Source organism: Bos indicus, chromosome 15 (genome assembly GCF_029378745.1).
Source record: "Bos indicus isolate NIAB-ARS_2022 breed Sahiwal x Tharparkar chromosome 15, NIAB-ARS_B.indTharparkar_mat_pri_1.0, whole genome shotgun sequence".
Lineage (NCBI taxonomy): Eukaryota > Metazoa > Chordata > Mammalia > Artiodactyla > Bovidae > Bos > Bos indicus.
Window position 1 is genome coordinate 24,899,644 of NC_091774.1, and position 60,948 is coordinate 24,960,591.

Consider the following 60,948-nt stretch of genomic DNA (forward strand, 5'->3'; position numbering starts at 1 on the left):
AGCTTTGATCCAGAGACAGTATATGGGATTTGTCTACATTTTTCAGCAGTCCAGGCTGAAAGCTCCATGAAGCAAGAAGATCTGGGATGGGGAAGGGGGGTTCCTGGGGTTCCAGAACCTGTCTGCCCCAACTCCCCTGAGCTCCTCTCTCTATCCAGGTGGTCATCCGCCGACGGCCCCTCTTCTATGCGGTCAGCCTGCTTCTGCCCAGTATCTTCCTCATGGTCGTGGACATTGTGGGCTTCTATCTGCCTCCAGACAGTGGTGAGAGAGTTTCCTTCAAGATCACGCTCCTCCTGGGCTACTCGGTCTTCCTGATCATCGTGTCCGACACGCTGCCTGCCACGGCCATCGGCACGCCGCTCATCGGTAAGGCGGGCTCCTGGGGGAGAGGTCCCTGGGGCCGAGGGACCTGAGCCTCTCCTACCTGCCGTGTGTGTCCCCTGCCCCGCCCCATCCCGGGGCGCATAGGTGTCTACTTTGTCGTGTGCATGGCTCTCCTGGTGATCAGCTTGGCCGAGACGATCCTCATTGTGCGGCTGGTACACAAACAGGACCTGCAGCAGCCGGTGCCCGCCTGGCTGCGCCACCTGGTTCTTGAGAGAGTCACCCTGCTCCTCTGCCTAGGGGACCAGTCGACAGCCCGGAGGCCCGCAGCCACCTCCCAGGCTGCCAAGACCGATGACTGCTCAGGTGAGACAGGAACGGGAGAGTCCCACGTGGAAGGGAACTTCTGATCTGGAGGCAGGGACTTGGCGGTGGGGGACTCTCTGGAGGGCTCGCCAGGCCAGAGAGCCTGGGCAGGGCCTGCAAACTGGGTACCGTCCTGCACCGAGAATTCATGGCAGACTTCAGCCAAAGACATCAGTCAAACCCCTTCCTCACTTTGTATTCACGCATCAGCCTGGGTGGAGAAGGCACTGGCGACCCACTCCAGTACTCTTGCCTGGAAACTCCCTTGGACGGAGGAGCCTGGTGGGCTGCAGTCCATGGGGTCACTAAGAGTCAGACACAGCTGAGTGATTTCACTTTCACTCTTCACTTTCATGCATTGGAGAAGGAAATGGCAACCCACTCCAGTGTTCTTGCCTGGAGAATCCCGGGGATGGGGAGCCTGGTGGGCTGCCATCTATGGGGTCGCAGAGTTGGACATGACTGATGTGACTTAACAGCAGCAGCAGCCTGGGTGGAGGGGAAGAGGGTTTAGGATCCCAGAGACTGAGCGTGTCAGAACCTAAGACCTCTGGGCTGAGGGTGACCTCACCTGAGATGGATCCCAAGGGAGGTCAAGTGGATGCCCCTCAGGCACTTATAGAGCTTTCCTGATGGCTCAGCAGTAAAGAATCTACCCGCAATGCAGGAGACTCGAATCTGATCCCTGGGTCGGGAAGATTGCCTGGAGAAGGAAATGGCAACCCACTCCAATATTCTTACCTGGGGTATTCCATGGGGTCTACAGAGGAGGCTGGTGCGCTACAGTCCCTTGGGTACCAAAAGAGTTGGACATGACTTAGCAACTAAACAATGACAACAAAAGGCACTTATGGGACAACTACCCTCCTGTAGTTCAACTCTGCAGCCTGGTTCCTAACGCTCTCTCATTAGAATCAGCCAAAGACCAGGCCCTTTAGAATTTCAAACACCTATGAGGCAGAGAGACAGGGCACAGAGGGATACTAAATTCCTCATGCTTCTGTCGGTGGTGGTGGTAGTGACTGGTTTGTTGATTTCTTGAGCACTTTACCAGATGTGTGCAAAGCATTTTCTGTGCATTATCACAGGTTGTTCTCATGGTGACCCAATAGGATCCTCATTTTCATTTTTCAAATGAGGAAACAGAAGCATAGAGAGGCCAAAGAGCTTGCCCTAAGTCACAGAGCCAGGACCTGGCGAAGGCATGATTTGAACCCAGGCTCATCTGACTCCAAGCTGGTGTTTTAAACCCTCCACCTTTCTCCCCTCCTTTGGGTCCTGGCTAGGGCCTGGCCTTTTGTAGAAGATGTTTGGTTAACCTAAGACCATCTCATCATGAGCTCGTGCCATAAACTAATGCCTAATTCTATTCTTCATCTGGTGAAGGCAATGATCCGAAGGTGTATTTTCTGGTCCAGAAGGATTCAAAGTCATGGAGAGGAGTGCAGGGAGGTGATATGATGTAGTGGACAAAGCAGAGGATTTGGAGTCCAGATACCTGGACCTCGGCAGCCTCACCATTAAATGATGGTCTGGCTGTGTCACCGCAGGCTAGTCACTTAACCTCTCTGAGCTTTCACATCTTCATGTGAAGAGTGTGGTTAGTAATCACTCTAAGGCTGCCTCTGCATGAGGCTGCCAGGAGGTTCAAATGATATAATGGATATCAAATGGCTGGGGAAAGCCCTTGGGTTAAAAAAAAAATGTGTGTGTTTAGGATAAACATCAACTTCATGGTCTTGCTGACCTGGGAAGGGATGAAGGATGTGACTAAGGTGGAAGGATATACAGTGATCTTCAACTGCATTGGCTTTCTTTATTTGCTTAAGTTGGACGGTGGGTACCCAAAGATGTAAGTTACTCTCCATACTCTTTAGGTCTGAAATCATACGTTGTAAAAATGTCTGAGGCCTTAGAAATGTAAAGGCCAGTGTTCATATGAGCCTGCCTGGCCTCCCTCCTTTGCCAATGCTCTGTCCTTCTTCTAGACATGGGAAACCACTACAGCCATCTGGGGGGACCCCGGGACTTGGAGAAGACCCCGAGGGGCAGAGGCAGCCCTCCCCCGCCACCTCGGGAGGCCTCCCTGGCGGTGCGCGGGCTGCTGCAGGAGCTAACCTCCATCCGGCACTTCCTGGAAAAGCGGGAGGGGAGTCGAGAGGTGGCCCGGGACTGGCTGCGTGTGGGCTCCGTGCTGGACCGGCTGCTCTTCCGCATCTACCTGCTGGCAGTGCTGGCCTACAGCATCACCCTGGTCACACTCTGGTCCATTTGGCAGTATTCCTGAGTGGGTCCAGCCCAGCGCCCGGCCACGGGGGGAGTGGGGGGTGATGGCACTTGTTAGGATGGGGATGGGGGAATTTCAGGGCCAAGGGGCACCAGTGATGTTCTCAAGGCACATATATAGTTCCTGCCTGTTTCCAGCGCCAATGCATCTCAGCAGTCCCAAACCAGGGCCTTCACTCTCCCTCCCCCAAACTTGGTGTTTAAGATTCTTCCATCCTCATCCACTCCCATACAGGCCCATTATGGCTTTAAAACACACTCTTGGATCAGAAGAAACACACACATGGCCTGACTTCACTCTGTCTAAACATCAAGCCTCAGTTTCCCCACGGGCATTTCCCTGAACTGGCAATTTGGAATTCTGCTCACCCCCTCAGCCTTGTTTTGAGGTGGAAGGTAAGCCAGCTCTCTGCCACATGGACCTCATTACTCTGCATTAGGTTCATCCAACCCTAAGGTCTCCCTGCTCACCGGTGGCCACTTCCCTGAACACCCATCAGATGAAGGAGGTAATAAAATGCGATGAATCCCTAAACTCTCTTATTGACCCTTTGTCAGCATCCAGGCAGATGGAAGATGAGATCTGAAGTTACCGGTGGTAATGAGGTTGGGGAATTATCTGTGGTTTCAGATGTTTGGTACTTTCTGGCCCAAGGAATTAAGAGGTGACCAAATGGCTGTTCTGAAGGAGACAATTGGAGGTGGGATTCAAGGTGTGAAGATCAGAACCAAGAACACTTAGCAGTGGGGAGGTGGGGAGAATGATGCTCAGTTCTGTAATCCCCTGGAAAGATGATGGAAGGGTCTACATAGTCCTGTTACCATTGTGGACTCATGGCCTCTTGGGGAAGCTGGGAGCCCACTCTCCTCCAGCAAGAACATCAGCACCACGGCCAGCACCCACTGGTTTTGTGTTTGAAAGCAGAGAATGCTAAGTCTTGCACTTACCTAGCTCCTTTGGGAACTCTTAGCAGCCAGCCCCCGGCATAGCCACCAGAAAGCAGGACCATGAGGGAGGGAGAGTCCAAGGCATGGTCTCTGATCTTACATATCAGATCCTGGCCCCTCTCTCACACATCAGGGTTTAAAGATACACTAAGGAACATCATAGGCTTCCTCAGTGGCTCAGTAGTAAAGAAACTACCTGTAATGCAGGAAACACGGGTTTGATCACTGGATGAGGAAGATCCCCTGGAGAAGGGCATGGTAACCCACTCCAGTATTCTTGCCTGGAGAATCCCATGGACCGAGGAGCCTGGAGGGCTACAGTCCATTGGGTCGCAAAGAGGCGGACACGACTGAAGCAGCTGAGCATGCAGGCATGCACAAAGAACATCCAGACTCCATCACTGCCTCCACCTAACAAGTATTCAGAGGAGAGGGACGCTAGAACCCACTAAGAATGATGGCATAGAGTCTGCTGTGTTTGCCTGAGACTGTCTCTGGTTCTTCCTTTCTCATTCCCGTCTTATCATTCTCCCTGTCTTGGGCTGCCTGTCTCTTAGGAACTGAAGTCTTCCAGGCTAAAAGAAAAGGACTTCTTAAAATATCTAGGATGAGCTGTTCCAGGCTGCCCAACTATAAGGGGTTCATTGCAGAATACCTGAGCCGACACCTTCCCTTGACCCCAAGCTCTTGCATCTCCAGTTTTCAGACCATCCAAGGAGGCTGGATGGAAGGCAGAGCCTTGAGAACTTCCTGTTTGAAAAAGCCTAGAGGCTGAGGAAGCAGGCTTGTCTGGTTTAGATTCCTGGAGCTGCTTCTCACCCAGCTTCCCCAGCAGAAGGAACTCATGAAATATTATCTAACCAGTTGTTGGTTCCTAATATAAGCTGGGATGAGTTTCATCTGCTACTTCCACCTCAGACATATGTGCTCTTGATATTGTAAAGGATTTTACTTTGTTTTGTTGATGCGTAGGTTTTCCAGAAAAAAAGCAGGAGACTGTGGGGCTGGAGAGTGGCTCCCATTCACAACGGGCTTCCCAGGTGATGCAGTGGTAAAGAATCCGCCTGCCAATGCAGGAGACATAAGAGGCACTGGTTGGATCCCTGGGTCGGGAAGATCCCCTGCAGGAGGAAATGACGACCCGCTCCTGTATTCTTGCCTGGAGAATTCCATGGGCAGAGAAGCCTGGTGGGCTACAGTCCAAGGGGTCGCAAAGAGTGGGATATGACTGACCAACTAAACACACACACAAGCACACAATAGTTGCCTTCCGCTGAGCAAAGATTGGGCTAAAGATGTTTATCTTGACTCTGCTTCTCCTGTTTATCCTGACTTTCTCAGGATGGTCCTGGCAGCCTATGCTTGGGAGCCTGATCTTGGGATCAAAGCTGTTCCACTCCACTTTCCACTTGGACTTGCTGGGCCAAGTCATGCAGTCATGGGCCAGTCATGGGTCTCATGTCTCAGGCCAGAGAGACAGAGAAAGAAAGCTGGACGGTCTGGCACTGTCCATGCACCACTGATCAGTAAGTGGGTGGCTATTGACAAAGTGTCCAACCAAACAGCTACTAAGACACTCATCAACCTATTGATTCCCCATCTCCCCCTCCCCACTCTTCACCCACAATCAATGGAGCAACAGAGCCCAGCATTGAGGCAGCCAATTAACCACCTGGAGAATGAACCGCCACGTGTAACATCCCCTGCTCCACTGGCCACAGCCAATCAGCTCATCGATCCAGCAACCAGGCTGTGCTGCCCAGGGATGGGAAACTGAGGCCCGGGGGTAAGAATCCCCTGGTTTACTCACTCCTGTCCATCAGTGTTGATCTTGGGCACCGCCCAAGCAGACCTTTACCCTGACTGGGATATGAGAACACTCGGAAGCTCCCTCCACCTGTATCTCTCCCAGAATTTCCCTTTTTCCTTCCTCAGCCACTTCTGCTCCTTCCCTCTTTTTCTGTCCTAGGCAGAGAGAGAAAACCAGAAACTACCCATGTCTTTTTTCTCTTATCTTTCTATTTTTATCTTTAATTTATTTTTTTCTTATTTAAGCCAATTGTCTCTTTTTTTAAACTTTTAATTTTATATTGGAGTATAGTCAACAATGGTGTGATAGTTTCAGGTGGACAGCAAAGGGACTCAGCCAGACATATACATGTGTCCATTCTCCCCCAAACTCTCCTCCCATCCAGGCTACTGCATAACATTGAGCAGAGTCCCTGTGCTATTCAGTAGGTCCCTGGTGTTTATCCATTTTTAAATATAGCAACATGTACATGTCCGTCCCCAAATCCCTAACTGTCTCTTCCCCCGGTAACCACAATGTTCCTTCTCGTAAGTCTGTGAATCTATTTCTATTTTATAAATAAGTTCATTTGTATCATTTCTTTGTAGATTCCACATATAAGTGATATCATATGATATTTCTCATTCTCCACCCAAGTCTTTAAAAACAAATGCTTCTGTGAAGAGCCCAATTCAGTTCAGTTCAGTTGCTCAGTTGTGTCCAACTCTTTGCGACCCCATGGACTGTAGCATGCCAGGCCTCCCTGTCCATCACCAACTCCCAGAGATTATTCAACTCATGTCCATTGAGTCAGTGATGCCATTCAACCATCTCATCCTCTGTCATCCCCTTTTCCCGCCTTCACTCTTTCCCCGCATCAGGGTCTTTTCAAATGAGTCAGTTCTCCGAATCAGGCAGCCAAAGTATTAGAGTTTCAGCTTCAGCATCAGTCCTTTCAATGAATATTCAGGACTGATTTCCTTTAGGATGGACTGGTTGGATCTCCTTGCAGTCCAAGGGACTCTCAAAAGTCTCCTTCAACACCACAGTTCAAAAGCATCAGTTCTTCCGCGCTCAGCTTTCTTTATAGTCCAACTCTCACATCCCTTAATGACTACTGGAAAAACCATAGCCTTGACTAGACAGGTTCTCTATGGCTCATCTCCACTCCTCTGCTGCAGCCTTCTCCACTCACCTACCAACAGTCCCAGTTCTCACCTCCTTTCCCATCCGCACTGCTTTCCAAACCTGTCATTTCTACTCAAAAGATTGCCTTAAAGGACTTGAAAGCGCCCAGCCTGGGCGACCCAGCCCTGTCTAGGGCTCCAAGCTGTGGAGCTCACCGCTGCATCTCAGCGAGGCTGCCTTTCCCGAGCGGCGGGGTTCATCTGCGCTCCACGACCCCAGCCCCTCTCCCCCGACCCATCCCCGCAAGAGTGGACATTCCGCAGCTCAGGCGAGGGTCCAGGCGAGCAGCAAAACCCAGAGTCAGGGTTTGGGCTTAGGGGAGATTCCGCTCAGAGACCGGGAGGGGGAGGGGGAGAGGGAGGGCGCGCCCTCGGAGAGGTGTGGTTCCGCACTCCGCAGCCACATCCCCGTCCTCAGCACCCGCCCCGCCCCCACCAGACTCTGAATCAATACATTTTGAATCTAATCTAATAACAGAGATTTAACGAGGGGATAATGCTTGTGGAGCGGCCGGGCGCTTTGTCTCTTCTTGCAAGCGGCAGCTGGGGCCCATTATCTGGGGACAATGCCCCATGCTAATCACTCTCTCTCTCCTCCCAGGGTTTGCAGGGAGGGTGTTGGGCAAGAGAGGGCAGCTCCTCCCCTGATTGGAGGGGAGTGGAGGGGTGGGAGAGGGGGGAAGACGTCGAGAAGGGTCTGGCCGGGGCCCCTCTCAATTGTCTTGGCCTGACACCAGCCCAATGGCCTGGTCCCCACACTGTCCATCCCGAGTAGTCATGGCTGGAACCCGAACAGCGCGCACAAACAGCGGATAATTACCTATCAGCTGCAGTACCAGGGGCTGGGAGTTGGGTGGGTTTTGTTGATTTTTTTTTCTTTCCTCTAACTTGGTCCTCTATAATTTAAGCTCTCCCATTAAGGCCTGTGATTGGCCGGCCCTGACTGTCACGGTTAGAGAATTAAACCCTGCTTTTAGAGACCAAGAATACCCTTCTCTGAGACAGAAGCCTGTCCACATGCTTTCTCTCTCCTATCTGGGACCTTCTATCTGGACTTGACCTGAAGGAAGATGAGTGAAGGTTAGACTGCAGGAGAAACTTCCTGAGAGCCATATTCCTGACATGCATGAGACTGGGAGTCTAAAAGGGAAGAATGGAACCACGTTTCCTAGAAGCCTTTGAAGAGAGACCTTTATCTAGGTTGGGAAGGGGCAAACCAGGGAGAAAACTGCATCATTTTTCTGTCAGAGCTCAAGTTGGGAGAGACCCAGAGCTAGGACACCAGAAGTGTGGTCGCCCAATTCCTTTTGCTGTATATTTATTTGGCACAATATGAACATGCTATGTGGAGTGGACTACCCCACGCTCACTGTGAGACCTTGGACAGGCACTTCACTCCTCTGTGCCTCAATCTTCTCATCTGAAAAATGGGCCCACATTAGTACTGGCTCATAGGGGCTGTGGAGAAAGCTGATTTTCACACTCCCAGCTTGGTGAAAAAGCCCAGGGAGGTCGTGAGGCTGGAGTAGAGGGATGTTGAGTGGTATATAGACCCTTCCTTGATCTGCTCACATCACATTCTGAATGGGTGAGAACTCCCATTTCCTGTTGTCTCCATTTTAGAAATGGGCAGGAAAAAGTGAGCTGGCCACTCACTCACTATAAGGCCAGCTCTGTCCACACCAGGCTGAATCCACATCTCTATGTCCTGTTCCTTCCTGTCCCTTTTTCTCCATTACCCCCTCTGCCTTGCCCTTGAGCACTCCAAGGCTCCTTTGTACAGAGTTCCTTCCTAAAACCACAGCTTCAAGTTCTCTGGGAAAGCCTGTGGATAGTGGGCAACACTTGGGTGGATTATCCTGATTCGAGTTGGATCTTTTCTTTTCAATTCCACCTCCTGTGTCCCTGTCTGCAAAGATAGCTAGATTCTTGGCAGAGGGACACAACATGAGTAAGACAGTCGGAATCATGGGAACCTAGGATTCACTTCCATGTGCCCTGAAGAACCCCCCACTCAAAGCTCAGAAAGAAGTACCATCCTATAGGGCCTGGTGTGAGACTTCAGCCAAGAGCAGCCACAACCCTGTCCTTCTAGACTCTGTCCACAAGGTGGCGGCAAAGTCCAGAAGTTCTATGGAGGGGCCTACGAAACACTTTTTGCCCCCACTTCACCCCACTTCCCCCCAAATGCCCCATCTCCTCTGGAGTCTCTGAGTCACCTCTTCTCAAGGCAAGCCTTTTCCTTTTGGCCAGCACCAAGGATCATGTTTTAGAGAGCTCGGTGCCCTGTTCTGATGCTCTGGGCAGAGGCTGTGCCCATACTGATCCCTCAGCAGCAGCCTCTTTTGTTTCTGTGCTCCGGCCTCGAGCCCACACCAAGCTGCGCATCTAGTTTATTTCCCCCTTTCTGCTAGTGTGATGAAGATATCGGTGCCTCGTGGTGAAAGGAGCCGTTTTAGCTAAAACCCGTACACACACAGGTCCGTGAAGGACTCCCCACGTTTCTCTTCTGCCCATGTCTCTAGGGCCCCAACTCCAGCCCACATCACACAGGCTCTGAGATGATCCTCGATGGTCCTAGGAAGAGAAAAGTGAGAGTGAGGGGCTGCCCAGAGCAGGAGCCGGGAAGGTGGGGGTGGGGGTGGAGGTCAGTAGTTAGAGAAGGTGCACCCTGGGAGACACTCATCCAAGGCTCTGGGGTAAGAACCAGAGATGATATTGGTCCTGAGCAGAGTTAATGGCATGACTTCTTCACCCATCCCAGGGCAACAACCATAACTTTTTGCTCTTGCAGCATGCTAGCTGTACGCATTAGTCTGCTGCTGCTTCTGTAACAAATTACCAATTTATTTATTCATTTCCCCTGTGGATTCTTTTTAAAATTAATTTTTATTGTAATATAGATGCTTTACAATGCTGTGTTAGTCTCTGCTGTACAGCAAAGTGGATCCCCTACACATGTACATATATCCCTTCTTTTTGGGATTTCCTTGCCATTAGGTCACCACAGAGCACTGGAGTTCCCTGAGCTGTACCACAGGTTCCCATTAGTTACCTAGTTTATACACAGCATCAACAGTGTATATACGTCAGTCCCCATCCCACTCCCTTTCCTCCACTTGGTGTCAATACATTTATTCTCTATGTCTGTATCTCTGTTTCTGTTTTGCAAATAACAAATTGCCGATTTAAAAACACAAATTTCTTATCTTACAGTCCAAAGTGGATTGGCAGGGCTCTGCTCTCCCTGGAAGTTCCAGGAGAGACTGTGTTTCCTTGCCTTTTCTGTAGTCTACTGCTAAGTCAGTACAGTCATGTCCAACTCTGTGCGACCCCATAGACGGAAGCCCACCAGGCTCCCCCATCCCTGGGATTCTCCAGGCAGGAACACTGGAGTAGGTTGCCATTTCCTTCTCCAATGCATGAAAGTGAAAAGTGAAAGGGAAGTCGCTCAGTTGTGTCTGACTCTTAGCGACCCCATGGACTGCAGCCTACCAGGCTCTTCCGTCCATGGGATGTTCCAGGCAAGAGGAGTGGAGTGGGGTGCCATTGCCTAGAGGTAGCCTCTATTCCTTGGCTCATGGCCCCTTTCCCCAGACTCAAAGCCAGGAGTATACTATCTTTCAGATCTCTCTTTCTTACATGTCTCTCTCTGTTTTGCCTCCCTCTTCACTTATAATGACCTTTGTGAATCTGATGGGCTCACCCAGATGATCCAGAATTAAGTCCCACCTCAAGATCTTTAAATTAATCACATCTGCAAAGACCCTTTGACTTGTAATGCAACATAATCACAGGTTCTGGGTGTTAGGAAGAAGTTATCTGCGGGGCCCGTGGGGGGTGGGGCGGGGGCATCATTCTGCCATTTTTAAAGTCTTTATTGAATCTGTTACAATATTGTTTCTGTTTTATGTTTTGGTTTTATGGCCCAGAAACATGTGGGATCTTAGTTCTGTGACCAGAAATTGAACCTACACCCCCAGCATTGGAAGGCGAAGTCTTAACCATGGGACCACCAAGGCAGTCGCCTTAGGGCTTCTTGAGGCAACAGGTGTTAAACATAGAATGGGGCGCAAAATCACCTCCCTACTAAGACTTTCATAGAAACAAACACCCCCTTCTCCTGATCTGCCCTCTTTGAGACTGTAGTACAGGCAGGGGGGTGGATAGAACAGCCCCTGGAGGACCTTCCGAGGTTAGGGGCCAGGAAATGGTGCCTTTCCGCTTGGTGACACTTCATCACGGCCCGAGGTGCCAGCTCTGTGCTCTCTCCTTTTCTCTTTGCTGGCATATCCACCCCCTGTCCTTTCCACCCAAGGACTCATCTTTCTGCTCTCACTCGTGAAACTTGAATCTAGCCACCAGATGGGTGTGTCACTGGGCTTCAAATCCCCACGAGAAGATCCCCCTTCTAAAGTCACGTGAAGGTGAGCGGTGTGTTTCTCTCCCTGCTTTGGCCTCACTCAGTGTGTCTCTTTCGACACCCATCCTGTTTCTTTACTCTCTCCAGGACTGTAATTCATTTATTTATTTTCGGGTGATTTCTTTAGCATTTATCCTGACTCCCAGCCCGTAAGGTCCCCAAGGCAGGTTATTTCTCATCTTGTTCACCACTCACCCAGGGCTGGCACATAGTCCATGCTTGGCATTTAGAGGGCAAATGAGTGAATGAGCTATGGTTGGAGAAAGAGACGCCTGGTGTGCAAAGGGGAGCCCTTATCTGCAACCCCTTCTCTAATCTACTCTTCACCTCCCCGTCAATGCCAGTTGGGGTGGGGAGCAGGGAGTAAGGTAGAAGAGAGACCCAGGCAGCCAAAACAGCACTGGGGAATCTGGAGGTGGGGAATGAAGAGAGTGAAGCACTTTCCCCCAGCACCTCCATGCTGTGCCATAGTCGGTTTGGGGCTGTAGCAGCCAAAATCTGTGAGCTCCCATAGCCCAGACTCAGGCAGAAGGCAGGGAGGCCCCCCTAGGGTAAAGCAATTGGAGATTCATTCCCTATGGACCGAGAAACTCCAAGATGAGAACAGCAAGACAATTAAGGGAGGAGGCTGTGCCCTTCCCAGACCACATATTTCTCATTCTCAAAGTCAGGAGACCTCTCTGACCACGCATGTGCGGAAAGGCTCCTTGGAGGTGAAAGGTGAGCTACCCACAGACCTTAGCGGTAGGCTCCATCTTGGCTAAGAGATGGGCGCACACAATTGGAAGGATCCTGAGATATACCAAATACGGACTGTGACCCAGGGAAATCAAAATGATTGGCCAAAGAAAAACCAGAAGAAATGCCTCATATAAGTGATTTAAACTACCACTAGGGCGTGACTCAGGGTCTCTCCGTCTGAGTCTGCCTGTGTGCCTATCCACATGTACTGTACTCTTTTTTCCTCTTAATAAATACTTTGCTTGCTTCACTACTTTCCATTTTTGTGGAAATTCTTTTTTGCAAAGCCAAAGGGCCAAGCCCTTGTCACTGACCACTGGTCTGGGGGTTGGGATCTGGTGCTTTCACCGCGGTTAACTGGGCCTCAGTCTCCTGCTGGGAACCCAAGCCCCGCTCCAAGCTGTTGCAGGCTGAGGGCCCCCGAGATCAGGACTGTCTGCCTCTTACTCAGCTCTGTGTCTCCAGGACCAGACCTGTGCCAGGCTCAGGGCGGGAGCTCAATATTCGAATGAATGAAGGGGCTGGTGATGTGGATTCCATGTGAGTCCCCTTCTGCCAGGATGATCTTGTAATTACCAGCCAGACCAGAGCGTTTCTGTACTGGAAATGGAGGCACAATTAATTATGGAGCCCCTGGTGGGCTACAGTCCATGGGGTCACAAAGAGCTGGACACGACTGAGCGACTAAGCACAGCACGCGTATCAGGGTCACAGATGTGGAGCCCTGTACCAAGGTCACAGGATAAAAGTCTCTGGAACTGACCAAGCCCCATAGCAACTGTTGCCATGAGCCTTGGATCTAAACCAGCCAGTTCCCTGACCCCATATTAGGTAATATGCCCACCCTATAGCATCCTAACCACCACTTAATGCCACTGTTCCAGTAGGAATTGTCTCTGTCTTGAAGCTATAAAAATTGGCTACTAGCCTGTGAAAGGGTTTGGCTCTCCCTTGAGCCAGCCCGCTATTCTAACAGCATCTCCCTCTCTAATAAACTTTATTCTCCTCTCATTCTGCCTCATGTGTGGGAATTCTTTTCCAACCTGCAGGCAGACCATGACATTAATAATTGCATATGGGCTGTCCCGAGCAGGCGGCGTGCAGGCAACTTACTCCCCTTTTCTGGTCCCCTGGTCCTCTGCCAAGGCTGAGACCTAAGCCGGCTGGTTGGCTGCGAGAGCCTCCACGCCAGCAGTTTTGAGAGTTGAGCCATCGTGGGCTGGGGGAGGGGAGGAGAGGCCTCCGCACTGCCCTCTGTCCATTCCGGGGTCATGGTTTCCCTCCTGAGGTTGGTCTCAGAGGTTGGAAGGATTTCCTGTGGGGGGTCACAGGTCAAATGCCGCATGTCCTCAGTAGAGCTAGCTGCACGGAGTCCTCCCTGGGCCTCTGCCCCCCTGCCCCCAGGAAGAAGGATTGGCTGATTCTGGAGCAGGAAGTGGGGGGGGGGGGTGGGGTGGGGAGGCAGGCAGGGAGGGGCTCTGAGGCTCCCATCCCCTGCACCCCCCTCATCCGAAGGACAGGGTCCTGGGGGTCCCTCCCCCTCAGAGATGCTTGAGCTTGAACGTGGGGGTGGGGTGCACTGTGGAGCGGGCACTGCTAGCAGGAGATGTGCCCCATGGGGTTGAAAGTTGGGGCTGGATTGACAAGGAATCCCAAGGCAAACCACTGTCTTAAAAGTTTACTTTTTGTTAATAATCCCTTTTGTGGAGGAGGAAACCCATATGCCCTCCTGCAGAGTAGAGAGAAAGGGCAATTGTATCGCTAAAGGGGAAAATGGATTTGGGCCTTTCCCTAGCTTCCTGACAGTTCTCTGGGGCTTCCCCAGAGTTTGGGAGGAAAGCAGAAATCCCTGGGGCCAGCCCACTTTTAAGCAGTAGCACCTGTAAGCGGCCTGGTATAAGGGAACTGGTGGGAAAGGGGGTGGAGGAGAGAGGTCCAACCCCGTAGGTCTGCTGTGGTGCACGCAGGGTTTGGGACCAGCCGGACCATCCCCTGCAGGCACCTGGGCCCCAGCTTCATGGGGTGGCTGTGCCGGGCTGCACGGCTTGTGCACCGTACAACCCCAGAAGGAACACTTACACAGACCTCAAGAACCACTCAGGAAGCTCTGATCCTGGGCCTTTTACACATGCTAGTCCCCCTGCCTAGGATGTCATCCTGGCAAGTCCCTACCCATCCCAAGATGCAGCTCAGATGTCATCTTCTCTGAGAGTTCTGAGTGTCCATAACACCCGCGCACACCCCTGTCCCACAGCATATCACATGGGAATGGCAGTGATCGCCACCATTCCCAGAATCTTGGCCTTCGCCCCTCCACCTTCCTAACACAGTGCCTGGAATGTGGGGCACTGGCGGACAGCGCTGCAGCTGGGAGGGCCCGGGAGGTCACTACGCACTCTTTCCTTCTGAAAAACCTGCTGTGGTCCAGGGTGGCGAAGTGACCTGTCCCGGTGACTCAAGTTCTCTGCAGCTGTGAGTGAGCAGCGACCAGTCCCTTAGTACTGGGGGCAGGACCGCCTTGCAGGAATGTCAGTGGTCCTTCTTCTAAGATCGCTTGGGGCCCCAACCCTCTCTCTGGCAGAGCACTCCCTCCTGTCCTTGACCCCTCTCCCTCTCACTTTCCAGCGATGGCTATTTTAAAGGTTATTTTGACTCTCTCCGATGTAATAAGAAACTAGCAATTAACTATTGCAAGGATGCTTTACAATCGCATGGAAGCCCCTTTCATCCACTTTGCTTTAAATGGTTATATCTTTTATCCCTAGTTTTCAGGAATATAAAACTTTACAGCATTTGCTGCAAACCTTCATACTTTGCTTCGCAGTTTATTGCTCCCTCTGTAGATATATCTTTCACATAAATAAGACTTTCATCTGTACAGTACTGGGCTTGGGCCACTGTGGCTCTGCACTTTCATCAGTGGGACCCAGCTTTGGACGCAAGGTGATTGATGCCACGTCACTGGCCTGGTTGGCCTCCCCTGGTCCCTTGTCCTCTAATCAGGGCTGGATGGGCAGCCCGGCCTCAAAGGAGGGCATGGACCCCAGGGAGAGGGAGACATGATGGGAATCCCTTAGGGGGTGCTACCCATCCCCCTGTTCCTGATCTGAGGTTTGCTTCCTGGAAGAAACCAGCCAAGAGTGTCCTGGCCTCTGCCCTGGGTAAGGAATCTTCCCTGAAGGCAGCCAGGAAGCAGCAGAGGCAGCTCAGTCAGAGCTCCCCAAGGCACGCCTGGAGCAGAGCACACACCTAGTTCTTGGCCAGCCCTGGCCCTCCGAAGGCCAGCCTGAAGAGCCTCTCTGAGCAGAGGCTCCATCTAGAAAAGCCATGGTGGCAGAGAGGACCACACAGCCGGTACTGTCCCCAGGTGAATTCTCCAAGTTTGAACTCTTTAATCTGTTTTTTTATTCTGGAGTGTTTGGATCAACTGCAAAAATAAACGGCATCTCCTAGGGCGGCCGTGAGAATGCCCCGTCCCTGGGCTGCACAGAGGGTAATTGATCAAGGGCTCCAGACGCAGCTCTGAAATCCCCAGGCGGGAGTGGGGGGAGGAGGAGGCTGGTGTCGAGGCCACACCTCCCAGGGACTGCTCCAGACCAGGGACTGATCCTGGCAGGGATGCTAAGAAAGACCTGTTCCTGGGAGACGGGGCCCCCTCTGATGAGCGACCAGCTATAGGACTCCCCAACAGCCTTGCCAAAGCTTTTCTCCACTGCATGGCAGTCCAGGAAGACTCCTTCCCTCGTTCCTTCTCTCTCCTTCACTTCAGACCAAACTTACCACCTAGCAGTCTGACAGCTCTCCTTACCTTCCCTGTCTCCCTCTCCAGACCCCATCACAGGCATTCCTCTTAGTAAAATGCTTGTCCATTTAATTCCACATGGGCATCTGATTCTTAGAGGCCCAGGACTGGCACACCTCTCATTTACATAAGAAGAGAAAGTTGTATATATCAGTGTCGCCTATGGAGATTCTGTGCAGAACTTGTTGTTTATGCAGTAGCTGCTGGAAAGACAGGTAGACAAGTGAAAAGATGTGTGTATGTTTATATGCAATGCTAGAAGCAAGTGTTTCTCTAGGTATAGACATATGTAGGTGGGTATAAGTTGAAGGCTATAAATATACTTTTTTTTTAAAGACATTTTAGAGCAGTTTTAGATTCATGGTGAAATTAAGTGGAAGGCACAGATTTTCCATGTACCCCTCTAACCACCCCCAGACATAGCCTTTCCCATGATCAACATCCCCCATCAGATTGGTATGTTTGTTACAAATGATGAACTCACACTGGCACATCCGTCACCCACAGCCCGTAGTTTGCATCAGGCTTCACTCTTGCTGCTGCACCTTCTATGGGTTTGGACAGACGTATCCATCACTAAATGTCCTGCAGAGTAGATTCACTGTCCAAAAACACCCTCAGCGCTCTGCCTGTTCCTCCCCTGCACCCCCATCCCTCCACAAGCCCTGGCAACACTGATCTTTTAATGTGTCCATAGTTTTGCCTTTTCCAGAATGTCATATAGATGGAATCATACAATATAAATATACCTTTAAAACTCCAGTACTCTTGCCTGGAAAATCCCATGGGCAGAGGAGCCTGGTAGGCCGCACGCAGTCCATGGGGTCGCTAAGAGTTGGACATGACTGAGCGACTTCACTTTTAAAACTGTACTCATCCAACACTTGGGAATCAACTGTCAGTTGGCCCGACGATGTGATGTGTAGAGAGAGTGTAGCCATAATAACAATTCCATACGCCTGTTTTTATTTATACAATGATCTCAGATCTCACAACAATCCTGCGAGAGGTGCAGTTGCTATCTCTGTTTCACGGCTGTGACAATGGGGGCTGAGAGAGGTCTTCCAGTAGCAAACGCCAGAACATGGACTTGTCTCTAGATCGCTATGTGTATACGTGAAGCTACACAATAAATGTGCAGAGAGAGAAGTAGGTGAAAAAGGATGATCCATAGGCACATCTGAAATATGGGGAGACAGGTGTGTGGACCAGCAAATACATGAGGACGTATGTACTAAGCTTTCCCCCACAATCACGACCTCTTATCTGTAACTCAGAGCTCAGGATGTGGCTGGGTTTGAACTTGAGCTCAGAACACTGAGTTCTGTCTTGGTAAACCTGTTTTCACTGCTCAGCAGTAAATCAAAACCCACTGCCCCCTCTTATCACTCACCTAGTTACCTGGATTCCAGGAAAACCAGCCAATTCTAGGAATTGAGTATTGTGCTGGAGGTGGGGCCTGGGACTGTCGTTGACAGGTTTGATCGTGAGGAAAGCAGACTCAAGCCAAGCCAGTAGGTTGAGAAGGCAGAGCAGAAAGATGGGAAAGGGTCTGTCATGGGCTGCAGATGTAATTAGTTAAGGTCATACTCAAGTAGGATGCGCCTTTAATCCAATCTGCCTGGTGTCCTTGTAAGAAGAGGAGACACAGAAAGAAGACAGCCATGTGACGATGGAGGCAGAGACTCGTGTCTCTCCCGTGGCCTCAGAGAGAACATGTCCCTGCTGACAACTGATTTTGGACTTCTAGCCTCCAGAACTATAAGACAATAAGTTTCTATTCTTTGGAGCCATCCAATGGGTGTGATTTTTTAATGACAGTCCTAGGAAGTGAATCCAGGTCCTTTCCACCTATCCACCAACCCTACCTTGAGACCACTTGTTACGCATTATACATAATTGCATTTTTTCTTTATCATTCCACCTAGGTGGAGAGGGCTTTTTGTTTTGTTTTCGGTCTTTTACATTTTATTTATTTACTTTTAGTTGCTCTGGGTCTTCACTGCTGCTTGCGGGCTTTCTCTAGCTGTGGTGAGCAGGGGTTGCTCTCTAGTTGCAGCGCACAGGCTTCTCATTGCAGCGTCTCCTCTTGCAGAGCACAGGCTCTAGAGCACGGGCTCAGAAATTGTGGTGCTGGGGCTCAGTTGCCCCGAGGCATGTGGACTCTCCCCAGCCCAGGGATTGAACCCGTGTCCCCTACACTGGCAGGTGGATTATTATCCGCTGCACCACCTGGGAAATCCTGACTTTGTTTTTTAACTGCAATAGTTTCTGGACTGACAACCATTAGGTCTTTATATTCCTCAGGCTGCTGTCCTTAACCTCTTCTCCAGACAACAATCCTTCCTGGGGAGATCTCAGCCACTCTCACAGCTTCAAATATCACACAGTGGGCTCCTAACTGTATCCCCCAACCCACACTGCACGCCTGAACTACATATCCACTATGTAGCTAACTTCCATCCTCGAACATTCCCCTAAAACTCAATGGGTCAAATTTTGATCCCTACAACCCCCTCCTTCAGCTGCACCTTCCATGTTCTCTGTTTCAGCGAATGTTACAACTGTTGACTCAGATGTCCAAGCAAGACACCTGAGCAAGGATGTCAGTCCATCATCTTTACTTCATGTCCGGAACATCCACAAATTCTGTGGATTCTGCCTTTTCTCCCTAAAATCTCTTCTATCCATCCTGTCTTTGCCATCCCATTTTCACTGAAAGAATGTTAAGTCTCCATCACTTTCCCCTGGGATCTTATAACATCTATTTATGATGTTGGCCAGTTCTCCACATTACCGAGGGTTTAAAACTGCATCTTTGAAAGTTTGGTAAAATCCCTAGTGAAGTCATCTGGGGCTATAGTGTTTTTGCGTGGAGAAAAGTTTTTTAAATTACAGATTCAATTTCTTTAATAGATATGAGGATTTCAAAACATTTATTTCTTTATCAATCTCTAAGTGTGTTTCCCTAGGTATTTGTCTATTTCATGTAAATTTTTGAATGTGTTAGAATAAAATTGTCTGTTATAACATCTTTGTATTAGTTTCCTGGGGCTGCTCTGCCAAAATCTCACAAACTGGGTGGCTTAAAACAACAGAAATTTACTGTCTCGCAGTCTGGAGGCTAGAAGTTGGAAATCAAGGCGTCAACAGGTCCATGCTCCTCTGAAACCCGTAGAGGAGACTCCTTTCTTACCCTTCCTAGTTTATGGTGGTGGTCATCGCCCTTTCGTATCCCTTGACTTACCACCTCATCACTCTAGTCTCTGCCTCCATTGTCACATGACCATCTCTTTCTGTGTCTGATTTCTCTTCTTATAAGAACCCTATTCATATTGGAATAGAACCCCACCCAACATATTGGCGCACCCTACTCCAACATAAACTTATCTTAACCTGATTACATCTGCAAAGACCCTATTTCTAAATAAGGTCAGATTCTGAGGCACTGGGAGTTAGAACTTCTACATATAATTGGGGGAGGGCATAATTCAATCCACAGCAGGCTAGTTATCCTTTTATTATTTTACTTTTTAAAAAAATTTCTGGCTAAGCTGCACGGCACGTGGGATCTTCGTTCCCCAACCAGGAACTGAACCTGTGCCCCCTGCACTGGCAGCAACAGAGTGTTAATGGATCTCCAGGGAAGTCCCCATCCTTCATTATCTGATTATATTTTAATGCACTTGTAAAAATGCTAAAAGCGAAGAAAATCTTATAAGAATAATGAAATTGGAAGATTTCCAATACTGGTTTTTTTTTTTTCAAGCTTTCTTACATAATTACAGTAATAAAGACAGATTGGAATAGGGGCAACCATAGGTACATAGACTAACAGAACAAAATAGAAACTCCAGAAATAAGCACAAATATATATGGATACTTGGTTTATGACAACGATGACAAAGCAATGGTAAAAGAAGGATCTTTGTGGTTGCCAAGGGGAAGGGGAGGGGAGGAGTGGATTGGAACTTTGGGATTGGCAAAAGCAAACCTATATTATATGCAGGATGGATAAACAACAAGAGCCTACTGTATAGCACAGAGAACTATAGTCATACCCTGTGATAAATCACAATGGAAAAATATGAAAAAGAATGTATGCATACATATATAGCTGAACCTTTTTGCTGTAGAGCAGAAATTAACACAGCATTATAAATCAACTTTGAACTGTGGTGCTGGAGAAGAGCCCTGAACATCCTTTGGACAGCAAGGAGATCAACCAGTCAATCTTAAAGGAGATCAACCCTGAATATTCACTGGAAGGACTGATGCTGAAGCTGAAGCTCCAGTATTTTGGTCATCTGATGTGAACAGACGACTCATTGGAAAGGTCCTTGACACTGGGAAAGATTGAGGGCAGAGGAGAAGAGGGTGTAAGGGGATGAGATGGCTGGACCACATCACTGATGCAATGAACACGAACTTGGGCAAACTCCAGGATATGGTGAGGGCAGGGAGGCCTGGCGTGCTGCAGTCCACGGGGTCGCAAAGAGTGGGACGTTACTGGGCAACTGAACAGCAACGATAAATCAACTATACGTCAATAAAACACATTTTAAAGAAACCACAGTGAAATGCCATGTTACCTCCACCCGGATGGCTAAAATAAAAGAAAGATAGTAACAAGTTATGGTGAGGATGTGACAAAATTGAGCCTTCAGACAGTGTTGGTGAGGATATACAATGGTTCAGCCACTTTGGAAAAGGGTTTGGAAGCTTCTCAAGATGTTAAACATAGTATGACTTAGGTTTAACATGACCTAGAGATTCCACCCTAGGTATATACCCAAGAGAGATGAAAATACATGTTCATAGAAAAATTAGTACACGATGCTCACAGCAGCCTTATTTATAATAGCTAAAAAGCGGAAACAATCCAAATTTCAACCAACCGATGCACGATCAGTAAAGGTGGCATATCCATACAAGCGAATAATATGAATGTTCGTCATAAAAGGAATGATATATGGAGGACTTCCCTGGTGGTCCAGTGGTTAAGACCACTGTGCTTCCAGTGAAGAGGGCACTGGTTCGATCCCTGGTCAGGGAACTAAGATCCCATTTGCTTCATGGGGCAGCGAAAAAAAAAGGAATGAAGTATTGACACATGCTATGACATAGATGAAACTTGGAAACATCACACTAAGTGAAACAAACAAAGACCACATTTGTTTGATTCCATTTACATGAAATATCCAGAACGGACAGATCTATAGACAGAAAGCAGATGAGTTGCTGCTTGGAGTTAGGATTGGGTAGGGGGTAGGAAGGGGAAAGAAAAACGACTGCTGACAGGTGTGATGGAAGGGTTCAAAAATTAGATCATGGTGGTGGTTGCTCCATTCTGTGACTATAGGAAAAATCTGCACTGTGTACTTAAAATGGGACAATTTCTGTGGCATACGAATGGTGTCTCAATAAACCTGTTTTTTCTAAAAAAAAAAAAAAGTCATTAAAAACCATATTGGAAAAAAAAAAAAAAAAAAACCATATTGTCAGGGACTTCTCTGGCAGTTCAGTTGTTAAGACTCCACCTGGTCAAGGAATGAAAGGTCCTGCATGCTGCAAAACCTATTGCCAGCCTTCAAGCTGCCAATTCCAAAGGCTGCTGTTCCCTCTCCCACTCTGGCTTGGCTTCTCAGCAGCCTGACAGCTGCCCATTCCCTCCTCTTGCCTTTCATGACATCACCTGCTCCGGGTTCTCTCGTATCACTCACCACGCCTGCTCAGTCTCCTTTGCTGGCTTCTCCACCAGCCTCTGAATGCTGGAGGGCCCAAGGCTTTGTGTAGGGCCTTCTTACCATCTCTATTGATACTTTATTCCTTTTGGAGTTTATTCAATCCTCTCCCATAAATTTATTTTATTAATTTTTACTTTTTGATCAAGCCTCGCGGCATGTGGGATCTTAGTTCCCCAACCTGGGAAGGAGCCTGCGACCCCTGCCTTGGAAGCACAGAATCTTAACCACTGCACACTAGGGAGGTCTCTCCCATGACTTTAAATGACCATGGCATGACTTTAAATGCCATCTCATTGGCTGATGACTCCAAATAAATCAGAACCTCTCCCCAGGTTTCTCTAACTGCTTTTTCACTATTTCCCTTTGGTGATCTGAAGTTATCTCAAACTTAGTATGTTGAAATATAAGCTTCATATGCTCAGTTTCCCACTCCACCACCAACCCTATTTCCTCCCAGGTTTTCTAGTCCCAGTAAATGACACCACCAGTCACACAACTGCCCAAGTCAACCTTAATATATGTATTTTCCTCCTGCCCTATACCTGATCACTCAGCATCTTCCACTTCCAAAGTGTACCCAAACCCACCCACTCTTTTTCATCTATTCACCCTACAAGTCATCATAATCTTTCCATGGCAACAGCTTCCTAACTTCTCTGCGTGCTCACTCAATATGTTACTTTCCCGATTAAGATCCCTCACTGACTTCCCAACACGTGGCAAGCCCTGACCTGCCTCAGGACCCTTGAACAGGCTCTCCTTCCTCCTGAAATGCTCTTCCCTCAACTCTCCATATGGGCCATCCATTCTCTACCTGTCTCCCTCAGCTCATGTCATCTCCTCAGAGGAGATTTCCCTACCCTATCTGTGTTCTTCCCTTAGTCCAATTATTCTCCAATATTCATGATGTCTTTTCCTTCATGGCACTTACCACAACCAGTGATTAACTTCTGTATTCTACTTATACTGGCTCATCAATTCAATAAATATCTATCATGTCTCCTCTGTACCAGGCACGGTTTGTTGCTGTTGATTAGTCACTCAGTCATGTCCAGCTCTTTGTAACTCCATGGACTGTAGCCCACCAGACTCCTCTGTCCATGGAGTTTTCTAGGGACAAATACTGAAATGGCTTGCCATTTCCTTATCCAGGAGATCTTCCCAACCCAGGGATTGAACCTGCGTCTCCTGCATTGGCAGGTGGAGTCTTTACTACTGAGCCACTGGGGAAACCCCACCAGCTACTGTGGTACTACTAAAGATAAAGTCATCATCAAATAGACAGGGTTCCAGTCCCAAGGCAGCATACAATTTGATAGAAGATACAGATATTAATCAAATAATCCTACAAATGACAACACAGCCACAAACTCTGATAAGTGCTCGGATGAGAAACTGTTAGAAGACCACGTTCCTAACATTTCCTGGATGCTTATGTGCCGGATACAGACCAAGTTACAACCTGTCCCAGCAGGGACTTGTCGTACCCAGTTGACTTGTGGGGAAACCAAGGCTGAGTGCATATGAGAAAACCAAAGTCGTATAACTAGTTGGTGGCTGAGCTGAGGTCAAAGTCAAGTGTGTCTGCCCTCAGAGCCAGAGTTCCAGGCCACCATGACAGCCTGTCTCATGACACCCCATCACCATGACTCCCCATCTCATGTTCTGCTTTCCCTCCTTCCTCTGTGACCACTTTGGTCACAGTCTTCAACATCATATCTACCTCCTCTACTCACTCCCCAAATTTTGGTGCTTCTTTGGTTTCTGTTCTCAGCCTTCTCTCCCCAGGAGCATCCCAGCTGGGCTGGAGCTGAAATGTGTACGTCAGTCACGAAGAGCCAGGCAAATTTTGGAAAGCAATCTGGTACTACTTACTTAAATAACAACCTGGCAATTCTGTTCCTGAGATCCCAAAGTAATTCTCCCAGCAGCCCTTGAGGTTTCCTGAATGAGGGGAATCATGACGGCATGTCCTGTGATGGGGTGAGGCTGGGCACCTGGGCGTCCATCACCAGGTGTATGCATGGGTACCTGTGGAGGCTGCACGACACGGAGGATTACTGCATTCCCTAGAAGCAACAGCGTCGAGGTAGACAGGAACGGTGCTCAGTGAAAAAGGTAAGAAACAGAAATAGATCTATCGCAAAGTATCAGTTATATAAATTAAAGATGCGTGCTCACAAAACAAAAACACACAATTATATAGAAACATATCAAAGCAAAACACAAATTAAACAAAACAGAATGGTTGTTAGAGGGATACAAGAATGGACACAGGAGTGAGCATGGGCCACACGTCCTGGTTTGCCCACAGCCATCCTGGTTTACCCCTGAGGTCCCAGCATAATGATTATTAAAGTACCTCTTTTTCTTCTTGAAAGTGTTTTTGCTTGTGTGATAAACAGTCATTCTAGGTATGGAAATAAGGGGAAGAAATAAACAAGAGTGAGATCGTATGCAGATTTGGTGGTGATGACACAGAACGAGGATTGTGGTTACCTCGAGCCCCCACATCTGAGATCCCAAAGCAAAATCAAAGGGTAAACAAGCACAGCAAAGCAAGCAAGCAAACACAAAGCCCAGACCCCAAGAGTACCACCCTAAGATTTGAACAAGACTCTGTCTTTGAGCATCTCCCTCCATGCACTGACCCATTCGGCTGAGGACCGCTGCGTGTGTGGACAGAGAATCCATCCACATTTGGATTCCAACCACATAGAGGCATGTCAGGCGCAGTGGGTGGGGTGGGGTGGGAGGTTGCGGGCAGCTAGCAGAGGCCAAATCAGAATTTCTGGGCCTCTGGGAGAGAACTCACCACATACGGAGACAGTACGATGTCAAAAGTGGGACATGTGCCGAAAGTGCCCAGTGGCCATAGGAAGGGAGTGATCTAGGTACTGATCTGGGTGCTGCGGGGCAGCTGGTCTGGAGGAGCCCCCAGAAACTAGGGGATGGTAGGTATGTACCCGGGAAACAAGGGCTTCAAGGGTGACATTATTATTTTTCTCAGGGTATAACATACCACGAAGTATGTAAAATTCTCTAAACTTCAGGCACAGCTTGAATTGTTACCCATGTAGTCATCAACCAGACTAAGATACACAGACCTTTTCTAGCATCCCAGAGAAGTCCCTCTTTCTCCTGTCCATCTCTTTTCCCCCTGACCCAGGTGACTACTCTTCTGATTTCTAGAACCATAGATTAGTTTTGCCTGCCCTGGAAACTTCTATGAATGGAATCATACAGTATGAGCTGTCTGGACTCTTTTAGTCCACATACCATATGTGACTGTAGTCTATAGCATCACGTGTGTCAGCTACTTGTACTTTTTTTCCTTATGCTGCTAGCACCACACAGCTAGCAGGATCTCAGATCCCCGACCAGGGACTGAACTCAGGCCACGGCAGTGAAAGCCTGGAATCTTAACCACTAGACTCCCAGGGACTCCCAGCAATTTGTACTTTTGTATGTAAAACATTGTATTCCATTGGAAGGACACACCATGACTTGCTTTCCAATCTTCTGGTGATGAACATTGGGCTATATCCACTCTGAGCTATGAATAAATCTGCTATGGAAGTCCTTTTTAAACAAAAAGAATCTCACTGTGAAAGCTATATGGTCTATGACAGTCTCATTGTCAAAGGGGAAGGAGTGCTCCCCTCTGACCTCCCAGCAGGGGGCCACATGGCCGTGAACCCCCTACAGCTTCTGCATACCTGGGCAGAGCTCCATGAGGCTGCTGGTGCCAATGAGAGGGCAGGCACAATGGATCTGTGTCCTGCAGAGGTAGCGTCCATATCTAGTGACTCAGATGGATTCATGAATGTGGGTCAGACTCTTTAAGATGCCTGGAGTTCTTTGGGAAAACTTTGCAACCATCTGTAGGTGGGGCTTTGAGTTAGTGAAATTGATCGTTATCCTGTTAATGTGATAGCATTTGTCCCCATGAACTGGTGAAGCTAAGGGACAACCAGATGACATTATCACAGTAAAAAGAACTACCTTTCACTTAGGCTCCCCAAACCAAAACCCAGGTGTTATCACAGACCCTCTCCTCCATCTTTCAAAACTAACTGGCCACCAAATCCCATTCAACTTGTTAACAATTGTCTGATCCATAATTTCCTCTGTATTGCTGTAGCCACTGTTCTCATCCAAGCCTCTGTCATTTCTCTTTGTGAGATGATTAATTTTATGTGTCAATGAACTGGATCACAGGGTGCCTATACATTTGGGCAAATACTATTTTGGGTGTGTCTGTGAAGGTGCTTCTGGATGAGATTAACTTTTGAATTGTTAGATCTGAGTAAAGTGGATTGCCCTCCCTACTGTGGGTGAGCCTCATCCAATCAGTTGAAGGTTTGAATAGACCAAAAGGCTGACACTTCCATGGATAAAGGGGAACTCCTGCCTGAGTGCATGAGCTGGGATATTGTTTTGTCTGGTCTTCAGAACGCAGACTGAAACATCAGCTCTTCCTGGATCTTAAGTCTGCTGGCTTTCCAATCAGATCTGCACACTGACTCTTCTGGATCTCCAGCATGGCAACTGTAGATGTTAGAAATTCTCAGCTTCTCTAATCCTATCAACCAACACCTTAAGATAAATCTCTTTACACAGAAAGAGTACAGTCATCCGACTCTTTGCAACCCCATGGACTGTAGCCTACCAAGCTCCTCTGTCCATGGGATTTTCCAGGCAAAAGTACTGGAGTGGATTGCCATTTCCTTCTCCAGGGGATCTTCCTGACCCAGGGATCGAACCCGGGTCTCCCGCATTGTAGACAGACACTTTACCATCTGAGCCACCAGGGAAGTCTGTTTATAGATAGAGGGAGAGTTATCTGGAGAACTTTGATTACTTCCTTGACCTTCCATACTATTTTCTGAGTGATTTTCCCAAACATAATCTGAGTATGTCTTTTACATGTTTAGGTTTCTTCAATAACTTCCCATTGTCTTCAGGATAAAATTAAAACTCTTTAGTATTTATTCAAAATCCTTTACGATTAATCCCTCCACTACTTTGTCATACCTTCTCTTACCTCTTTGCCCCGGTTGTCCTTCAAAAGGACTGTGCCACCACCTCCCTAGGTCTTTGCACAAAGTTCCCCAAATGCCCTGCAGGTCTAAGGCTTGCTAGTTCATTCAGGTCCTGCTAGCTCCATGTTCCAGTTCCATGCACAGAGCCCAGGAATACACATGACCAGGCTATGCTGGAGACTCTGAATCAAGTGTAGACTGTGCCTCAGTGTACTGTGTACATGTAGTAGCCACTGTTTGAGACGCACTTGGTCCAGGCAAAGGGAATCTCCTATGAGAATGCTGTGTAGGTTACAAGCCGATGCTCTAGTCTTGGGTCTAGATACGGATATGTGACTTACTGGAAGCTGAATTCCAGGACTGCATTTTTGCACAAGAACCAGGCAAAGATTAATGTTTGCTTAATATGCCAGCTTTTTAAAATGCATAATTTTCTCTGATTTTTTTCATTCTAGTATTCACTGTGCACCTAATCATGTATTTATAATTGCATTATTTTTCTCAAAGAGAGCCCTTCCAAACTTCCACGTTTCAAACCCATAAAACCTGGAGATATGTACTTGACTGGAAGGAGACAGGCTTCCAGAAAATCCAATGGAACCCTTATTTACACAGAAGTCCTCCCCTGTAACTCTGGGCCACTGTCCTACGGAAGGTTTTTGGTGTCTCTGCCGTGTGTCCTGACTTCCTTCCTAGCTGATGAGTAAGAACATCCTGTTTGATTTACCTCCCCAAGTGGGGTCTGCACCTGGTCTTCCTCTCAGTCCAAACCTAACGTGGACACAGTTGTCACCCGCTTCTTTCATCTGGCTTCCTCCTTGTTGTTCTTTCGGATTCAGATCAGGAGCCGCTGTCTCCTAGGAGCCTTCCCTGATGCTCTCAGCGTAGGCTGGGTGCCCACTAACTGTAGACCTTCAATAATGGTTAGTTGAATAAATGAATGAATAAATGAATGAAGCTGATCCATCAAATGATCCCTCTCTGGCCCTGGAAAAATCAGTCCTTTTTGGTTGGCTGCTATGGAATCCAGGCCTCCCATGTCCAGCAATGCCCCTTTTCCTCTGCTTCCTGGATTGCTCCTTGCCCAGCATCCTGAATCTCCCATTCCTGATGCCTCCAGATAAAGGTGGTCTCTTTTTCTGCATTCACACTTGACCTCCTCTTACAGCTCCTGACCTGGGCACTTACTGTGGCAAGAGACTTCACTTCCGGTCTGCCATCCAGGTCCCCCAGCACCTCCATGAGCTGTTTTTATGTTTTTGCTAGAGCTGTGTTTGTTAGCTGGAGCTACCAGAACCAAGTGCCACAGATAGGGTGACCCAAGCAACTGAGGTTTACTTACAGTTCTGGAGACTAGAAGTTCAAGGTCAAGATGTCAGCAAGGTTGATTTCTTTTGAGGCCTCTGTTCTTGGCTTACAGATGGCAAATTCTCCTCCCTATGTCTTCACATGCTCTTCCCTCTGTGCATGTCCATGTATTAATCTCTCTTCTTATAAAGATACCAGTCATACTGGCTTAGGGCTCATTTACTATAATTATCTCTTTAAAGGCCCCCATTTACAAACCCATCAAGTAAAGTAACATTCTGAGGTACTGCTGCTGCTGCTGCTGCTAAGTCACTTTAGTCGTGTCCGACTCTGTGAGACCCCATAGACGGCAGGCCACCAGGCTCCGCCATCCCTGGGATTCTCCAGGCAAGAACAATGGAGTGGGTTGCCATTTCCGTCTCCTAGAGATTAGGAATTCAACATATGACTTTGGTGGGAGGGGCATTATTCAGCCACGTAACAGAGTTTTCTTCATTTTATGTATAAGGAAACCGATACCCAAAGGGATTAAGTAACTCTCTGTTACTGTGTGAGCTGCTGTAACAGAGCTAGCATAGACTGGGTGGTTTCAACAACAAGAATTCATTTTTCAGAGTTCTGGAAGCTTGGGAAGTTCAAGATCAAGTCATCTGCAGATACATGTCTGAAGATAGCTGCTTTCTCGATGTCCTCACAGGGCCAAGAGAGAGGCAGTGTCTCATGTTTCTTCTTATGAGGGCACTAGTCCCATTCATGAGGTCTCCACCCTCCACCATCTAATTACCTCCCAAAGGTCCCACTTCCAAAAAGCAAACTAGGCTTCAACATATGAATTTGGGGGTCAGAATCTAAAGCCCTTGCCATGGTCACTCAGGCAGCAGGTTGAGAAGTAAGGTCTTCTGACCCCAAGTCCTGCTGATTTCTGTTCCACCCACAGCCTCTGTTCCCTGGGCTTCTCTAAGAGCCCTCTGTTCCCACTGTCATTTTCCCACTGTTTCATTTCCTACAAAGTGACATATCTCTATGTGCCACGTGAACACGGGTGGTCAGGGCCACATAACTGGAGGACCCGGGGTCTGGAGTTCCGAGGCCAGTCTAGGCAGCCGCAGTGGTTGGCAGGGGCGGAGGTGAGGCTGCAGGATAAAGAAGAGGCCAAGGGTCTGGATCTTGGAGCCAAACCATCTAGGTTCAAATCCAGGTTCACTCATTCTCTGACCCTGTGGTCTCGGCCAAGTTACTCAACCCCTCAGTGCCTCAGTTTTCCCATCTGTAAAATGGTGATAATAACTGTACCCACATCATCGTTTACTGAGTCGATTAGATGAGTCAATATGTGAACAGCAGCCAGCACTTAGTATGCTGTGAATGAGTGACAGCAATGATGATCATGACTACCATTTTCTAGGGATGAGGTTTCCTCAGTCTGGTATTCTCCATGTTCTGTTGAGTGACATTGCTCTGAGGCAGGAGTGGGCCTGGATTCCTGTTGGAGGCTTGTGGGAGGGAAAGCAGAGGCTGAGTTGGATGGGCGTCTGGATTACGCCCTGATCTCAGGCGTAATGACACTTGCCCTCACCTTAGAGCCAGGAGACCCAAGGGCCTTGGGGTTTCCAGCTGGCAGTGTCTGCAGAGATTTCTGTGGCCATCCCTCTGCCTCCAGGCAGCCCTTTTGCATATCCTCTGCTAAGACGAGGCCTTGAAGAGCTGGGTGACAGTGTGTGGCTGCCAAGAAGCTTTATGGTGCCTCACACTAGCTGTGACTTCTATTTCGGGACCCACAAAGGTCAAAGTCAATCCCTGCCTGCAGGAATGACAAGACGCGTGCGGGGAGCAGCTGGGTTCCCCAGCCTCCTGGGTCCCACTAACCGCGAGGCACGAACCTCGAACCCATCAAGCACAGGGGTTGACATAAACTCCAGGGCTGAGCCCCAAGGCGCTGCTCTGTGCAGAATCCCCAGTGAGTCCCAAATGGAGAGAAATACAACTTCTCACAGCTCATTCTGGGCCCTGCCCGCCTCCCCCTTCTCCATCACGCAGCCAATGGAAGAGCGTAGCTAACAGTTAAATACAGTAGCAGTTTAAAACCACCCCGCCTGCCTGCCCAGGCTGCTGTTGGCCCTGGCGGGCCTGGGTTCCCCACCCAGCCTGATATTGGCACTGGAAACTGACTCACAAAACACCCTGTAAAAGACGCCCCAGGGGCCAGTGGGCCAGGACCACGACCGGGCCGCGTCCTGCCCCCACGCCTTCTCGCTTTCACCGGAGCTTGCTTTTGCTTCACCCCATTTCCTGGGAGCCTTGAAGATTTTTGGTGGCCCAGCTGGCCTACTTGACTTTCAGGTAGAGCGATCTCAGGGTGCTGATGGAGATCCTACCCAGACACTGGGCAGAGAAAAGCCAGTTGAGGTGGACGGGAAGGCACACCCTTGGGATCAGAAGTCTCGGGTTTCAATCCCGGGCCTGCTGCCTCCTGGCCGCGAAATCAATGGTCCTCAAACTCTGGTGCCTGAGCAGCAGCATCTGCATCACTTAGGAACTTCTTGAAACACCAGTCAACAGGCCCCACTCCAGACCCACTGAGTTGGAAACTTAAGCTGGAACCCGGCCATCTGAGCTTTAACAAGTCCTCCAAGTGACGCCAGTACTCGCTGAAGCTCCAACCACTGTCTTAACTCATCTCCTTGTCTGAGACTCACTTTCCTAGTCTGGAAAATGGGAAGAAGACATACGTTTTCCAGGTGTTGTAGTTAATGAGATTATGGTACATGACGGACAAGCATCTCCTTGTCACAGAGAAGACGCCCACAAGCGTTACTGCTGGAGGGCTGGGGATGCGGGATATTGCTGGCATCTGAGCCCCCACCCACACTCGATGCAGGAGGCTGCCTCTCACTTGGCCTTGGCTCTGAGGGATTCTCAAGTCAGACCTCATCTCACGAACCATCCGTGGGACTGAGTGAGCAGGTGACACCAAAGGTCTAGCAGAGTCACAGGCTGGAAGGAGCAAGAAGGCAGAAGAAGAGGCACGGTGGAGTTAGAGATCCAAAGAGAACAGGAGAAGGTGTGAGTGAAACAGAGAAGTCGTGCTGGTAACTGTGAGATGTCACACTCATCTGGTTGGCTTCGGTGCCAGGGGTCACTCATTTGGAAAAATACTTGTGGGCAACTTCCCTGGTGGTCCAATGGCTAAGCCTCTGCACTCCCAATGCAGGCGCCCCAGGTTCGATCCCTGGTCAGGGAACTGGATCCCACATGCCACAATTAAAGCTCCTGAATGCTGCAATGATCATCGATGATCTTGCGTGCTGCAACTAAGACCTGGCTCAGCCAATAAAAAATTTTTTAGGAAAGAAAAACACCTGTGGTCCTAGAGCTGTCACCAAGGAGAAAGGCATCGTGTGTCATTGCCTCCACACAACCCAGCGTGTACCCTGTCCTGCCACAATCTCCCATGTTACCTGCCGCTGGGTTGAAACACCCTGCTCCCCATCTTTGTCATCAGGAAAGTGCTTACTAAGCATCTTCTCTGTGTAGGATGCCAACGAGGTATTTTTAAAGGGAGGTGACATGTTCTCTGCCCTCTAAGGGATTACTTGGCTGGTAACTTCGAAAGAAAAATATGTTCTGGCATCTAAGACAACCCATAGCCCTTACCAGAAGCTGCACTGGCCACAGAGTGTCTGTTGGGTTAGGTGTGGTCCTGCGGGGCTGTCTTTATATATGTGTGAGAAAGAGGAGAGAAGGGAGTGGGCTGCAGACCCCACCTCTCCTGGAATACCGTGTGACATGTCTGCTTCTCTTATGCTTCAGCACCTGGTGCTAGTGGTAAGGAACCCGCCTGCCAATGCAGGAGACTCAAGAGCTGCAGGTTTGATCCCTGGGTCAGGAAGACCCCCTGGAGGAGGGCATGGCAACCCACTCCAGTACTCTGGCCTGGAGAATCCCACAGACAGAGGTGCCTGGTGGGCCACAGTCCATGGGGTCGCAAAGAGTTGGACATGACTGAAGCGACTTAGCACACACACACACCTGGCTCTCCCAGACATCAGGTAACAACCACATTTCAGAGGCAGTGGGAATCCAGAATCCTAGGATCCCAGGGCAGGCAAACAACTTACCTCTTTGTCTATCCATCTTTTTGCCTCTAGGCAGGACAGTCATCAGATAATCCTGAGAGAGAATTGTCCATTCTTTTTGATAATGTTCTCCATAACCTTCTGAGTTTGAGTGGTCCATGTTACCAAAAAATAATCATAAAAGTTGCTACTATTTTTAATCCACTGAGCTATGTGTATGGTCTTGCATACATATAATCTGTTGTTCTCACCATTGCACTGAAGAGTGGAGCTATTTAGCTTTGTTTTTTTTAGTGAGAAAAACTAAAGCTGAGAGGGGTCATGTTACCTGCCCAAGGGCACATGAGAAGGAGTAGGTTCAGAGTTTGAACCTGGTTCTCTCTAATTCCAATGCTCTTTCCACAGTATTGCCCAACTGTAAAACTTGCCCTGTCTTATCACTCATGAATTCATTCAGTTAACAAATATTTTTGAGCACCTGCTTTATGCCAAGCATTGTGCCAGCAGAACAGCTAAATGGAATTCCTTCTATTTTTATATAAGCTAACTCTTATTTACCCTTGTTATTAGGGAAAAAGATGCAGGTTGATCAACAAGTGATTATTTGGGGGGTGAGTCAAACATGCTGGTGTTGTTCAGTCGCCAAGTCCTGCCCAACTCTTTGCGACCCCATGGACTGCAGCACATCACGCTCCTCTGTCCTCTACTATCTCCCAGAGTTTGCTCAAATCCATGTCCATTGAGTTGGTGATGCTAGCTAACCATCTCATCCTCTGCCACCCCCTTCTCCTTTTGCCTTCAATCTTCCCCAGCAAACATGGAAACATGACAAATGCGAATAAGATGCTTTAGGCCCTTAATTCTCTCTTGCTTGTTATTCCCACACAGCTTTCCACCAGCTTGAGAGGCAGATCAGAGTTATTTATGAAAAGAAAGGGGAACCATGGGAAGTCTTCAAGGGCAAGGATGAGAGGGTGCTGTACAGGGCACACTCCTAGTGTTTGGAAGTGAGATGGTTATCTCAGTTCAGTCACTTCAGTTACTCAATTGTGTCCGACTCTTTGTGACCCCATGGACTGCAGCAGCAAGGCTTCCCTGTCCATCACCAACTCCAGGAGCTGGCTCAAACTCATGTCCTTTGAGTAGGTGATGCATCCAACCATCTCATCCTCTGTCAACCCCTTCTCTTGCCTTCAATCTTTCCCAGCATCAGGGTCTTTTCAAATGAGTCAGTTCTTCTCATCAGGTGGCCAAAGTATTGGAGCTTCAGCTTTAGCATCAGTTCTTCCAATGAATATTCAGGACTGATCTCCTTTAGGATGGACTGGTTAGATCTCCTTGCAGTCCAAGGGACTCTCAAGAGTCTTCTCCAACACCATGGTTTAAAAGCATCAGTTCTTCGGCACTCAGCTTTCTTTATAGTCCAACTCTCACATCCATACATGACTACTGGAAAAACCATAGCTTTGACTAGATGGACCTTTGTAGGCAAAGTAATGTCTCTGATTTTTAATATGCTGTGTAGGTTGGTCATAGCTTTTTTTTTTTCCCAAGGAGAAAGCGTCTTTTAATTTCATGGCTGCAGTCACCATCTGCACCAAAATAAAGTCTGTCACTGTTCCCATTGTTTCCCCACCTATTTGCCATGAAGTGATGGGACCAGATGCCATGATCTTAGTTTTCTGAATGTTGAGTTTTAAGCCAGCTTTTTCACTCCTCTTTCACTTTCATCAAGAGGCTCTTTAGTTCTTCTTCACTTTCTGCCATAAGGGTGGTGATCTGTGATTCTGAGGTTATTGATATTTCTCCTGGCAGTCTTGATTCCAGCTTGTGTTTCATCCTCATTGGAAAAGACTCTGATGCTGGGAGGGATTGGGGGCAGGAGGAGTAGGAGACGACAGAGGATGAGATGGCTGGATGGCATCACCGACTCAATGGACGTGAGTTTGAGTGAACTCTGGGGGTTCGTGATGGACAGGGAGGCCTGACGTGCTGCAGTTCATGGGGTCGCAAAGAGTCGGACATGACTGAGCAACTGAACTGAACTGAACTGAACTGTGCTTCATCCAGCCTGGTATTTCACATGATGTATTCTGCATTTAAGTTAAATAAGCAGGGTGACAATACACAGCCCAGATGTACTCCTTTCCCAATGTGGAACCAGTCTGTTGTTCCATGTCCAGTTCTAACTGTTTCTTCATGACCTGTATACAGATTTCTCAAGAGGCAGGTCAGGTGGTCTGGCATTCCCATCTCTTGCAGAATTTTACACAGTTTGTTGTGATTCACACAGTCAAAGGCTTTGCCATAGTTAATAAAGCAGAAGTAGATGTTTTTCTGGAACTCTCTTGCTTTTTCTATGATCCAATGGATGTTGGCAATTTGAGTTTTTGTTCTTCTGCCTTTTCTAAATCCAGCTTGAACATGTGGAACATCTGGATGGTTATCCAAGTTTATCTAAGTATTCCTTAGCTAACAGGTGTTCCCAATCCCTTCCCTTTCTAGATCCTGCAAAAGAAAGAGAGAAAGATGGGGAGAGTTTGTTCTGAGATGGACTGGAACTTCCACAAGGGCAGACCGAGGGCAGGAGGAGAAGTGGGCAACAGAGATGAGATGGTTGGATGGCATCATTGACTCAGTGGACGTGAGTTTGAGCAAACTCCAGGAGATAGTGAAGGACAGGGAAGCCTGGAGTGCTGCAGTCCATGGGGTCCCAAAGAGGTGAACACGACTGAGTGGATGAACACGACTGAGTGGCTGAACAATAATGTTAAGTAGCAACAACGGCAGTGTTAAGTCCTGTCCTGGATAGCTGTGCCATGGTTGCATAAAAGCTTAACATCAGGGGAAGCTGGTATGTGGGAAGTCTTTGTACTATTTTTTTTCACCTTTTCTGTAAGTCTAACGTTGGTTGGAAATAAGTTTAGAAAACAAGGAAGTCTTATTAGGAGTTTCACTGATTGCTTCTTTTCCATCTCTCTTTTGGCCTCTATCATTTTCTACGTCTTTCTATGGTCCTTTTTGATTATCTCCTTGCCTTTCCTCTCTGCCCATTTCCCTTTCTTAGTCTCTGTTTCTGCCCTTCATTTCTCCTTCCCACAAAAAATCTGCTCTCCTTCCAGATTTCTCCTCCCCACATGTAAACACCTAATCAGTCACTGAATTCTCTTAATTAGACTTCCTGAATATCCGTCAGCAATTCCCTCCTCTCCGGTGTGGCTTCCAAGGCTCCTGGGTTGCACCATCATCACCCACGCCCTGATTATTCCAAGGGCCCCCTCGCTGGATTTGCCACCTCAGGGATGGGCTCCAGCTGGTTCATTCTCCTCACTGGGCAACTCTGATTCACTCCAGCCCCTGATTCACACCATCACTGTATCTGCATCACCTACTGAAAAAAGCCCAACTAAAGGATCATCATACTCTGGTCCCTATTTCCTCAACTTCAATTCCCCGCCAGTGGTTTCACTAAGTCCCAATTCAAAGTCTGACAAGTGCTTCTGCACACAACGGAAAGAACAGTGATGCTTTATCCTGAGTGCTTCTGCTGCGTCGCTTCAGTCGTGTCTGACTCTGTGCGACCCCATAGACGGCAGCCCACCAGGCTCCCCGGTCCCTGGGATTTTCCAGGCAAGAACACTGGAGTAGGGCGCCATTGCCTTCTCCTTATCCTGAATAAAAGAGGGCTATTACATGTGAAGTTGAGGTTCCTGGCCTGGTTGTACAGAGACATGAGGGGAGGGAGGAGGGAGAAGAGAGAGGTTTTCCATTTCAGTGTTGGTAGAGGACTCTGAGGCAGGAGGGAAGGGAGGCGTCTCAAACCTTCTCAGAATCATGGTCTTGATGGGCTTGGCTGGGGCTGTGCTGAGATTCCCAGAGATGCCAGAGCAGCCTGTCTTCATACGGATTAAGAAATGGACTGGGATGCAAGCAAAGGCCACGACTGCATCCTTCCATGTCTGTATATTGTCTCTTTCATTCACAAGCTTTCAGCAAAGCCACCTCCAACCCACTGGAACCAGCTCAACACACAGTTTAAAAGCCCACAGATCCATCAGTACGTACATGATGATGGTGAAAGTCACTCGCCCATGTCCAACCCTTTGTGACCCCACAGACTGTAGCCCGCCACCCTCCTCTGTCCATGGAATTCTCCAGGCAAGAATACTAGAGTGGGTAACCATGCCCTTCTCCAGGGGATCTTCCCGACCCAGGAACTGAACTCGGATCTCCTGCATGGCAGGCCGATCCTTTACTGTCTGAACCACTAGAGAAGCACCAAGTACGTACATATTCCTGGCTTTATAGCGACCTCCTCCATCCTCAAGGTTTTATGTTTCAACAACACCAAACACATTGCAATGCAGTAGCCACTGGAGGCAAGGAAGCCAGAGGGCTCATGGGTTTGTGTCCACCAGTCATTGGTTATGGGCTACCCCTACTGGGGTCTGAGTCCGGCTGTATTAGATGAAAAGCCCAGGGATGACTTCACTGATGACATTTGAATCACATCCTTCAGGAAGAGCAAGCAAACTACCCAGGTGGCCCTAATGTCCATCACAACACCCGGCCGAAAGCAGACCCTCTGTACGCTTTGCTGAATAGATGAATCGATGGACGAATGACGAACGACGCTCAGTGCTCCTCTTCCTCTGCGTGGGAAGGCTGCTGGACTCCAGGCCCCCACCGAGGTCCAGATCTGATGTTGCAGCATCCACTTGCAAGCCTCTTTCGGCATCTCTCCTGCTGACCGCCGAGAGCCGGAAGAGGAATGAGCACCCTGGGTCCCCGAGCATCCTCGTGAGGAAAGCACTCCAAGTGGTGGAGAGTTGCAAACTTGCTGGGTGCGTGTGGGCTGCCTCGGGAGCAACAAATGAGCCTGTGCAGATGGCGCTGAGATAAACGGCGCCATCTTTTTACTGTAGCAGTACAGTCGTAATTTTCCAGAGACATTTATTAGGTGGCGTCTCCCTTCTGCGGGCCTGTGCTGTGGCTGGCGCACAGACCGCTGCCAGCAAGGTGGAGTGAGGTACCCAGCGCTGATGGCGTGATGGGAACCCGGAGCGCTCACATTCCTTTCCTCCCATCCTTGCTTCTAACAATTTATAGGTTTGTCTGATTCTTGCATAGCTGTGTCTCTCTAGTCATCTGTATTCTTTGCGAGTATTCCCTGCTGTGGCATATCCTAAGAGAACTCCATCAAATAATTATCTTCCCTTTTATTTATTCTCCTTCTTTTCACTGGATCTGCATCACTATAAAATATTCGATGGCCTCCTCAGAAAGCCTTCCCTGTGATTGTAAAGTGTATTTATGTACAGTGGTAAATCTGCACCCGGCAGCTCTTCTTCAGCACTTGCTGGGTCAGATAGGGCTCAGGGCCCGAGGTGGGTTCCCACCACCTTCTGTTGGGAGAAGACCTGGGCTCTGCCTACCTGCTGCAGGGGCATGGAGAAGCCAGGTCAAGAGCTTATATCCAGGGACTTGCTTGGTGGTCCAGTGGCTAAGATTCCACATTCCCATGGCAAGGGGCCCAGGTTCAATCCCTGGTCAGGGAACTAGATCCCACAAACTACAGCTAAGGGTTCACATGCTCGTTCTAAAGATCCCCCAGGGCGCAATGAAAATCGAGGATCCTGCGTGCCGCAGCTACAACCTGGCACAGCCAAATTAAATAAATGGACAGATTTTTTTTTTTTTTTAATGAGCCTATGTTCAGCTGCAACCCCTGACCTGGAGGATGTAGCCTATCCCCTAGGGCCTGTGGATCTTTGCCCAGGACCCCCAGGGAGCCCCGTGTGCCACTGGGAACCTTGGTCCAACTTCCCCCACTTCTCAGAGTCTGGAGAAAGCGAGGCTCACTGGGGGACCACTGTAGCTGAGTGTCTGGGTGTCTTGCTAGGGCTCAGGGGCCTGCTTGCCCTGGGATTCTCCGTGCCTCTCAAGTGCACACCGCTTCTTTAACTCGACTGATAGCTCCCTGCGGGCAGGCACAAGATCCTTGTTTTTTTTCCCAAGCCTCTAGCACACAGCTGGGTGATCAGCTCACAATTAACAGGAAGCACTTATTGCTTCCAGGCCTTTTCTAGGAAACATTCTCTAATAAGGTCCTTTCTTCCACGAATCTTATGCTATAATAACTTTAATAAACAGCTTTATAATTTTGTGAGAGTATCTCCAACTAGATGGCAAGCTCCTGTAGCATCTTATTCCTTCAGAACTGTGAGTCTCCTCTGGGGGCCCCCAGCCCCTTCGTATCCACTATATGAACACAAATTCTAGATCTTCTTTTGCTCTTGTTTTATCTTCCCAGTGCCCAGAATATATAACTTGAAATTTTTTTTAAAAGTTCTCTCTAGAAAGAGTACACTGAGTCAAGACACCTGGGGTCCAGTCAGTTTTGACACCGCCCTTCTGAGGAAGAGTCACAGAACCTTTCTGGCTTTCATTTTCCTCATCTATAAATATGGAAATGCCATCAAGTTACAGAAACGAAATATTGGAAGGCCACTGTCATCTCTCTGCCTCCAGATGTGTATCTGTCTAACTGAAGACGCCACCAGAGATGGAAATTCAACAGCCTTACTTGAGCCCTTGACCCAGGGATTGGTTAACCACCCGAGTGAAGAATACCTTCCTTCTGCTTCTCCATCTTGCTCACTGTTTAAGCAGATTCTCAAGTGTTCTGTCGACTGCTTACCAAGGACAGTGTGGGTATTTCTCCTTCTACAGTCTGGAGCTGAGTGGGGAGGTTAGAGCAAGCGTGAAGTCAGGGTGCAGAGCCATCCAGGGAAATGGTTTTCTATTCACTGCTGTGTCAGGATCCCCTGAGCAACTTCAACACCTACTCTTAGATCGGCCAGATTAGGGTCTTTATGGTGGGGTCTCCCTAGATGATTCTGAAGTTCCATCAGGGTTAGAGAAGGCCTCCGGGGTTCCTATGGCCATTCCTCAATTCCTTACCCCCACAGGGGAAAGCCTCTGGGGGTTCAGCTTCTATCACTGACCTTGGGAGGCAGGATTCATAGAGAAGGCAGCTGACAGCTTCCACTTCAGGACCACAACCATGGCTGAGCATCACAGACCCGAGACAAGCCAGGGCAGTACAGAAGGGCTGCACCAGGAGAAGGGCTGAACGTGAGGCTGGTCCTGCCCTCTCCAGCAGATCATGAGGGTCTCAGACCCTACGAGTGCTGCCCGGAGGACCTGTCACCCAGACTGACCGCCTGGCTGGTGGATGGACACGTGTACTTTCTCTCCTGGTCACTCGTGCAGTTTACTCCTCTGAGAATCAACTCACTCAGCTTCCTAAGTGTGTGCAGGGTGCTGCAAAGATCAGTCTTCTTGCCCTCCAGAAACTTAACCCTGATGGTAACATCTCATCCTCCATGTCACCCACAAGCCATGAACTCTGCTGCGTGCACGGAATTTCCTGAAGCCACAGCTCAGGAGACTTGTCCCATAAGCCCTACTTCTGGGATTCCAGAGCCTGTCCAACAACCCAGAGGAGGCTGAAGCTAGTTTAATCCACAGCAGGAAAATGGGCTTTGTCCTAAGTCCCTTGGGAAGGATCTGCATGGCCATCCATGGTCATCGCTTCAGAGGTCTCACATCTGAGGCCAGGCCTGCCTCTGCCCCCTGGTTGGTCTTAATGACCTTCCAGATTCTTCGGTACATTTTTGGTTTTCCCAGCTTCACCATCCCAAGCTCCTTCCATTGTTTTCTTATTTGTTTATTTATTTACTTTTGGCTGTGCTGGATCTTCATTTCTGTGCCTGGGCTTTCTCTAGCTGCGGTGAGTGGGGGCTACTCCCTAGATGTGGTGTGCGCGCTTCTCATTGCAGTGGCTTCTCTTGGTCCTAGGGTGGGAGGGCTTCAGTAGTTGTGGTGCCTGGGTCAGTAGTTGTGGCACACAGGCTTAGTTCCCCTGTGGCATGAGGGATCTTCCCGGACCAGGGATCGAACACACATCCCCCGCACTGGCAGGTGGATTCTTAACCATTGGACCTCCAAGGAAGTCCTCCACTGTCTTCTTGATTTATGGGAAGACTCCTTATTCCTCATACCGACTCCCACCTCTCAGCCTGCCACATTCACTCTCTCTGAGCACAGGAAGGCCTGGCACACAGAGCCGTGCTGGGTTTCTCCTGGCAGAGTGCTCTCCTGGAAAGGACATTTCTGAGCTGCTCTGAGAACCATAGCCTGGGCATCTACAGTGGGATGTAGGCTGTGGATGGGGGGACCACAGCCTCAGAGCGTTCTCTCCCCACACCTGGCTTGACCTGCTCTGGGAGACTCTTTCTATGCCTGATCCTTCTCCTCCATCCTGGCCAGGGTGGATGGGTGGGCAAGACTGTTGCAAGCTCCAACAAGCGGGGGTGGGTGAGGCGGGCTTTGGAGGGGTGGGCGCCTCCCCTCCGGCTCCTCTCCTGTTGCCGTGTGCCTCTGTCGCCCAGGGACCAGACACCACTGAAAGTTCAGCAGCAGCTGTTCGGCATTTACATTTTCCACAATGCAAGGTTATTTGACTGCCACGATTTGATCTTTTCTAGTTAATAACCTTGACTTATGGAATAACAGCAGCAGTGGCTCAGCTCCTTTTCCTGCCAGGATTCCCGCTGCTGGTGAGCACACACCCCTCTCTCCACGACCCTCTGTCTTCTTGTCCCACAGGGAAGGGGACCCTGCAAGACTGGAGAGTTCCAACACCCTGCGCCTGTGCCCAGGCCTCCTCGCAGCATCTCCCCAGCTCCCTGTCTTCATGGACCAGGATCCTCGGCTCTGGTCCCTTTCTTTGGGTACCACCCCTTTCCTGCCTCTCGCCGTCTTCCTCCATCCAGAGCCACAGGTAGAACGGGTTGCAATCTTGATCCCTCTCCTCCCTGTGCATCCTTCCTGGCAAGGGTTAACTGTGTGTATAAAATTGATTGCGATTTTAGTAATTCGGTATAATCACAGTCTACCAGCAGGTTGCTCTTCCAGCAGGAGGGTTTGGAATTATTTTCTGGAGTTTGCAATATAGAACTTAAATTAAGCCTCAGAAGTCAGGGGAGCTCCGTAGCATCCCTAATGTGGTGCTAAATTCTCAGCAGCACAGTCTCTGTATTAAAGCCTTTGCTGGCAATTAGGTTCATTAACTATCACAATACCTTATTTATTACTCGTCGTGCCATATGGTTTCCCAGCTAAAGAATGGCGCCCGTTCTCCTACAGACCATTTGGCATCATAAAAATGTTAACAAATAATATTATGGCTCTCGGGGGCACGAGGCCTCGCTGGGTTGTGGGTCTGAGTGGCGGGAGAGAATATGAAAACATTTTTCTTCTATGGCGAAATAAAAAATTCCTCCAGACAGAAGTATTCAAAGAATATAGCACTTGCATAACATAAATGGGAGTTTTATTTACTTCCGTAATGGTTAAGTCAATATTTGCCTTGGCTAGAACTTTCACTCATCTTCGTCTCCACTCTCTTTTGGGGCTGTTTTCCCTTCCGTGGTTCCCCTTTTTCCTTCTCTACTTCCACGGCATGAAGCCAGCTCTGGCCTGCACCCCCCAAGGCGAGGGGGTGAGCTGCCCGAGCCGCAAGGGTTGCACGCGGGATTCTCCCATGACTCACCCGATTTCACGCTCCATCGAAGCTCAGCCACCTGGATGTAGCTAGCTGCCTTTTCTGCTCGAACCCCATCTCGGGCCTTCATCTCCCACTTCGATCTTTGGCGAGTGTTTTCAGCAGAAATAGGGAAGTTGACACATGTGCCAGTGTTGGCCCCTTATGCAAAAACATTCTGCGGCCGAGGTCTTGCCAGTCATCCTCCTGGGGAAGGTGGGCAGGCACAGGGGTGGCAGGAAGTGAAACCTCAGGAAGATAGGAGAGAGGTGCCTCAGAGGGCAAAGCATTCCGCTGTTCCTTAGGCTCTGGATGTGGAAGTACAAGGCAGATGCCTGCGGGTGACTAACAAAAATCAGAGGGGCACGCCCTGCCCGCTCTTCAGTGTGCACAAAGCAGGCACTCAGCGGTCCGGGCTCCCTCTTCCTGGCCTTGGTCTGTCTCTGAAGTGGGCAGTAACCAATCAGGGTACCCGAGATGACTTGATGATTTACCTTCTCCCCAAAGGCTCCTTCATCATGGATGAAGATGTTCTTTGGGAAGCAATATAATTTAATGACTAATATTATAAACACTGGAACCAGATTCCCTAAGTCTTGAATCCTAGAGCTGCCATCGACCAGCTGCGTAAACCTTTAGGGGCTCAATGCCTTCATCTGTACAATAGGGGTTATATTAGTACCCACCCCCACAGTGTTGCTCCAAAAAACTCAATGAGTTGGTTTCTCGAAAGGTCAGGACAGTGGCTGGCACCCAAGTGCTATGCAGAGGCAGCTGTGATTCCGAACCATTCTCTTGGGTTATCTATCTTCATTCTTTGTTCTCATATTTCCTTTTACTCCTTTGAGGTATTGGAAAGAAAATAACTCCACGGTCACACTGCATTATCCCCAAACCCTAATTCTGACCCTGAGATCAAGCCTTGTGGACAGGGGCATTGCCAGGATGGCATTTGTTCCCATTCACACACCATTTCCTCTGCTGTGATGACACAATGTCCTCTGAGGCTCACAAATGCAGTGACCTCCCTGAACACCCTGCTCATGTTACCCGCTACCAACCACAGTGGACCACGGCTGATGGACACCTGATTAGAATCTTATTAGACTGAGAATGTCAGGCCGGATGGGACCTTAGAGCTGACCAGAGAAGGTAACGACATGGCCACAGTTGTACAGCTAGAAAAGGGTGCAAGCAAGTCCCTAGTCTCAATCCCCACCCCCAGCTCCATGCTGCAGACCAGTGAGGAAGGGACCAGAGTGCAGCACAGGAGAACTTGAAACTGAACAAATTCCATTAAGTGTCAATTACATGCAAAGCACAGAAAGGATCAGGCCCCCTGTTGGAATGAGTGGATGAAGCTCACTCTGGGATGAGCTCACTGCAGCATGGCAACGCCATGAGCGCTGTCCCTCAAAGAGCTGGGCCCCAGAGGCCCTGGAAAGAAGCAGGCTCATCTGGGCAAGGTTAGCATCACAGGAAGCCTGGTTCTGTTCCCATGAGTTGGTTTCACAATCTGAGGTGTGGGTGGCCCAGTTGGTTCCTAGTTAATCTCTCCCTCTGTCCAGAGGCACGTGGCTTCCTTTCCTGCTAGTTTTCTCCTTCTAGCTCCAGTGGTTTCCCCTTTACTTCTCCAAGAGGGGGCCCCCTGAGGGAAACTCCTTCTAGGAGGAAAGGTGCAGGGTCTCTGGTTATGCAGTGGCAACGTGCAAAGACATGTGTGTATGTGTGCATGTGCGTATACATGATGCACATGTGTGCACATGAATGTGTTGTGTGTTTATGTACATGTGTGCATATATTACATTGTGTGCATGCATGTTGTGTTTGCATATGTGTGGGTGTGCATGTGTAGGGGTGTGCACACACTCTCACACGCAGAGACAAGCAAGCATTATACCTCAGTCTGGGCACAACCCAGTGATACATTCTCCCAGGAAAAGTCGTCAGATTTCCAGGGCTCACATTTCACGTTCCAGGTCCGCCACTTACTGTGTGCCTTTGGGCACATCTCCCAATACCTTCTAACCTCATTTTTCTCATTTGTAAATGGAGATAATAAAAGGATTTGCCTCAGCACATCGCTGTGATGGTTAAATGATACATGCAAAAAGCTTGGAACACGATCCTGTAATGTGCCTTCAAGAAACACTATTTATTATGTATTTATACAGCTATTACTATAATCATTAACATTATGTAGGATCATCTAATGGTTCTATCCATTTTATATCTACATGTCATAAACATATTTTTGTCTACGTATTATCTCATTTAGTCTTCACAACAACCTGGAGAATAGTCTCTTCTCCATTTTACAGAAGACATGACTAAGGCTCGGAGGGAGACGAGCTGGCAAACGCGAGCACAGTATGTGAGCGCATACCCTCCACCCCGTCTGGTGCTTGTTCTAAGGAAGGGTTTGCCTTTCCTCAGCTCCCTGGAAGGACAGGCACGGGACACGCAAGGTTCCACTTCCTGGGAGCTCCGTGAGGGCTGAGCCACCCCCATAGCCTGTCCAACTCCTGAGGGTCACGCTGCACCCCCGACGTCACCCCAGCACAGCTCCCTGGGCAAGTCCAGGAAGGGATGGGTCTCCCGGGGGCTGTGTCTTCCAGTCACACCTACAGGGATGGAGGACAGAAGACCAGGAGTAATTTACCAAAAGCTGAGACCATGAGGAAGAGAAAAGAGTAGAAGTGGAGGATCAGGAGATCGTTTTCAGGAACATTAGACAGAGACCAGCGAGAAGTGAGTAATTTTAATCCCATGCAGCTGCTGGAAATTAATTTTGCTGGGGCTGGCTCTTCTCCCTTCTACCTCATTTCACCGAGGGCCTGATGGAGTTTGGAGCCTGGAGAAAACCACCCAGCCCATCCAGGCAGCCATGAGCTCTGCAGCCTCAGGCCGACTCCCTACGCTGTAGCTGCTACCAGAACTGATGGGTAAACTGGAATTGTTTTTTTTTTTTTTTCATTCGAGACTTTTTTCTTCTTAAGAGGGGACAAGGTGAGACCATAGGAAGAACCTCCCAAAAGCAAAGGGTGTGAACTATGTGACTACAGGAAAGGCTGTAAACCGTCTTCACTGACTCTTAAGGACAAATTGACATGACCCTTCGCTTCTTGAGTCTTTTCCTAGGGTCTGAGTCCCACCCAGATCTCTCACTGCATGTGGCCACACGCTCACGCACAGGGACCCCCACGGGATATTTTCAAAGGTTCCAAGTCTACCGCGCAAAGTAAGGATGAGAAGGCCTAGGTTGAAAACAAAACCCCAGCTGCCCACTCTGGCCCAGCGTCCTGTCAGTTCCACCATGTGACCACTAGAGGTCAGCAGGGTTTGGAGGAAGCGGCCGCGGGGGGCCGGCCAAACCCCGCCCGGCTCTGGGCTCTCGAGGCGCAGGGGGTGGGAGGGGGGTGCCGTCCAGCCTTCTCGCCCCCGCGGCCTGCAGCTAATGGAGGTCGGGTCCCCGGCTGAGAGCGGACACCGCGAGGGAGCGGAGGCGGCCTGCTGGCAGGATCAAGGCCTGTGAGCCAGGGAAGGTCAACTTCACTTACAAGATTTTTTAAAAACTGTTCCGATTAAAAGCTCTCAATCCCGGAGCAAGCGCCTCTCCACTTGGTCGCCAGCGAGCTCTGGCGCAGGTGGGCGTGCACGGCACACCGAGAGAGCCTCTATCAATTAAGAGAAACTATTTTGCTTTTTTGGTAGGAGGAGTCAGCGTTTGGATTCCAGAGGTTGTTTATTTTGACTCACTGTTGCTTTTGCTGGAGAAGAGCAAAGCCGAAAGTCCCTTTACTTTGGCTTAAGATGTGGCATGCAGAACCGCACAGAACCCGAATTTCAGATGAACAACCGGCCGTAAACCTGTGGTTCAATTAAATGTCAAGGGTGGACACATGTCCCCCTAAGAGAAGAGAAAGCTACGGTATTACCGCCTTCTGTTGACAATATTCCGTCTCAGAAATGAAAAATTCAGAGATCCCCTTGCTCTGCTTCCAGTTCCTCCTTCCTGTTCCGGCTCCTGGACACCCGGCGCACACTGCTCACGCCTGCTCCTGGGCTCCTACCGCAAGTCCTGTGGTAATAACTCTTTACGAAGTCCACTTGAGGGCAGAATGCGTTCCTGGCACAGAGCAGGTGTACAGTAAACATTTGTCGGATTATAATGCTTGTTGCCAGTCTTGTCTTCAGTCTAACTTGCATGGCATTTAAAAATCAATCCACAGGGAAAATGTTCAAGATCTTTTTTCTGTTCAGCTCTAAAGACCCTGAAACATTTGTGGGAAGTTTTAAGTATACAAGTTTCTAAGTCTCACGCTCCTAAGAAACAGTGACTGGGTATGTTTTAGAGTAGAGTTCAGGGACACGCATTTTTGGCGAAAGCCTCAGGTGATTCTGAAATTGTCAGGCCAGTGAGCTCTTCCCTCTCCCATCCCCCGAGTTCCTGGCTGGGCTCTTTACCCAACCTTGACTTCAGGCTGATCCAGAATGGGTTTTATGATCCCACAGTTGATTTGAACATTCAAAAAACTAAGATGGTGGCATCTAGTCCCATCACTTCATGGCAAATAGATGGGGAAACAATGGAAACAGTGACAGACTTTATTTTATTGGGTTCCAAAATCACTATGGACAGTGACTGCAGCCATGAAATTAAAAGACACTTGCTAGCTTGGAAGAAAAGTTGTGACAAACCTAGACAGCATATTAAAAAGCAGAGACATCACTTTGTCGACAGGGTCTGTATAGTCACAGCTATGGTTTTTCCAGTAGTCATGTATGGATGTGAGAGTTGGACCATAAAGAAGGCTGAACACCAAAGAATAGATGTTTTCAAACTGTGGTGCTGGAGAAGGCCCTTTAGAGTCCCTTGGACTTCAAGGAGATCACACCAGTCAATCCTAAAAGAAATCAACACTGAATATTCATTGGAAAGACTGATGTGGAAGCTGAAGCTCCAATACTTTGGCTACCTGATGCTAAGAGCCAACTCATTGGAAAAGACCCTGATGCTGGGAAAGATTGAGGGCAGGAGGAGAAGTGGGCGACAGAGGATGAGATGGTTGGTTGGCATCATTGACTCAGTGGACATGGGTTTGAGTAAACGCCGGGAGACAGTGAAGGACAGGAAAGCCTGGCGTGCTGCGGTTCATGGATTCACAAAAAGTTGGAGACGACTGAGCTATTGAACAACAGGGATTTCAGCCTTCCATTCAGCCAGCAGGGAGAACTGTGGCGTGCCATCCTCATTAGCAAAGAGAACCTCAGCTTCCAGTTTCTCTTCCACCTGGTCTGTTCACTTTCACCAGCACAGTTTCTTTCTTTAGTCCTCCTATTGTATCCTTCCCCTTTCCTTGGATTCATTTATCAACCCCAGCAGCTGGGGAGGGACAGATATGCCGGGCCTCCATCCCAGCACAGGGTAACTGTTAAGGGGTCCTGGAAAACTACACTTGGGACCCTTGTATACTTAGGAACTTGTATTCTTATGTTCTGCATCTTAACCTGGTCCCTAATGGAATGAAAGAATTTAGAGCAGTCAGAGGATAAAGGGGCCTGAGGGACTAGACCAACCTGGTTCCCACCTGGTCACTGCCTGGACCTCCACCAAGATCCTATTCATGATCGCTCAAGAGGCTTAATTAGGATGAGTTATCTAGTCTACTCTGTCTTCTCACAGGGACACTGTCAGAAGGGTCACTTTGCAGGGAGCCATCTCCATGAGTCCAAGTAGGTTAGGGAGAAAGAAAGAAACTATAGTAAAAACAGCCGCAGTATTGGGCACTGACTGCACTGGACTAGGCACCTTACTAGACATTAGAGTGAAACTCACATGACATCTTTCCACTTTACAGATGACACTAACAGTTAAAATAACTTGCCCAGGACACAGCTAGTAAGTGGCAGAGATCTAAACTCTGATGTGTCTGGTCAAAGATATACTTCAAAAAAAAAAAAAAAAAAAGGGCAGGGGTGGGGAGAAGTAGCTCCTCTGGTTACTCTGCCCGGGCTGTTTGTGCAGAGGTTTCCAGGCTAAGTGCCCAGGGCCACAAAACTCAGCAACTGCGTGACACCCCGAAACCTGCACTGACTCCCAAACACAAAAGGAGAATGTCAAACTTTAAGCGTTAAAAAACACTATTTAACCACAGCTCGCATCAGGTAGAGTTTTATACAAATCATGTTGATGAGGGGCCTGTGCACATTCTGATGTCCTAAAGGAGGAAAACCCAGGGGCTGCCCTCCGTCCCCACTGCCAAAACCTCCCCCCACCTGCAGGGCCCTACTCATCTGTCAGTTCTGTCACCTGCCCAGGATCCTGGAATAGAAAAGGAAGGAACTCAGAGATGACCAGAGTAGGTGGCAGGAGCTCCTGCTCTGACCATCTCCTGAGAGCCACTCTGATTTCCGTTTTCCTACCTGCAGAAGGGGGATATATATTTGTCCTGCCTAACTCCCCAACAGTCATTAGGCTCAAATAAGACCATCTTTTGAAAAGCATGAAGTCCCACAGTCTGTCCAAAGAGCCTGGATGGTAAAGGATGATCATCTCTCAAAATAGAAGACACAGTTTCCAATCACAGTAAGAAACAGAAAAAATAATCTTCATATGTGAAAAACAATTCCCAGTAATTTTGTTCGATCCCAGATCTCAGGGGGGTCTCAGATTTCATAAAGATAATTACTAACCCTTACACAGCACCTCCCATTGCTTATCCCATTCAACTATCCTAACTGGCTTGTAAGGTAAGGAGGACCAACCCTCTTATTTCTTTGTCACAGATGCAATTTAACTGAGATGCAAAGAGCTGAAGTGATGTGTTCAGTGTCTCCCAGTTAGTAAAGACCTAAAGTCTTTGGGGTCAGTCTAGACATCCTTACTATTTGACCCTGGGTTAACTGTATGTGAGCTTCCCTGGTGATTCAGATGGTAAAGAATCTGCATGCAATGCAGCAGAACCTGAGCAGACTCAGGTTTGATTCCTGGTTCAGGAAGATCCCCTGGAGAAGGGAATGGCTACTCACTCCAGTATTCTTACCTGGGAAATCTCACGGACATAGGAGCCTGGTGGGCTACAGTCCATGAGGTCACAAAGAATTAGACATGACTAAGCGACTAACACCTTAACTTTATGTAACTGAGGCTCGACTTTCTCATTTAGAAATGAGTGCAATAGGAACCATCCTTTTTATATTTATGTAGTTGGCTGCATCAGCTCTTAGTTGCGGTACACAGAATCTGCCTTGCGTCATGCAAGATCTTTCACTGTGGCATGCAGGCTCTTAAGTTGTGGTGCACGGGTTTAGTTGGCCTGCGTCTGTGGGACCTTATTTCCCCAACCAGTGGTCGAACCCATGTCCGCTACATTTCAAGGCAGATTCTTAACCACTGGACCACCAAGGAAGTCCCACGAACCATCTTTAAAATGGGTACACAGCAGTCACACCTAGGAGGTTGAATGAGAAAAAGCATAAAAAAATCACTCAACCCAGTTACTATGTAGTTAGTGCTCAGCAAATATAGGTATCATTATTATTTATTATTACTGCCATTATTATTATCCAGCCTGCATGGATATCTTTTTTTCTCTGGGCCTCTCCCAAACTAACACATACATTAATTTTCTTTCCAGGAGAAAAAGTTCTCAGATCTGAATTCCTTGGGGAGATTGGGCCAAAATGTCAGTCTGACTTTGGATTGATTCTCAAGATCATGCAAAACAGACAGAAGAGTTAGACATGGAGGAGGAAGGAAAACAAATAGATGAAAACTTAGAAAGTGGAGGTGAGGGGAGCCAGGCAGAAGCTGGGCTCTGCAGTGCCCGTGTGTTAAAGCTACAAACCTGTTAAACATTCTTGACCCTGACAGCTTGGGAAGCTGATGCCAAAGGGCAAAGTCTAAAAATAGGCTCTGAGTGAATGAGGAGTGTGAAAAAGTTGGCTTAAAGCTCAACATTCAGAAAACTAAGATCATGGCATCTGGCCCCATCACTTAATGGCAAATAGATGGAGAAAACAGTGGAAACAGTGGTAGACTTTATTTTGGGGGGCTCCAAAATCACTGCAGATGGTGACTGCAGCCATGAAATGAAAAGACACTTACTCCTTGGAAGAAAAGTTATGACCAACCTAGACAGCATATTAAAAAACAGAGACATTACTTTGCCAACAAAAGTCCATCTAGTCAAGGCGATGGTTTTTCCAGTGGTCATGTATGGATGTGAGAGTTGGACTATAAAGAAAGCTGAGTGCCAAAGAATTGATGCTTTTGAACAGTGGTGTTGGAGAAGACACTTGAGAGTCCCTTGGACTGCAAGGAGATCCAACCAGTCCATCCTAAATGAGATCAGTGCTGCATGTACATTGGAAGGACTGATGCCGAAGTGGAAACTCCAGTACTTTGGCCACCTGATGCGAAGAGTTGACTCATTTGAAAAGATCCTGATGCTGGGAAAGATTGAAGGCGAGAGGAGAAGGGGACGACAGAGAATGAGATGGTTGGATGGTATAACCAACTCAACAGACATGAGTTTGAGTAAACTCTGGGAGTTGGTGATGGACAGGGAGGCCTGGTGAGCTGCAGTCCATGGGGTCGCAAAGAGTTGGACACGACTGAGCGACTGAACTGAACTGAACTGAATGAGGAGTTTCCAGGGTACCTGAGAGCCTACTTTCTTTTCATTGCCAGTAACTAGGATCCACATTATCAAAGAAAAATATAGTTAGTTCAAAGACTAGAGTCACACCGAGCCTGTCTATGAAGTCAGCACTGGCTAGGCTGAGTGCTGGGAGTAACCTTCCTGGCACGACCCCGTCTGTGCAGAGAATGTGGGAAGGAGACCTCAGAGGCCCTGACTTCCTGGCTTGTTGAGTCTCAACCCTCTGCCTGTCACTAACCTCGTTGATTAGGTACTCCTCTGTCCATCCCTGGCGAGCTGGCTTCACATCAGGTTTGCTCTGTGTCTTGAGCCTTTCTGAATGTTGTAGTGACTTTGGAGTTGGACTTTGGAGGGCAAATGATTCTGACCCAGACAGACAGGGAGGGGGTCCCCTGGGCAGAAGGCAGAGCCTATCTAAAGTTGTGGAAGCATGATAATGTTCTGGAGGCAGAAAGGTGCCAATGTGTCAAAATCTTAAAGGCCATGCCAGGTCGTTTAGGTCTTACAGCAGTGTAGACATGGGAAGAGGCACTCAAGTGTTTGCAGTGGGGCAATGACAGATCAGTCCTTTAGATAAATAATTCCAATGGCCATTTGGAGGGAAGGTGGCCAAGAGGTGGCTAGAAGCTAGCTGGCAATGAGAGCCAAGTCCTTCCCAAGAGCCATCTAGTCATTTTGATGATATTTCTAGACAAAGAAGGATCGTATGACATGAGAGAAAAGGACAGACAAAAACTCCGATGAGCAGGACCAGGATGGGGTGAGGCAAGCCTGGTGCCTGGGATCCAAAATTTAACCAGGCATTTCTCAGAATCATGCAAGGGCCTGGAGAGTGATGCCTCCTTCCGTTCTGTCCCTGTTTTCCATGCCTTACCTGCCCCCCAGTCCTGGCCCTTCTGAGGAGCCTATTACTACCAGCCCCATCTGTGGCTAGGCATTCTTGATCTGTCCTAGGGTTGGGCATGCGGAGCCAGGTGTTCATTTATCAATGCTGAAACGCAGAGGCCAGAGCACCTGGTGCAGGGAGACCTGGGTTCAAGTCCTGACTCTAGACTTGATCTTCCTCAGAAGGATGAGCCTCATGAGCTTGGGTGTTTTTACCGAACAGTCAAAAGAGACTTCCCTGGAGGTCTGGTGGTTAAGAATCCACACTTCCACTGCAGGGAGTAGGGTTCTGTCCCTGGTTGGGGAACTAAGATCTCACATGCCCTGCGATGCTTGCCTGTGTGCACAGGCATTGCAGCCAAAAAAAAAGAGAGGAAGAACCGGTTAAATGATGTGAAAGTTCTGAGGACACTGCTGTCCACATCGCAGGCGTTGTCACTCAGGCTGCCTTCTCCTTGGCTGGCACAGCCTCAGAGAACGGGCACATCATGACGCGTGAGGAGGTTTCTTTTGCAAACAGTGTAAGTAAAAATAAATAGCCTCATCAGCCTTGTTAGCTCAGAGCCCGTGGAAGGACAGAGTCCTCTTACTTCCCTGGCTGGTAACGATTTGGGCCCGAGTCTCTTGGTCTCAAGAACATGCTGCCTTTTTGTAAAAAAAAAAAAAAAAAGTCTTCCTGGGGAGAGGAAAAAAAAAAACCCCCACATTTCTTGCTTTGTTCTTTCACTTTTTGAACAAATATTTATGAGAAGCCTACTATGTGTAGTGTTGTCCTGGTGCGCTGGATGCGGTGGTGGTTTAGCCGCTAAGTCGAGCTCTGCACACAACATCTGCAGGAGAGTCCAGCCCTCTGCCCTCACAGAGCTTACATTAGGTAGGAGGGAGCACCAGGGAGGCTCTGGGAGGGAAGCCAGGAAATAAACACGCAGTCCTATAAACACAGGAAACAATTTCCGGTAGTAACAAGTGCTACAAAAACAATAAAAGCAGGGCAGAGGGCCTGGGGGCAGGAAGCAGCTCCAGATAAGGCAGTTGTTGAGTTCCGAACTTGGCAACAAGTGTGTTGGGTGGTGGAAGGAAGGTCCGCCGGGGGGGCTGGGATGGGGCTGGTGGCTGATGGAAGGGAAACCTTAAGTGCAAAGGCCCTGAGGTGGCAACTAGCAGCCTTTAGTTATGGCATCTGCTTTGAGTCAGTATAAGGTTTGGGGCATGATTTCTGAACAAGGGGCTTCCCAGGTGGCGCTAGTGGTAAGGAACCCAGCGGCCAGTGCAGGACACATAAGAGACACGGGTTCGATCCCTGAGTTGGGAACAAGGGAAGAAAAAAAATGTGTTTCTAGAGCTGATTCAAAGTGGTGTATCTGTATTTCCATCTAGTTCTCCATCCCCCTCTCTGTACCAAGCACACCTTATTTGGGTCACAGATGCACACTCTCTTAACTAGAGCTGCCCTGCCCCCCTCCTTCCTCTATGACCTGGCGTATGGCTTCACCACTGATATTTCCTTCCCTTTCTAGAACCACAGGCAGCCATCACTGACAGAAGCATTTCCTGCACAAGCCTAAGCCCAGCTCGCCCTCCTGTGCTTTGCCTGCATCTGTGTACAGGTGGTCGGCTCCCCAGCACCTGGGTCCCTTCATGCTGGGAATCAAAGTTATGATTAGGAGAGACGTCTTCCCTTAAAGACACCCTCATCATTCCTTCTCTCCATCAGAAGGTGCTGGCACCTGATTTCTCTGTATCTGAGAGAGTTCATAGAGTATTATAGGATTCCATAGCTTGAGTTGGTGGTTTTCATGTTATCCGCAAGGAAACTGATGCCCCAAGGAGGGGGCAGTAACTTGCTCAAAGGCAGACAGTAAATTAAGGACAGGTCTTAGGGTTCTTCTCAGAGAACTGGGCAGCACTTTTAAATGCTCACAGACATTTCCCATAAATATCTCTGTTCTTATAGAGGAAAATTTTGAAGCACAAAGAGAGTGCCTTGCGTAAGGTGACACAGGAGGCGTTTGGCAAAGCTGGCATTGAATTCAGGTCTTGAAATCATGGTTATAATTTCACCATGTTCTCTCCAATCTGCTTAACTAAAAAAAAATCAATAAGTAAACATTCCAGAATGTTCCAAAGAAATGTTAGGGGAGAGAAAAATTGCCATCATTAACAATTACTTTTTTTCTTTGTTACTAAAGGCACTCAATAGGCAGGAAACTCAAAAGACGGGACATTCTCTTTCTCTTTTTGGGAAACATGACTGTCCTATCAAAGATAGGATGTAAAGTCTTTGATGAGAAGTTCCACATAGTCAAATATCAGTGCTTGTTTATTTGAATGATTCTCCTTGAAAGGAGCGTCCACAGAACGAATGGGGCTTCAATAAACCAGAGAAATCCATGTCCTGCAGTACACTCTGCAGTCAATTTATAGTCTTTCCTGCTTTTTCACCAAACTTCTTTTCCTGGTAGTATTTTTGGCATTTTAATTTTAGACACTGGTGAGGGAGTGGGAGAGGCTTTTTTTCTTTTTAAACTTGTCTAACATATATTGGGTTGGCCAGAAAGTTCATTCGGGTTTTTCCACACATTCGTATAGAAAAACCCAAACTCAAACTTTTTGGCCAACCCAATACATCGCTAGAGTCATGTTTGATCTTAACCTACCAGCTTCTTTCATGCAGGGTGTAAGAGACAGCTTTGAAAAGACTGGGAAGAGTACAGACCTCCCCTCCAATCTCTCTGGCCAGTTTCCTCATGGGGATTCACCCTCTGCTTCCCTAAGCGTGGGGAGCAGGCAGAGCAGAGTCCAGGACCGAGGCAGTTTGGGAAATCCAATAAATTAAGGTTTCTGTCCCAGCTCTGTCCTTTACAAACTGTGTGATCATGGCCAAACTCTTTACCTTCTTTAAGGTTAGAGAGATCTTAGACAGCCTCAATATACAGAGGAGGAAACCGAGACTTGAGTCAAGAAATACGCCACATTTTACATCACTATTTACAGATCTGGCTTTGAGACCCATGGGGTCTGATTTTACAGCCGAGACAGTATGGCCTGCTGCTTCTCTGTAAGATCGTCACCACTGCTAACCCCCAAAGGAACGCGTTCATGGATTGTGCATATAGGAAGCATGACTATCAAATAACAGATTCAATTTTAAGCTTATATGTCAGAATGGATATATATGCATGTACATATATGTACATACACACAGATAAGATAGATAACGTATCTCCAAATATATATTACATGCTTTTAACTTACCACGTTAGGAAAGATGACTTCCTTATTATAACTGTATGGCTATCATTGGTGGATCTGGATCCAAAGAAGAATCTCAGCCTCGCTGCTCTCCAGTCCCTCAAACGTTCTTCTGACCTCAAATTTTCTTCTGCAACTTCACCTTCTTGAACTTTTGAAAAAGTCAAATCTTCCCTCTTATGGGCAAGTTATGCTACAACCAAAGACTCAGAAGATTACCGCTACAAATTCCCATGAGGTGGGTACCATTGCTATTCCCCTTACAGCTAAAGAAACCGAAAGAGAGACTTTGAAGGTAATTTCACAAAATTTCCAGGAAGGATTGAATGGCTCTGATGACATTTCTTGTGATGGCCCCCAAAAGAACTCTGGCCCCAAGTTTTGGCTGTAACTGACCACATGACTTTGGGAACATTGTTCCACCTCTCAGCTCCATTTCGTCTCTTGTAAAATGGTGAGATTGGACGAGATGGTGTTTTCAGTCCGTTTCAGGTTGGAGTCTATCAGATCATCTAAGCCCTAGCATGCTCATCAAAAAGTGGACTGCCTTGCCTTCTTGTCATGCCTAATGGCCCTAATAAATGGTCGGGAGGACCTCATAGTCCTCATTTAGAAGTAAATGTAACAGCTTCACCAGCCTATCCATTTTTCATACTAGCCCATTGCCTCATTTCCTCCCTTCACGCTAGAGGATACAGGGTGCCAAAGAAAAATATTAGATATACCATCTCCCTACAACCAGCACCTTCAGAGTCTATTCACTTCTTCCTTCAGACATCCGGGCTCCCTTCTCTTGACTCCTGCAGTGTTACTCTAGCGTCGAGAATATCTGTCCCGGAATTCTCTCACTAGTAAGGATGCTCCTTGGTGGGATCTTCCCCAATGTTTCCTCTTCTGCTTCCCCAATTGTTTATGCTGGAAAATTGCTTTTCCCTCATTGTTTATAGAGAATTGTGAAGAAACTCAGAACAGCTTGTTGTTAATAACAGACCTGCCCTCTTGCTCCCCAGTGAATGGGTGAGGGTCCCTGAGAAACAGAAGCATCTCATGGCCTAGTGGTTAGAATGGGAAAGCTCGGTGCTTTGCAGATTGGTTTAGTCCCCCTCCTTCTCTTCTGTTGATGAAGGACCAAAAGACCCTGCCACCAGGAATGGGAATTAACCAGAGAGGAGAACACAGCAGTGTTTCCATAGGTGGCTTTGGGAGGCTGGGAGCTGGCTGTTTCCTCCGGTTAGCTGTGTGACTGAAGGGAGGCTGTTTTCTCTCTCCACCTTAGTGTCTTTAGCTGTAGAATGGGAATAACAACAGTACCACCTCCAAGGATTATCTAGGGGAGTAAAGGAAATGACCTGTGTCAAGGGTCAGTGTGCTTGCTTATTAGCCATGGTTATTACCTTGGAAGCAGCATTCGATGCATATGGTGGAAAAAATAAATTGAAGGCATGACTTAAATCTGTTTAAGCTTATCAAATAACACTCATTCTATATAAACTACAGCGTTGATCATCCTGTTGGCAGCCCTGCCACCCCCCACCCCGGCCCCCGGCAAGAAACTGTGGGAAGGGGCTTAACAAAATCAGAGGAAATGAGAGGTCAGATTCATGCTTCTTTGGTTACTCTGTTATCTTCATTCACAAGAAGGTCCTATGCGGTGCCTGTCTGGTCAAACGCCTCCCCGCAACCATTCACTTTTTTTTTTCTCCGGCCATGCCTCTGGCATGTGGGATCTTACTTCCCTAACCAGGGATCAAACCCTTGCCCGCTGCATTGGAAGTGCAGTCTTAACCACTGGATGGCTCGGGAAGTCCCATTCACTTTTATATTGAAAGGAAAAATAAAAGCAGCAACACTACAACACCCTACCCCGCCCCCGCCACCACTTGTCCTGTTTGACTCCAGCCTTACTTATTAGACTGGAACTTTCTGAGGGCAAAATTGTTTTTTCTTTGACTGCATCCTTCACCCCGTAAGGGATCACAGATACACTTGGATTTTTAACAAAGAAGCAACACAAACACCCCAAGGCTCCAGGGTGGCCTCCTTTCTTCTTAGAGATTTTGCAGAGACGAAATTGTTCAGAAAAGCAAAATAAGCTGCCCACACTCAGGGATCTGCCATCCCTGCCAATTCCTGATTAATCAACAAGGAAGGAGTTTCCTTTAAGGAAAAGAAATATGGACCGGAAGAGAGAGAGAGCTTGCTTATCACTCTCCTCCAGCCCTGCCACCCTCTGTAACGCTTGGTCTCCAGTACAATTATGGCTAAATAGACCTGGTCCAGGCTAACTAGTTAGCAATGGACCCGGCAGGGAACAGCTGGATAACTTAGTCTCTGACTAATAAATACATGGCCAATAGAAAAAAAAAAAATCTGAATTTCAAGGTTAAGAATCTGCCTGCCAATCCAGGGGGCAAGGGTTCGATCCCTGGTCCAGGAAGATTCCACAGGCCAAGGGGCCACTAAGCCCACACACCACAACTACTGAAATCTGAGTGCCTTAGAAGCCACGGCACTTAGAAGCCCGAGCACCATAACCAGAGAGGAGCTCCTGCTTTCCACAGCTACAGCAAGCCTGTGCACAGCAACGAAGACCCAGTGCAGCGAAAAATAATACATGAATTAAAAAAAATTTTTTAAAAGGCACCTCTAGAACAGCTCGTTCCCCTCTTTTACAATTTTCCCACAACCCCTGGCCAGATGCAATAGAAAACACTCAACATTTCACCATTTCCCCCAGTACCAGGGGCTTCCCAGGTGGCGCTAGTGGTAAAGAACTTGCCTGCCAGTGCAGGAAACATAAGAGATGTGGATTCGATCCCTGGGTGGGGAAGATCCCCTGGAGGAAGGCATGGCAACCCACTCCAGTTCTTTCCTAGAGAATCCCATGGACAGAGGAGCCTGGCAGGCTACAGTCTGTAGGGTTGCAAAGACTGGGACACGATGGAAGCATGTTAGCACGCATGCACCCAGCACCAGGGGTTACTCCCCGCCCCCCCGCCGCCCCCGCCCCCCAGGCTGGTGGACAGCAGCCTCTTTGTAAGGAAAGTGAACAACGGTGTGCAGACTGGGCAGAGGTGAGTGGGTGTCTGCAGTCCGTGCCCTGCCTCGTCCTGTTCTTGCGAACGCAATCCTAAAGGTTAATAATAATCACAACAGGCAGCCCATCATTGCCTCCCTGTCTGGCTGAGAGGTTTACAACTTAAACTCATGGCAGAGGGAGAAATTGGCTCAATCACTTGGAGTAATGGTACATGGAGAGCCAGTTGGGCATGACTGCTATTTAACTCAAGGAAACTGGGCTGCTGCGGTGGAGTCTAGGTACACGTTAATAAACATGTCATGCTCCGAGGTGAAAATTAACACTGCCCCCTGCACTTTATATCTGCACTCCCCACTCCACTCTCCATTTGCCCGCTTGCCTCATCCCAACCAGATAAATGGGACAAGACTGGGAGAACGGGGCTGCAAACCGATGCTTACAGCTATCATTATGTCAATAATCACAGGTCATCCTTTATTCTTTCAAAGAGCTTTTATTTCTCATAAGACCTTACCCCAAATATTTATAATCAGGCATTTTGTAGGAGTAAGGGAGAAAAGAAAGTACCTGACATCATCGCTAATAATAGCTAACATTTTCAGAACTTTCACTGTGGCCAAGCACCCTGGTGCATGTTCCTAGCCACTCAATCAGGTGGGTACCATTATTTGTCCTCGATTTAGCTGGTGAGGACAGTACAAGACAAGAGTTCAAATAACGGACCCCAAATCACCCAAGATCTAGGAAATGGGAATGTGGTATTTGAATGCAGATCCATGTGAGTAAATGAGAGCCCAAGTTCTCAGCCTTTTTGCTACACTAGCTGTTTAAGGGACAAAGGAGAAAGTGGAGGAAGACACAATGATTGGCTTAACAGTGTTCTCAACTAGTCCTAGTTTTAGCCCTCAAAAGCTCAGATAGGTCCACATTATGATGCCTTCCCATCCGCCCTTCCCCAGTGGGCATGTTGCTCTTCCACCACAAATTAAGGACTCAACTTTACCATGTGCCAAGTATGGCAAATATAGAGGTGAAACTCACAACCATCTTTGTCCCCAGGCTTACAGTCTAAGTAGAGAGGCAGCTAAGAAAAGTATGTTCATAGGAAAAAGGGTGAACTAAAAGCTGTTGGACTCTCTCTTGGTTTTCCCCTTGACCCTGTCCATACAAGATGCTCCATTCTCAATGGATCTGCTCTACGTGTAACCTAAGTTGTCAAGAGGGCCTGGGGTCAACCCCTTGTCCCAGGCCAGGATCCCAGCTCAGGCGCCATGGCCCTGCTGCTCTGACAAATGAAACTAGGTATATGTAACAAGGTAATGCTGCTGCTGCTAAGTTGCTTCAGTCGTGTCCGACTCTGTGTGACCCCTTAGACAGCAGCCCACCAGGCTCCCCCATCCCTGAGATTCTCCAGGCAAGAACACTGGAGTGGGTTGCCATTTCCTTTTCCAATGCATAAAAGTGAAAAGTGAAAGTGAAGTCACTCAGTCGTGTCCGACTCTTAGTGACCCCATGGACTGCAGCCCACCAGGCTCCGTCCATGGGATTTTCTAGGCAAGAGTACTGGAGTGGGTGCCATTGCCTTCTCCTAGTTACTATAATAAACAAACTGTGAAATACATAATAACTGAAAGACATCAATTTAAATTTGGATTTCAAATGGTTTTAGCATTCCTATGTGCTGTGCAATATTTGGGATATGCTTATATTAAAATTGTTCATTATTTATCTGAAATTCAAATTTAACTGAGTGTCCTGCATTTTCTTTGCCAAGCCTACTCAAGACATCAAAGGTTTTTGGGCTTGTTTTTTATATTTATTTATTTGGCTGTGCCAGGTCTTAGTTGCAATATTTGGGTTCAAGTTCCCTGGCCAGAGATTGAACCCCAGCCTCCTATCTTGGGAATGGGGAGTTCTAGCTTCTGGCCCACACAGGAAGTTCCCGACATCAAAGGTTTTTTTTTCTTGTTTATATAAAGCCCACATTGGGAGTTCTCAGTAGACAGGTAGCTGCCCTCCAAGGCTCCTTCCATCTTGGCTCTGTCATTTTCATCACTCAGTTTTCAAGGTATCTGTAGGCTCACGGGGCCAAGTCCCAGAAAGGGGAAAGTCCTGGAGAATTCCACGTGGGAGTCTTTATGGGTCCGTCCTGGTAGCGGCACAATGGACTTCTGATCACAATCCATTCATTGGCCAAAACTCAGTCAGGTACTGCTGGCCTGTACCTGGCAGCAGGGTAAGCTGAAAAATGTAATCCAGTGTGTGCTCAGGAAGATATTTGGAAAACAGCTAGCCAGTCTCTGCCACACTGGGTAATAGCAGAACTAACCTGTCAGTGCTGGTGCCTAATCTCCTGTGCTAGTTTCAGGCTTAGTCAGCAGTCTTCCACCCACTGAGGTCCCCAGCAGATCAGATGCTTCTTCTCAGCCCTGGACTAGTTAACTAATAGCCACAGGGATTAGGGGTACAAGGCCACTGTAGGAGTAATAAGTGTTACCATGAATTCGTATGAGTTCATTTTGATCCAATGCAATTTAATAAATATTTACTAATGCTCTTAGGATACTGAGAAAAGCTTGGTTCTAGGCCCCCAAGGGAGACATAAACTGATCTAGAACCCAGTTATATCCTCAAGAAGCTATATACAATTAAATTCAACAGCTATCCTCCACCCTTATCTATATCCTTTGGATTTTTCAAAAGCTGATGAAAAACCCACAGGTACAAAGAATTCTGCCCTAAATGTTAGGGTACAGAATGGTTCCTCTTCTAAATTCCTGAAACTTTTGGTGTCTGTGTCCATTTATTCATTCATTCATCCATGCGTATATGCATTCATTCAATGAGTTCGTTCGTGAACATTGATTGAGACCTTCTCTGCTTGACAGTGGGCAGGCTCTGAGGACAGGGACGGGGAATCTAAGTTGAACAAGACTGAGACCAAGCCTTCCAGAAACTCTCAAAAGAAGGAGTGATCAGAATGCACATAATTCAGCCAGATACAAGGCAGATGGTGGTCAACATGGAGAGGAAGGAGAAATTAATTCTAACTGGAGGGTGGAGTGGAGAACACTGCATCAAAGATCCAACAAGGGAGACTTAACTGGTGGTCTAGTGGTTAAGACTCCATGTGGCAGGGGCAAAAAAAAAAAAAAGCCCGAAGATCCAACAATGAACTTCCCAGAGACAAACGAACCTACCCTGCAGACAGGGACTCAGGCAAAGTGCCCACAACTCCCTTCATAGGCATCCGCCTGTCTCCCACCCACTCAGATCCAATGGGAGAAAAGGCAGTGAGCTCTCCTCAAGGGAGAACTCCAAGGCAGCCTCTCATTTTATCTTAAAAATTCACACAAAATTTGAATTCCACTCCACAGGATACTAACGTTTGTTTTGCTGTGATAATTTTAACATAATTGGCTTAAATTACCTGTCATTGAGTAAAATCAT

The 60,948-nt window shown here is 48.2% G+C and overlaps 1 protein-coding gene, 1 long non-coding RNA gene and 1 other non-coding gene across 3 annotated transcripts in view; 2 read left to right on the forward strand and 1 right to left on the reverse strand.

Moving 5' to 3' along the window:
- Positions 1-2,996, forward strand: part of HTR3A (5-hydroxytryptamine receptor 3A) — a 12,931-nt gene extending 9,935 nt beyond the window's left edge. Inside the window, exons 7-9 of the mRNA XM_070803140.1 lie at positions 159-369; positions 472-700; positions 2,671-2,996. Coding sequence (XP_070659241.1) covers positions 159-369; positions 472-700; positions 2,671-2,980 — 750 coding nt within the window. The 3' untranslated portion in view covers positions 2,981-2,996. The remainder of the gene's footprint in view (positions 1-158; positions 370-471; positions 701-2,670) is intronic.
- Positions 2,997-31,137: 28,141 nt separating this feature from the next.
- Positions 31,138-31,210, forward strand: TRNAG-CCC (transfer RNA glycine (anticodon CCC)). The gene has a single exon. It is a non-coding gene; the product is annotated as a tRNA-Gly (tRNA).
- Positions 31,211-43,784: 12,574 nt separating this feature from the next.
- Positions 43,785-57,387, reverse strand: LOC139187285 (uncharacterized). The gene is made up of 2 exons (XR_011570824.1): positions 45,216-57,387; positions 43,785-44,279 (listed from the first exon to the last, which is right to left on the reverse strand). It is a non-coding gene; the product is annotated as an uncharacterized lncRNA (long non-coding RNA).
- Between the last annotated feature and the right edge of the window lie 3,561 nt (positions 57,388-60,948).